Source organism: Heterodontus francisci, chromosome 10 (genome assembly GCF_036365525.1).
Source record: "Heterodontus francisci isolate sHetFra1 chromosome 10, sHetFra1.hap1, whole genome shotgun sequence".
Lineage (NCBI taxonomy): Eukaryota > Metazoa > Chordata > Chondrichthyes > Heterodontiformes > Heterodontidae > Heterodontus > Heterodontus francisci.
The window spans coordinates 111991281-112052228 of record NC_090380.1 but is presented as its reverse complement, the minus strand read 5'-3'; the positions used below and the strand labels follow the sequence as shown (position 1 = coordinate 112052228).

The 60948-nt window shown below is 44.7% G+C and overlaps 1 protein-coding gene across 1 annotated transcript; it reads left to right on the top strand.

Annotated features, from left to right (window-relative positions):
* The first annotated feature begins 18940 nt into the window (after positions 1-18940).
* LOC137374270 (E3 ubiquitin/ISG15 ligase TRIM25-like) lies at positions 18941-43375 on the top strand. Its single transcript, XM_068040066.1, has 6 exons — positions 18941-19451; positions 20638-20729; positions 21964-22194; positions 25416-25438; positions 28952-29097; positions 42852-43375. The coding sequence occupies exons 1-6, from the start codon at positions 18941-18943 to the stop codon at positions 43373-43375; spliced, it is 1527 nt and encodes a 508-aa protein (XP_067896167.1).
* The last annotated feature ends 17573 nt before the right edge of the window (positions 43376-60948 follow it).

The window sequence follows — 60948 nt, the reverse complement described above, 5'->3', positions numbered from 1 at the left end:
ATGATCGTATTGAATGGTGGAGCAGGTTCCAGAGGCTGTATGATCTACGCCTGCACCTATTCATGTTCTTATTTTCCTTGCAGTAGAGAAAGTTATAGAGAGATTTGATTCATATTCGTAATCATGAATGGTTTTGATAGAGAAATTATTTCCAGTGGCAGAGATCTTGGCCATCATCGGGCACAAGAAGCAGAAGTGACATTTTTTTACACAGTGGGCTGGATTTTATGTGGCCGCCGTCGAGTGTGGCAGCGGCTGTGAAAGATGGCGGCCCGCACGCGCGGCTTTCACTCCGCGGAGCCGCCACGATCTTAAGCGCGGTGGCTCATGAACATGCCCGGGGCGGAATGCACCCCCGGTGACGTGGAGGGGGCGGGTGAGCCGTCCCCGGCACCGGCGTCCGGCATGCGCAGGCGCCGGCACTATTTTTAAAAGGTTTAGAGCTCTAAATGACAGTTTGAAATCTTAAAGGTAAATTGCGGTTAAAAGTGTAACAAATCATTAAATAAATCTTTCCACCCACCCCCCCCCCTCTCCCACCCACCCTCCAATAGCCTTCCATTTAATTCCTTGCCCACTCACCCTGCAAAATACTTTCCTTGACGAGGTGACCTTCCCACCCCCAAAGTCCATAAACTCGAACCCTCAACTGCTTCCCATCATCCCCACAACCAATCCAAAGAGTTTGACCCCGCGCCCCCACTCCCGCACTGTGAAAATGTCCTCCTCCTGCCTCCCCACGGAGTCCTGCCTCGTTTCTCCGGATGGGGATTCGAAGGCTCGGCAGTACCAGCCGCCTGGATGAAGATGGTGGCGACACTTCAGGAGGCGACGGGAACTTCATTAAATAAGGTTTGTAAATTGATTTGAATATTTAAATGATGGGTCCATCGCCGAGTGGTTGTGGGTGGGGGGGCCGCCACAAGGCCTCGCCGTCAAGATTGGGCAGGGCCCTGCCACTGTCGAGGGCGGGCCTCATCTGGGGCAATCTTCATGCCCCCTGTACCACCTCCCCCCACCCCCACCATGAACCCTGACATCGAGACCTCTGTAAAATTCAGCCCAGTGAATTGTTATGATCTGGAATGCACTGCCTGAAAGGGTGGTGGAAGCATAGTAACTTTCAAAAGAGAATATAATTATACTATTGCACTATACTTAGAGAGAAATACTTGAAGGGAAAAAAAAAATGCTGAGCTATAGGGAAAGAGCAGGGGTGTGGGATTAATTTGACAACTCTACCTTAAGAACCAGCACAGGCATGATGGGCTGAATGGCCTCCTTCTGAGCTGTGCCATTCTATGATTCTACATTTACTCACTGGCTTGTGTAGAAATGAGAAGAGATCTGGCAGTGGTGTCAGATTCAAATCTTAATAGCCCCAATATTACTCATCCGAAGCACTGATTTCCTAGATACTAAGGAGAGGAAAAGGGAGCAGAGACCCTCTCCATCAGATGTGTGCTTCCTTTAGGTTGCCCCAGGATCTTTGGTTCCACCCCAGGTTGGTAGAACGGGGCCTACCGAATGTTGAGATGCAAATGATGCAAGGTGGGGTATTGGTGTGGCAGCATTGCTAGTCCATCTGCCTCAATTTCCTCTCCTTGTATCTCAGGATGTCCAATTTCAGTGACTTCCCAATAAATTGACATTGGGCCTTCTTCCAGTAACCTCCTCAGATCAGCACAAGGTGACGAGTTCAGAGCCCAAACCTGACTGTTGGGTTTGCTGCCTGGAGGCCTGTTGGCTGCTGTTTTCCAGTGGGAGCCAGAAAGCTATTAGGTCGTCCCGAAAATACTAAAACAAGAGCAAAATACTGTGGATGCTGGAACTGCCTCATGTAAGGATTCATTCCATTCTCTCAGTTTCTCCATCTCCTACCCATCTGCTCTGATGATGCAACCTTCCACAACAGTGCCTCTGATATGTCTTCCTATTTCCTCAACCGAGAATTCCCCCGCACTGTGGTTGACAGGGCCCTCAACCATGTCTGACCCATTTCCTGCCCTTCTGTCTTTACCCCTTCCCCTCCCTCCCAGAACTGCGACAGGGTTCCCCTTGTCCTCACTTTCCACCCACAAGCCTCCACATCAAAAGGATTATCCTCTGCTATTTCCGCCACCTCCAGCGCGATGCCACCACCAAATGCATCTTCCCCTCCCCTGCCCTGTCAGCAATCCGAAGGGACCATTCCCTTCGCAACACCATGGTCCACACCTCCATCACCCCCGACACCTTGTCCCCTTCCCACAGCAATTGCAGGAGGTGTAAATACCTGCCCTTTTACCTCCTCTCTCCTCACCATCCAAGGCTCTAACCACTCCTTCCCGGTAAGGCAGCGATTTACTTGTACTTCTTTCAGTTTAGTATACTGCATTCGCTACTCACATTGTGGTCGCCTCTACATTGGGGAGACCAAACGTAGATTGGGTGACTGCTTTGCAGAACACCTCCACTCAGTCCGCAAGCATGATCCCGAACTTCCATTTGCTTGTATTTCAATACACCCCCCTGCTCTCATGCCCACATCTCTGTCCTCAGCCTGCTGCAGTGTTCCAGTGAACATCAACGCAAGCTCGAGGAACAGCACCTCATCTTTCGATCAGGTGCGCTACAGCCTTCTGGACTCAATACTGAGTTCAATAATTTCAGAGCATGAGCCCCATTATTTTTTGTTTATTATTTTTATTTATTTATTTTTTAAATATATATTTAATTTAAAAAATTATTTTTTTAACCATGTTCTAGTCTTAAACTTATTTTTCATATTTTTGCTTTTGTGCAGAGCTGTTAATTATTCTGTCATGAGCACTCTCTCTGGACTCATGCTTTGTCTTTCACTACAACTATTTAGCACTCCATTTGCAATGTGTTCAAGGACATCTATGACGCTGGGTTTAGACCGTCGTGAGACAGGTTAGTTTTACCCTACTGATGATGTGTTGTTGCAATAGTAATCCTGCTCAGTACGAGATGAACCGCAGGTTCAGACATTTGGTGTATGTGCTTGGCTGAGGAGCCAATGGTTTGAAGCTACCATCTGTGGGATTATGACTGAACGCCTCTAAGTCAGAATCCCCCCCTAAACGTAACGATACCCTAGCGCCGCGGATCACTGGTTGGCCTGGGATAGCCGACTCCGGTCGGTGAGTAGTGCCGCTCGATTCAGGGCTGGAGTGCGGCCAGATGGGCGCCGCCTCTCTCCTGTTCACGCACAGCATGTTCGTGGGGAACCTGGTGCTAAATTATTCGTAGACGACCTGATTCTGGCTCAGGGTTTCGTACGTAGCAGAGCAGCTATCTCGTTGCGATCTATTGAAAGTCATCCCTCGAGCCAAGCTTTTTTTATTTTGGGGCGGCACAGTGGCGCAGTGGTTAGCACTGCAGCCTCACAGCTCCAGCGACCCGGGTTCGGTTCTGGGTACTACCTGTGCAGAGTTTGCAAGTTCTCCCTTTGTCTGCGTGGGTTTCCGCCGGGTGCTCCGGTTTCCTCCCACAGCCAAAGACTTGCAGGTTGATAGGTAAATTGGTCATTATAAATTGCCCCTAGTGTAGGTAGGTGGTAGGAGAATTGAGGGAAGGTGGGGATGTGGTAGGGAATATGGGATTAATGTAGGATTAGTATAAATGGGTGGTTGATGGTGGGCACAGACTCAATGGACCGAAGGGCCTGTTTCAGTGCTGTATCTGTCATTTAATCTCTCTCCCCTCTGTTCTATCACTGTCCTTCCTTCTTGTTCTTCTTCCCGCCCCTCCCCACTTTCACTTGCTGAAAGACTTTCGAAATATTTCTAAAGTTTGTCAGTTCTGATAAAGGGTCACAGACCAGAAACGTTAACTCTGTTTCTCTCTACACAGATGCTGCCAGACCTGCTGAGTATTTCCGGCACTTTCTGTTCTCATTCCCGAAATACTAGTCTGACATTAAATCCTGGATTAGTTACAACTTACTCTGGCTCAAGACTGAGGAGACTGAAGTCATATATTTGGCTTACTGCCATTCCTGAAGGCTGTCTGTTTTTTTAGCATATTGTTTGAACTTGAGTTTAACAAGTAATGTGCCTTTTTGATTATTTTCTGTAATCTGTTCATAATATTTTAAGGATCTATGTACCTAGGCCCCTCTCTTATTGAAGCCATTTCATCCTTAATTACTAAGGCTGCTTCTCCCCCTCGACCATTTTTCCTATCTTTCCTGCAGACCTTAAAACATGACACATTTAGTGTCAAGTCCTGAGCATCTTGCAGCCATGTCTTAGCAATGGCTACTGTTATGAATGCCAGACTTCGTAGTATTGTTATGTTTTAAAAACTGTAATCTTTAATGCAGTGTAAATTCTGCCTAGAGATAAGCCAGAGATTGTGTTTATCATGAGGACAAGGCTGTAACACCTAAAGGACAATGGGTTTCACTCTCCCAGTCTCTCAGTCTGTAAAAATAGAGCCAGGGGCTCTAAAAGTGCAAATTGGAGTTGTACTTGTTAACATCTGGAAACAAAGGAAAGCTCAGGTGGTTTTGCTATGGTCAGACTTATAGACTCTGAGAATTGTGAAAGGCAAACGACTATTGACTTTTTGATCTGGATAAATTCAACAGACTTTCCTAGGTCTGAAGACAGACTGTAAGGAAGAAAGGAAGACCAGCAAGTGGAGCTGCACAGCCAAAAGAGAGAGAGAGAGAGAAAGAGACAGAAACAGCTGCTCTCAGATCACAGATACAGCAAAGGGATGCTAAGATTTGAACCCAGTTCAAAAGTTGAGTATTGTGGAGGAGAAAAGGCCAACGCGGTCACCAGAGATTGCCTTATCAATGGATGACCAGTTAAATGTGCTCAATAGAGGTGAGTGAAGAGGACATTGTTTTTGAGAAGGACACTGGAAGATCCAACCCATTGCAACTGGGAGGAGTTTGGAACTTTTAACTTCAAGGATACCTTTTCAATGAGAACACTTTGTAATGTATAAATGTGGTGTGGGGTTTTTGAGTGTGTTAATAAGTTATTGGGAAATACCTTTCTCTGTAATTTAGTGTATTAGCTACCTACTAAGTACTGTTTAGTTAAATAAAAACAGAAAGTGCCGGAAATACTCAGCAAGTCTGCTAGTATCTACGGAGAGAGAAACAGAGTAAACATTTCAGATCGATGACCTTTCATCGAACAGATCTGCTGAATATTTCTGGCACTTTCTGTTTTTATTTCAGATTTCCAGCATCCGCATTATTTTGCTTTTATATTACTGCTCAGTTAATGTTCATTTTTAGTTTAGTTCTTATAGTAAAGGCCTTAAAATGTGAAATCTTGTTGTGTAGTTCTTCAATTTATCTGGGAAGTTCATATCCCTTGTTTTAAAGTTAACGGTCTTACTGAGGTCGTAACAAATTGGGGGCTTGTCCGGGATTCGAATTGTTCAAATTAGGCTGTAAAATGGGAACACTGGAATTTGCTAGAACTTAAATAAAAAAGAAGTCATAACACTATCATATCACACTCTCCAAGTTGAATTTGTACCTGCAATGTATTCAGTTTTTTTCCTTATGCTTTGTGGGTTATATAAATAATGCTTATTTAGAACACACTCCCTAACCTGGCTTTCTGTTCTAATGTTTTACTCAAACTTTTCATATTTCTCTCTTCTGGTTTAAGCACTTTCCATTCTTTAATTTTCCCTTCCCCTTTACTGCATTAAGCACAATTTCTGACTGTTACTGTATTCTGTTCCCTTACATTTGTTTTTGAACACTTATTTTAATGCGTTTGCCACCCGAGCCCTCCCCTACCCCTACAGGGTACAGAGGGACATAGATAGGCTGCAGAGCTGGGCTGAGAGATGGCAAATGGAGTTTAATGCGGAGAAGTGTGAGGTGATTCACTTTGGAAGGAGTAACAGCAATGCAGAGTACTGGGCTAATGGGAAGATTCTTGGTAGTGTAGATGAGCAGAGAGATCTTGGTATCCAGGTACATAAATCCCTGAAAGTTGCTACCCAGGTTAATAGGGCTGTTAAGAAGGCATATGGTGTGTTAGCCTTTATTAGTAGGGGGATCGAGTTTCAGAGCCACGGGGTCATGATGCAGCTGTACAAAACTCTGGTGAGGCCGCACCTGGAGTATTGCGTGCAGTTCTGGTCACCGCATTATAGGAAGGATGTCGAAGCTTTGGAAAGGGTGCAGAGGAGATTTACTAGGATGTTGCCTGGTATGGAAGGAAGGTCTTACGAGGAAAGGCTGAGGGACTTGGGGTTGTTTTCGTTAGAGAGAAGGAGGAGGAGAGGTGACTTAATAGAGACATACAAGATAATCAGAGGGTTAGATAGGGTGGATAGTGAGAGTCTTTTTCCTCGGATGAGGATGGCAAACACGAGGGGACATAGCTTTAAGTTGAGGGGTGAAAGATATAGGACAGATGTCAGAGGTAGTTTCTTTACGCAGAGAGTAGTAGGGGCGTGGAACGCCCTGCCTGCAACAGTAGTAGACTCGCCAACTTTAAGGGCATTTAAGTGGTCATTGGATAGACATATGGATGTAAATGGAATAGTGTAGGTCAGATGATCGGCGCAACATCGAGGGCCGAAGGGCCTGTACTGCGCTGTAATATTCTAATTCTAATTCTACTTACTAGTTTGAAGTCCTTGTGACTGCCCTATTTATCCTTTCTGCTAGGACCCTGGTCCCAGCCATGTTCAGGCGAAGCTCATCCCAACGGTACAGTACCTTCCTGTCTCATTACCGATGCCAGTGCCAATTGAAATAGAACATCTCTTCCCACACCCCTCCTTCAGCCATGTGTTCACCTCCCTAATCTGCTTACACAAATTTGCAGATGGCTTGGATAATAATCCAGAGATTATAACTTTGAGATCCTATTCTTGAATTTAGCTTCTAATTCCTCGTACTCTCCAAACAGGTCTTACTATTCCCTGTGTTGTTGGTCACAATTTGGATCACAACAACTTAATCCTCCCCCTCCTTCTCCAGTATCCTTTCAAGCCAGTTTGAGATGTCCCTCACCCTGGCACCAGGTAGGCAACAGTGGGATTCTTGATCCTGCTTACAAAGGATACTATCTGTCCCTCTAATTATTGAACCTTCTACAACTACCACATTATGTTTCCCCTCTTTACCCCACTTTGGCCAGCCTTCTGCTCTCAGGTGCCATGGTCTGCATCCAGCTTGTCCGTCTGGCAATCCTTATCCTTATCCTCACAGGTAGCAAATGCATTGTACCTGTTGGATCGGGCCACTTTCTGCAGTTTCTCATTTTCTGTCTTACCTGAGTTCTCTTTACACCATACACTACTGGTCACAACAATCCTATTCTGAACTTGCACCTCTCCATGATGTGTGACTGAAGTCTGGAGCAAACTCCGGATATTACAGAACCTTTGGGACTAGACAGTACTTAATTAGAACTTGCACACTTGAGATTAAATCGATGGGATGGAATTCATGACCAAGTAGATTTTACAGGATCTGTGGAGGACTAGATTGATGGGCTAATTTAATTCTAAAAGTTGTTGTGCTCCCTGTGTATTTGTATATCTGCTTCTGGATGTCTCTCTGAAGTGTCCTTTGGATACCTTCAGGTTAATGAACATGACTGAACAATCTTGTTGTTAGTTCCTGATATTAGATAAATGCTGAACTCTCTTACTTATTATTTCTGGTATGCTGACCAGTGCTTTTTGGACTCCTACATCCTTTAGTTTCCTTCTGGAGGCAGCTTGTTCAACGTCAAGGTAGAAATTTGGACCTGCTGTCTTCCTGGCAGAGGCTGTCAGATAAGTCATGTAGGGAGGTAGGGAATGGGGAAGAAGTCAAGAAGGGGAATTGTTTGCAGGCCATTAGATCATCCCCGTAAAATTGTTAATTTTAACCCCTGTTTGCCATCCAAAAAATGTTGTGCCCAATTTCTACTCATCATCCCCTCCCCTTCCCATAGTACCTTTCATTGCAAGCACAGAAGATGCAACACCTACCCTTTTACCTCTACCTACTCATCGCCCAAGATCCCAAACACTCCTTCCAGGTGGCACAATAATTCACGTGTACTTCTTTAAATTTAATATACTGTATTCACTGCTCACAATGTGGTCTCTTCTACACTGGGACCAAATGCAGATTGTGAAACTGCTTTGCGGAACACAAGGATGACTCTGAACTTCCGGTCACTGGTCACTTTAATTCTCCGTCTTGCTCCCGCTCTGATCTTTCTGCCCTTGACCTCTTGCAGTATTGTAAGCTCGAGGAACAGCACCTCCTCTTTCAATTAGGCACTTTGTAACCTTCCAGAAATAACACTGAGTTCAACAATTTCAGATCATAACCACTGCCTCCATTTTGTTCCCTTTTACCTTATTGGTTATTTTTTTCTTGTTTTTCCTTTTTTTTTGCTTTCATCATTACTAGCTGATTCTGTGAGGTGACATAGCACTAACCCCCAATATACAATAAGGTAAAAACAAAAGCAAAATACTGCAGATGCTGCAAATCTGAAATAAAAACAGAAAATGCTCGAAATACTCAGCAGGTCTGGTGGTATCTGCGGAGAGAGAAACAGGTGGATGACCTTTCATTAAAACTGGGAAAAGGTAAAGATGTAATAGATTTTAAACATGGGAAAAAGAGCAAAAGGGAAGGTCTGTGATAGGGTGAAAAGCAAAAGAGATTCAAAGACAATATGTGTTTCATGGGCCAATGGAGCTTTCAGGCTCTTGCAGCAGTCCAGCAAACTGTTCAACAGATTACTAGGATTGCTGAGGCGTCACTCCAGTGGAGTGGCAGTGGCTCCGTGGAGCACAAGCCTGCTGCCCTCTCTCAGGATGACAGCATTTGTACTCCCGACACTACCACACCATGAGTCCCCTGCCAGTCCACCAGAAGGCCCTTCAGACAAACTTTGTGGAGGCATTGAGTCCAGATAGCTTTGGCAGTCAACGCCAGAAGTCTAGTTCCGAGAAACTGGATGCTGTGCCTCAAAAAGTTCAATGACCTCATGTGAATGCTCAAGGTGAGTAAATGCATCTTCATGTGCCATATCCCACCAACTGCACCACTAGCCTCATACACTCCTTAATACACCACACCCCCAGCACTCATCTTTCAACATTCTCAATCAACCACAACTCATAGCTCACATTCATAGCCTCACCTCGCCCTCACACACTTAGCATTGCTGCAAGCCTCACACCCACATTTGACAGTTTACACACACTACCAGCTATTCAACCTCTTGCTTTCTCCCCCCCACCTGTAACCCGACCTTTGTGCTCTTTTCCTTTCAAATACCCAAGAATTGCCACCTGGTCAGGGTCGTGGCAGAAGCAAAATAGGTCAACAAGAAACAAGAGACTGACAAAAAAGAAACATCATCTCTTGATCTTACACACAGCCCCTGTCTCAGATACTGACCTAGGTGGAATCTGCACATGGTGAGTCACCAGGCATAGTTCCCTGCAGCCAGGGCAGGGAGGAAGAGTTACACATGTGCCAGCTTCCTGGAAGATGAGGTTGCACAGGAGTTCTGCTGCAGGGGATTCGGGATAGGACTTCTATAGGGCAGCGAACAGATAAAGTTTGATAGGCATACATATTGAAATGCTTGGTGCGTTAGCAGTCCTGCCAGAAAGCATGGGCGACATGAGCTCTCCCCCGCTCCCATTTGAATTGATCTCTTTCTCCCTCCCACAGTCACTCTCTCAGGGCATGGAGTTTCTCGATGATTTCCATCATCTCCAATGCCATCATCCTCCCTGACAGCAGTGAAGTGCTGAGCTCCGAATAACAAGGGGAACAATATGGCTCAGACAACATGGTTTGGGTGAGTCGGGGTACTGCACATGTGAGACTTGAGCCTTTTGGAGGCAAATCTGTGAGTAGCCAATTGGCTCAGTTGCAGGATATTCCTGCCTTGCTCTGCTATGCTCTGGTCACACCTTACTGCCGAAATGCACCATGCATTCTCTAGGTAAACTATCATTTAAAAATCAACATAACCATCTATTAACTTTACATTCTGAAGCCTCCTCCCTAAATGCTCTTGAATCTTCTCACATCTGTAAGAAATGGCTGTCTAATTATTGGCCTTATAAAATCTGAAATCTCTCTTGCTTTTGCTAATTAAGCAAGATTCTTTTGCAGCCTGCCAGAGCCAACACAGAGAACAACACGATCAGGATAGATTAAGATTTTTCACAAGAGCCTGTTATCTGGTCAGGAACATAACCCTATGCACAGGCCTTTACGAAGGCATTCCTGGGCCTGATAAGATGGAGCCTCATGTCCACATATCTAAACCAAACTGACTGGAAGAAGGTAGCAAGATATCCATACAAGAGATAAGCGAGGGGATGAACTCATTACTGGGGGCTGCAATAGGAGGTATTCCACCTTGAGTGCCTGAACCCTGGTAATTGGCCAATTGAATGGGAAGATGTAAATGAAAGAATGATTTTCATGAGGTATCCACCAATTCCCCCAAAATAAAGTATATAAACAGGCAGCTGAGGAAGGAAAGAGGCATTTGACAGGGGAAAGACTCCCTGAGTTGAATTCATGCTAGTTTCAGCTTAACACTTCGGTTAGCTGTTACCCTCGAGCTGAATCCATGCTAGCTTTACCTAAACACCTCCAGCCAGTTCAAGAGGAAACTGAATGAGAAGGGAACGCTACAGTGAGCTCCAGATATCAAACTACCTCGTTGCATCTGTCCGATCTGGGATTCGTAAACCATCCTCACGCATAACAGGTTGTATGTCTACTTATTCTGATTTTAATGTTGTATTTGAACTGTTTGTTAGAACATAGAACATAGAACATTACAGCGCAGTACAGGCCCTTCGGCCCTCGATGTTGCGCCGACCTGTGAAACCATCTGACCTACACTATTCCATTTTCATCCATATGTCTATCCAATGACCACTTAAATGCCCTTAAAGTTGGCGAGTCTACTCCTGTTGCAGGCAGGGCGTTCCACGCCCCTACTACTCTCTGTGTAAAGAAACTACCTCTGACATCTGTCCTATATCTATCACCCCTCAACTTAAAGCTATGTCCCCTCGTGTTTGCCATCACCATCCGAGGAAAAAGGCTCTCACTATCCACCCTGTCCAACCCTCTGATTATCTTATATGTCTCTATTAAGTCACCTCTTCTCCTCCTTCTCTCTATCGAAAACAACCTCAAGTCCCTCAGCCTTTCCTCGTAAGACCTTCCCTCCATACCAGGCAACATCCTAATAAATCTCCTCTGCACCTTTTCCAAAGCTTCCACATCCTTCCTATAATGCGGTGACCAGAACTGCACGCAATACTCCAGGTGCGGTCTCACCAGAGTTTTGTACAGCTGCAGCATGACCTCGTGGCTCCTAAACTCGATCCCCCTTCTAATAAAAGCTAACACACCATATGCCTTCTTAACAGCTCTATTAACCTGGGTGGCAACTTTCAGGGATTTATGTACATGGACACCAAGATCTCTTTGCTCATCTACACTACCAAGAATCTTCCCATTAGCCCAGTATTCTGCAATCCTGTTACTCCTTCCAAAGTGAATCACCTCACACTTTTCCGCATTAAACTCCATTTGCCATCTCTCAGCCCAGCTCTGCAGCCTATCTATGTCCCTCTGTAACCTACAACATCCTTCGGCACTATCCACAACTCCACCGACCTTCGTGTCATCCGCAAATTTACTAACCCACCCTTCTACACCCTCATCCAGGTCATTTATAAAAATGACAAACAGCAGTGGCCCCAAAACAGATCCTTGCGGTACACCACTAGAAACTATACTCCAGGATGAACATTTACCATCAACCACCACCCTCTGTCTTCTTTCAGCTAGCCAATTTCTGATCCAAAGCACTAATTCACCTTCAATCCCATACTTCTGTATTTTCTGCAATAGCCTACCGTGGGGAACTTTATCAAACGCCTTACTGAAATCCATATAGACCACATCCACGGCTTTACCCTCATCCACCTGTTTGGTCACCTTGTCAAAAAACTCAATAAGGTTTGTGAGGCACGACCTTCCCTTCACAAAACCGTGCTGACTATCTCTAATGAACTTATTCTTTTCAAGATGATTATAAATCCTATCTCTTATAACCTTTTCCAACATTTTACCCACAACCGAAGTAAGGCTCACAGGTCTATAATTACCAGGGCTGTCTCTACTCCCCTTCTTGAACAAGGGGACAACACTTGCTATCCTCCAGTCTTCCGGCACTATTCCTGTCGACAATGACGACATAAAAATCAAGGACAAAGGCTCTGCAATCTCCTCCCTGGCTTCCCAGAGAATCCTAGGATAAATCCCATCTGGCCCAGGGGACTTATCTATTTTCACACTTTCCAAAATTGCTAACACCTCCTCCTTGTGAACCTCAATCCCATCTAGCCTAGTAGTCTGTATCTCAGTATTCTCCTCGACAACATTTTCTTTCTCCACTGTAAATACTGACGAAAAATATTAATTTAACACTTCCCCTATCTCCTCCGATTCCACACACAACTTCCCACTACTATCCTTGATTGGCCCTAACCTATCTCTAGTCATTCTTTTATTCCTGATATACCTATAGAAAGCCTTAGGGTTTTCTTTGATCCTATCCGCCAATGACTTCTTGTGTCCTCTCCTTGCTCTTCTTATCTCTCCCTTTAGATCCTTCCTGGCTAGCTTGTAACTCTCAAGTGCCCTAACTGAGCCTTTACGTCTCATCCTAACATAAGCCTTCTTCTTCCTCTTGACAAGCTCTTCAACTTCTTTCGTAAACCACGGCTCCCTCGCTCGACAACTTCCTCCCTGCCTGACAGGTACATACTTATCAAGGACACGCAGTAGCTGTTCCTTGAATAAGCTCCACATTTCGATTGTGCCCATCCCCTGCAGTTTCCTTCCCCATCCTACGCATCCTAAATCTTGCCTAATCGCATCATAATTTCCTTTCCCCCAGCTATAATTCTTGCCCTGCTGTATATGCCTGTCCCTGCCCATCGCTAAGGTAAACCTAACCGAATTGTGATCACTATCACCAAAGTGCTCACCAACTTCTAAATCTAACACCTGGCTGGGTTCATTACCCAGTACCAAATCCAATGTGGCATCGCCCCTGGTTGGCCTGTCTACATACTGTGTCAGAAAAACCTCCTGCACACACTGGACAAAAACAGACCCATCTAAAGTACTCGAACTATCGTATTTCCAGTCAATATTTGGAAAGTTAAAATCCCCCATAACCACTACCCTGTTACTCTCGCTCCTGTCAAGAATCATCTTTGCTATCCTTTCCTCTACATCTCTGGAACTATTTGGAGGTCTATAGAAAACTCCCAACAGAAGTTCTCAATAAACCATTTACAACTCCTCTTTCGAGTAATCTGTGACCCCTGATCAAATCTTACACTGCCTCCTGAATGAGGTGCACAATGCTGATCTTAAATCTCTCCAAAGAATCCCATTTATGGTGATACAACAATCCTAGCATTCATATAGAGCCTATAACATACAGAAACGTCCCGAGGTGCTTCACGAGTGTTGTTATGTCTAGTGTGGTTCCCAGAGCTTGTTAAATAATCACAGTTTAGATACAGATACTAGAGCTTGTGTATTTTTTCACATCTCTCCATGTGTGGCAGAATGATACAATGTGTGTTTGGTACACAGACTGGAGTTTAGTTTAGTTTAGTTTAGAGATACAGCACTGAAACAGGCCCTTCGGCCCACCGAGTCTGTGCCGACCATCAACCACCCATTTATACTAATCCTACACTAATCCCATATTCCTACCACATCCCCACCTGTCCCTATATATTTCCCTACCACCTACCTATACTAGGGGCAATTTGTAATGGCCAATTAACCTATCAACCTGCAAGTCTTTGGCGTGTGGGAGGAAACCGGAGCACCCGGAGGAAACCCACGCAGACACAGGGAGAACTTGCAAACTCCGCACAGGCAGTACCCAGAATCGAACCCGGGTCCCTGGAGCTGTGAGGCTGCGGTGCTAACCACTGCGCCACTGTGCCGCCCCCACAGGAGTGCAGTAGTGAGTGATGCGGCATTGTGGATATATATATACATATGCTTGAACAATGTAGTTCCTAAGTCACTTTGGATAATATAACAATATAACAGCGTAATCAGACAAAAATTGACACTGAGTCCGAGAAAGAGACATTAGAAAAAGTGACCAAAAGCATCGTCAAAGAGGTAGGCTTTAAAGTGAGGTCTTAATGGTGGAGAGCGAGGCGAAGATGTTTAAGAAATCAATCAGAGTGACAAATTCAGCTATGTGGATCAATGCAGAGATATCATTCAACTAAACAGGCAAGTCTGAGAAATAATAATGTAATCTTAATTAGTTGTTTAAAAATGGAAATCCAGTAGTTTACTCCTACTTATTTTCTTCCAGTATGTAAATACTTGGAAAAATGTGGTGACAATAATGTGCTATATCAGATCAAGAACTATGCAACAAAAATCAACAGTTGTTCTTCCAGTATTTATTTTTTCGTTCATGGGATGTAGGCATCGCCACCTAGGACAGCATTTATTGCCCATTCCTAATTGCCCTTGAGAAGATGGTGGTGAGCTGCCTTCCTGAACTGCTGCAGTCCTTGGGGTGTAGGTACACCCATGGTGCAGTTAGGGAGGGATTGACACGCCTAAGCTCGCCTTAGCTTAACTATAACAAGGGACACTATACCTGGGTATGTATTGAAACAAAACTTTATTTTACACACAAGGTATTTTTATTTGCAGTTACGACTGCTCAGGACAAAGCCCCCACATCAAAATATATGATTCTAATTGTGGTGGGAGCAATGCACTGTCAATTCAGTCCCATCGCTCCACAGGTTGCAGCATATTTCTCTAAGCTTTCCAAATCGGGAAAAAAAACAGCCAAATTGAACAATCTAGTCACCCCCTTGAATGAAGTGAACCAAACCAGGTATCTTTAAATATCAACAAATTAACTATTTATTTAAAAAAAACTAAAATTTTAAATAGCACTAAGGTAAACCATTATCTAAAGACCTTATAACATCTTATTTAAAAATCAAATTCCCGCATTCGCATACATATACTCAAACTAACAGTAGTTTGGTTTTAATTAGCTGAATGAAAAATAAAGTCTTTACAAATTACTTTCCTGACAAATGCAGTCCAATACAATACAGTCAAAGTTCACTTGCAGTCTTCCAAGGTCCGATGAAACAGAAGGTCCTTGTAAAGATAGGGATTCAGTAGTTCAGTTTGGCAGTTGGAGCATAAACTGTCCCTTCAGTGATAAACACAGCAATGCAGATAATTTGTTCAGAAAGAAAAGCTTTCCTTATATTCTTAGGGAATTAATTCATCTTGAAGCTTTGTAGAATCTTCTTGAGAGAGAAAACACAGCTTCTTCAGTTTTAAATTGCCTCAGAACACTGTCTGCTTAAAACCAGTTTTTGCCGCCGAGTTTTCAAAGTCAAAACTACAACATTGAATCTTGTGTCGTCTCTCTCGCTCTGTGGTTGTTGCTTGGCAACCAGAATGCATGCCGGCTCACTGCCTCACGAGCTTTCTGCCTTAAAGTTGTACTGATCTTTTACAGTCTTAAAGGCGCACCATAATATTTCCGAGAAGAGAAAAAAAACACAGGACCATGACATTGTATAGAAATAGAACAATGGTACATTTCAATCATAGTTTAGCCATCAAATAGAAATCAGAATAATGTTAGACTGGGCTTACTCCAACAATAAAATACTGGAAACACTATTTCAGTGGGAGTGGTTTTAAATATGTGCAAGTGTGTCAGTGATTTGGTGAAAGAATACTAACCCTAACCCATAGGCAAACTGAACTCAGATCCTGCTGATAGAGGGGTTCCATAGTAGAGGTGTACTCGCCTCACAGTGCTATGCTGTGACAGAAATGCCATCAAAAATACTCAAATTTAAACGTGAAGATTTCTTCAAAAGCAAAATACTGCAGATACTGAAAATCTGCAATAAAAACAGAAAATGCTGGAAATGCTCAGCAGGTCAGGCAGCATCTGTGAAATGGGAAACAGAGATAACTCAACTCTGATGAAAGATCACAGACATCTCAGATCATCAGACAGAGTCAAGTACTAGTTTTCGAAGAAGGGTCACTGACCCAAAACGTTAACTCTGCTTCTCTTTCCACAGATGCTGCCAGGCCTGCTGAGTGGTTCCAGCATTTCTTGTTTTTATACCAGTTTTCAGTCTCTGGATTGAGAGTCACTGCTGTCCTTTCCCCTAGACAGCAAATAAATAGATTGATCAGACAATGTAATTACACAGATCAATGATTGATGACTGCATGGTAAGACTGTCAGTATTTCTGGGGAGGTCCCATATTACCTGTTATACTGTATTTTGAGCATGTTACGTAAATGTCTGAGAATCAAACTCCATGTTAAATCGCCTTGTCTGTACAGTCAGTAAAAAAGAACAGCATAATAAATAATTGTGACCAATTAATGATTTATTTTCCATGGCCTGTAAGGAGAATTCATTATTTTGCACATTGAACGGGAGGGAGGGGATAATAAAGTTACTTAAGTTGCTCAAGCCGAAATCTAAGAAGGGAATTGAATAAAGACCGCAATTGTTGACAACGCGATCGGTAGGTGGCGCTGTTTTGGCACATGCGCAAATACAGCCTGTGCCACGAAAACGTCACAGCTTGCGACTGCAGCAGCTGCCAGGACTAAAGATGGCGCTGCTCAAAGAATTACAGAGATGAAACCTGACAAACACGTGGCAGAATACAATGGCCGGAGTGAGAGAGTGGAGCGGGCCGGGGAGAGCAGCGCGGGGGCCGGGGAGAGCAGCGCGGGGGCCGGGGAGATCAGCGCAGGGGCCGGGGACAGCAGCGCGGGGCTGGGGAGATCAGCGCATGCGCAAAGCGGTCCTGGTAAGCCGGACCGCAGCGCATGCGCAGGGGGCATGAGACCGTCTGCGCATGTGCGCACCGCGGCGCATCCTGATGACGTGTCCCATGAAGTAGCGTTGTCATGAATTACTTTGAAGAAATATTGTAGAGCCCCTTTCACAGTCTCTGGATCTCCCAAAGCGTTTTACAGACAATGAAAGACTTTTGAACTCTCATCACTTCTATAATACAGGGAAGGTGGCAGCCAATTTACACAGAGCAAGATCTCATCACCATAAAAGTGATAATGACCAGATAATCTGTTTTAATCATGTTGTTTAAAGGATAAATATTGGCCAGGGTACCAGGGAGAACTTCCCTGCTCTTTTCAATTCAGATTCACCTGAGAGGATAAATGGGGCCTTGGCCTAACATCTCCAGCAATGCAGCACTCCCTCAGCACTGCGCCGGAGTGCCAGTCTAAACTTAGGGGGAGGCAGTGCTACGGGCTGCCAATTGTGAGTGCTGTGTAGTATTCCTCATTGATATCATTGAAGAACGCCATGTGGACTGCGCTGGTAGCAGCCTGCGGCATTGCCTGCCTCTGGCAATCAACGTAGTTTCAAAGCAGTGCTAAGCAAATGATATCCCCCCCATTATCTGGTATTTATCTCAATGCTGTTTGTGGAACCATGCTATCTGCAAATTGGCTGCCACGCTTTCTACATTACAACGATAACAACAGTTCAACTGGTGAAGTGGATTTCATTTCCCAGTTGACAACTGGTGCGAATTGGAAACACCATCTGAGATTTCAATGGCATGTCCTTATGTCATGAAAAGTGTTACATAAATTCAAGTCTTTGTTTTTATTGATTTAAAAAGAGCTGGACAAGTTCCAGGAAGAGACTGATATGACTGTACAAAGTACAAGTGGGGTGTTGGGTAAAGCGTCTCATGGTCATTGTGGTCTGTTTGGAACTTGTTCTGCTCGTCTTCAGGATTGGAAAGGAATTTTCCAACATTCGTTCTTCCTTGAATTGGTCCAAAAAATTCCTTGGGCCTCTCCCAGAAGATTACATGGTGGATGGGGATGGGGAGCATTGTGGAGGGGCGGGAGGAGGAAGCTGGTGGGGCTGTGATGCCCAATTGCAATGTGACTGTATGGGACAACCTCCTCGGACCAGCTGGTATTTTCCTGCCCATTTGGTATAAGTTGAATTCATTCAAGGCTGTTGTATTGCATCACCAACATTAATTTATATCCCATTACATTGTACCAAGCTGATTTTTGTAGATGCTGTGATTCAGAAAACAGATCAGTTTTCTGTTTCAAATGATTATATGGTTAATGGTGTAGCAGTAGTAAAATGAAGTATTTATTTTGTAACCTGTTCACGATTTGATAATTTTTGGATTAGCCTGGGTAAAATAGCATTTCAAGCAATCTTGTACTGCACTCCTTCCAATGACGAAATGGTGGTAACGAAATTGGTTTTATAGAACAAGTCAAAGATGAGTTAAATTGCACATTGAACACTGGACATAAGTGTAAATCCTAATGCATATCTTTACATTGCTAGTCTCTCTCGCCAAACAAAAAATAAATTCATAAGGACAGTGCTCTTTAATTAAAAAAAATAGTTTTCTCTGTCTGATCTGATTAATAATGGCCACTAAATCCAAAGAGAGTCACTTGTAACTGAATATTAGAAGCTAATATTTTTTTAAAAATGTACATTCCTTCCTTAAATGTAACTTTACATACAGTTTCTAAAGTTGAAGATTATAAAACAGAATTAAAGCAACACTGATTCTAGAGAATATTTACCAACAGCAGTCTGACTCTAAACTGTGATATTGGAATCTCCCACTATTCTTGCTGAACCGGTATGGCACTATGCAGAGGGTTAACCGACAGTAAAAATACGTGAAACTGAAACTAACATCCACACTCTGTCTGGGCAGCATTTATCTGGTGATTTCACTCTCTGATCTCCTTGTATCTTCTCCGCTGTGTGAAGTGAAGCTACTCCTTCTGGGGTTAGAAGGATGGAAGCCAAAGCTTTAGAAGAAGAGTTGAATTGTGCTGTGTGCCTCCAGATGTACCAAGACTCTGTCGCATTGCCCTGCCAGCACAGCTTCTGCCTCAAGTGCATTGAGGATGTTTGGACCCAAGCAGTCGATCGGGATGGGTTCAGCTGCCCTCAGTGTCACAGGAAATTCAACTCCAAGCCCAGTCTGGAGAGGATCATTCCCACTGTTACCTGTGATCACTGCATCGACAGTCAATCTCCAGCTGTGAAGACCTGTCTGAAATGCGAAACCTCCTTTTGTTGTTTTCATTTGAAGCCGCATTTGGCAAAAGAGGTCTTCAAAGATCATGAGCTAGTCGACCCTGTGGCTGATCTTACTCACAGAAAGTGCCCAGAACATGAGAAGATTCTTGAGTTCTTCTGTACTGATGATGGAGTCTGTGTGTGTTCTTCATGTGGATTAATAGGTAGACACAAATCCCACAACTTGGTGAGCCTACACGAGGCAGAAGCTTCAATTAAAGTAAGTTCCAAATCGGTTTTAATGCCATGTTATCTCTCGGAGGTTACCTGTAGTGATCAAATGCTGTTTTAATCATTTTTATGCTTTAAATGTCTTTGGGGAAGTAAGGGTGAGTTGCATCATTTAAATCAAATCGTGAAACGGAACGCTGGAAATGTTAACCTGGCTTTTTCTTGTTCAGATACGAATAAACCCAGATGTATTTTAAACATTTGCGTTTCTCCAATTCTGTCTCGTGCATTCCTCTCTCCCATACTTTTGCTCCACCATTGACAATCATACCTTCAGCCAGCTGCCTTAAGCTCTGGTATTGCCTCCCTAAACCTCTCTGCCTCTTCAGCTCTCTCTCTCTCTCTCGCCTCCTTTAAGACTCTCCTTAAGACCTACCTCTGACCAATCTGCCCCAATGCCTCATTCTTTGGTTCAGTGTCAATTTTTGTCTGATTTCACTGCTCTGAATCGCTTTTACCATGTTAAAGGTATGATATAAATGGAAACTGCTGTTATTTCTGTCTTTAATGCGTAAAGCGAGAACGGAGGAGATCACGTTCTAGCATATGAAACGATCATCAAATATGTGAGAATTTACAGATATGCAGACCAGGGTGCTAACTCCCACTGTTGGAATTGCAGTGGTTAGCCAATTGATTGCACCACCAGTTCTGGGATTTTCTGCTATCTGAAGAGCATTTAAAGGAATATGCTCAGTGGAGAGGAGAGAGAAGGCACCCTTCTATTATGTGGGACTGGGGATGAATACAAAAGTGAATTTCACCCATGCCTGTACCAAGTGTGAACTAGTTTGAGAAAGCTGGAATGCAGCTGGAAATCCAGCCCACTGTGTGACTGCAAAAAGATCAGTAGAGCAGTAAAAGTCTCTAAACTGAGAAGTAAATTAAGATAGTTCGACGTTCCCACACTCCTAGAAGGGTCCTGCAATCACAGGGAGCACAAGTTGGTTATCAAGTTAAAGCATTGTGGCCCTGATGTAACGACCTCCCCACTCCCTGGGAGTGAGTCGCTGTCCACTGGAATCATGAGGTTATCCCGAATATTACTGTTGAGTGACTGGAAATGGACCAGCTCCTGAGCCACTTACTATCCTCACTCAGTTGGCACTGAATCATTTTCCTTTTAAATTCCTCTTTTAGAGTTCTAATTGAAAATATTTCAATTGTCTTCATAGGAAGAATTGAAGAGTGAAGTTGAAAACCTTTGGAGAGTTCAGCAGAATTGTTCCATGAAAGAGCAAGACTTGGAGAAATCAGAAGCTGAAGTAAAGGTAGAGACAATTCTATAATGGGATGTCCCTCTGAGCTGAATAAATATCCACCTGAAACGCTTTTAGTAATCAAGTTGGTCCTGTCAGAGATTCTCAAAGGTTCAATAAATAAACTAAATATCCTTCATTATGCAGGAAACAGCAGGCAGCTGGCAGTATTTACAAGGCCGTGAGACACTCCAGGGGTTTGTATCATATTATAAGGCAAGGAGCTTGCATTTGAGGGTTCAATCTCCACCTGAAGCCTGATATAGAAACATGTTGGTGTCAGTATGTGTTTACACAGCTTCATCTTGTTTCTATCACAACACTGTCATTTTATACTTTAACATCAGCTCTCATGGACAGGAAAACTGACAATAGGCTGAATTTTACGCCGCCCCAGCTGATCGGATGGTAGCGTGGGAGCAGACGGGTGTAGCGTAAATTTGAGCGGGAGGCCTTCCTGCCTGCTCCTGCCTCCGGCCAGCTTTATGGCGGTCAGGAGTGTTGGTGGGAGGGGAAATGGCCCGCCCACCCGAGGCCAATTAAAGCCCTTAATGGCCACTTAAGGGTCCTTGCCCACTTCCATGGATATTTTACCCGTGGTGAGCTGACGTGCTGCGGACATGAAAGGCCGCCCAGCAATATCTGCCGGCCTTTCCCCGTGCCGGTGGGGTGCCATGGCAGTCGGGCACTGGGTGCCCGATTGAAGGCCGCCCCCACCTCCCAACCCACCCCTGGGACCCAAGACGCCGCCCCCCCCTTCCCCCCAAACGATCACCCTTGTTCCCCGGGACGCACCCGATTCCCTCGGCGAGGCATCGACAACCTACCTTGGATCCTGGCTCTATGGCATCCTCCTTGGTCGGCTGGGCTACAATCCCAGCAGTGGCCACCACTCCCAGTGGCACTGCTGGGACTAAGAGCTGTCGGCCCGCTGATTGGTCAGCAGCTCACTGAGGCGGGACCTCCTCCCTCAGACTGGTGGAAGTCCTGCTTTGGAACAATTAAAGCCCGGGGAACCATAAAATGCAGGTCAGATACCCAGGCTAGGTGAAAGCGGGTTCGCCACCGAGGTAAAAGTCAGTGGCGAAGTCCCATCCACCTATGGTAAAATCCAGCCCAATATTCCAATCTGTTCCAAACAGTTGTGATTCACAGTGCATACAAAACAAATTGTCCAATACCTATACAGTGCCTGTATTCAGAGGGTAGCAGCAGTTTTTCATAAGAGTGTGGGTTGGCTTTTTAGATACTCACCAACGAGCTAAAAGGAAACCTCTCAAAGAAGTTCTCTGAATGGAGGAAAAAGTTGGAAGAAGATGAAAAGTACGCACTGAAACTGATCGATGAGGAGGAGCTTCATGTGCTGTCACAGATTAGGAACTGTTCTGAAGCATTAACCAAGGTGATGGAACAAATTAAATTAATAGATGAAGAAACACAGAATCTGATACAAGGAGACCACCTCTCCCTTATTCAGGTACATCTAATTTGCATTTCTATTTTATTTCTCCTGCTGTCCCTCCATTCCTGAAGTCACTGATATTAGTGTAGTGCAGTTCCAAAGATACTTTATCATCAAACTTAACCCAACCGTAAGAATGAAAGAAATTTCCTTTATTTTTCACACCATCATGTCCACGGGACATCGCTCAAATATTCCATAAGACAGGGATTAATTTGAAGTTCTTGTTGTTATGTAGGCAAAGGGGCCCCAGACAGGAATGGCCATGAATGACCAGTTAGTATGGGGTCAGTTTTAACTGCTCCAGCGGGACGTGAAACAAGCATCAGCAAGTAGGCTATGCTCGGAGTTTCTTACTGTGTCTTTCGTGGATAGAAAAATCAGGCAAGGTGTAAAATGGGTGAATGACCCACTGTCTGCCCATTGGAAACACTTAAAATATAAGTTGAGGGAGAAAATTTAGCCAGGACAACAGGAGAACTCCCTGTACAGAACAGTACCATCGTAGTTACATTACAGGATGTGTAATCCAGAGACATGAGTTCAAATCCCAACATGGCACCTGGGGAATTTAAATTCAGTTAAATAAATAAATCTGGAGTTAACAAGTTAGTATGAGTAAAATGGTTACTGTGAAACTACCAGATTGTTGGCAAAACCCTTTGGGAAAGAAAGCTGCTGTCCTTACCTGACTTACGTATGACTCCAGACCCACAGCAATGTGGTTGACACTTAACTGATGTCAGAAATGGCTGAGTGAGAGCTCCTGATTTCTATCACCACTTCTGTAAAAAAGTGCTTTCAGGTTTCCATCCTGAATGACCTAGTTCAAATTTAAGGTTATGCCACCTTGTTCTTGATTCCCTACCAGAAAAAATAGCCTCTCCATCTCTCGTGCACCAAATCTTTTTAACATTTTAAGCACCTCGATCAGAAGGGAAAATCTTCATTACCTTCTCTACTCGAGGGAATAAAAGACAAAGTTTATGCAACTGGTCCTCTTAATTTAATCCTTTTAGCCCCGGTATCGTTCCAGTAAATCTGCACTTCACCCTTTCCAAGGCCAATATAACCTTCCTCAGGTTTGGTACCCAACTCTGCTGGGTGTCTCTCCAGGGCTCTGTACAACTGCAGCATAACTTCATCTCTTTTGTATGCCAGCCCCCTTCAAAGGATTAGCATAGATTTTGCACTGAGTTAGGCTTGAATTTGTGACTCAAACCAAAGAGTGGTGGCAACATAAAGTTGTGAGTTCAAGTCCCACTGCAGAAACTTGAGCACAAAAGTCTAAGCTGACACTTCAGTGTAACACTGAGGGAGTGCTGCACTGTTGGAGGTGCCATTTTTTGGATGAAATGTTAAACCGAGGTCTCGTCTGGTCTCTCAGGTTGACATAAAAGATTCCATGGCACTATTTTGTAGAACAGCAGGGCTGTCCTGGCCAATATTGATGCTACAATCAGCAGCACTAAAGTCCCTGCACAAAATTGGTTGCTGCATTTCCTTCATTACAACAGTGACCACAATTTAACTGCACCTCATTGGCTCTAAAGCACTTAGGGGTGTCTTGAGGTTGTGAAAGGTGATATAGGAATGAAAATCTTTTTTTTAACTGAGCCAGCAAGCCAATGGGTCTCTGGAGGCCATTGGCAGTAAGCCCAATCCTATTTCTATATGATGCCCACAACTGCTCATTCACTACCAGGACGAACTGGATCTGGCTGAATTTTTCCCCTCCCCAATCTCAGGTACGGTGAAGCCAATTTTAGCTGCCATGGCTGAGATCTGTTAACTCAGTACACAATGAAGGGCTGCAGGAGTTTATAGAGATAAGGAGGGGCAAGGCCACAGATGAATGATAATTCAAAATTTGAAGTGTTGGGGAACCAGGAGCCAAAGTAGATCACGGAAGGACAGGCAGTGGGTGCATGGTACATGAAGCTGTGTAAGATACAGGACAAAGAATTTTGGATGAGCTGAAGTTTATTGATGGCGGATGACAGGAGGCGGAAAGAAATACTGGGTTGGAAAGTCAGCTCGGGATCATAAAGGACGCCCAAGTTTGAAAAAAGTCTGGTTCAGCTGGAGATGGAGGCTAGAGAGGCCAAGACATGGAGTTTGTGTCAGGGATGAAAATGATAGCTTCGATATTCCCAGTGTTTACCTGGAGGAAATTGAAGCTCTTTCAAGTTGGACAGCAGTCAGATAGCTCTGGATTGGTTGAGAGAAGTGCTAGAGAGGTAGGTCTGGGTGTCACCATCATGGAAGCTGACTCCCATTAATGTGAATGATATCACCAAATAGGCAGCATTTACATCAAGACGAGCAGGAGGACAAGAATAAATCCTTGGGGAAATCAGGAGGTGACAGCATATGGGTGGGAAGAGAAGCCACTGTTGGAGATTCTCTGGCTAACCAAGTGAGGAGACTCCCATTCAACTAGACAATGAAGGGGAGACGTTGGAGGATGTTGTGGTAAACTGTGTCACAGACTGCAGCTCTGTTGAGGAGGACAAGGAGGAACAATGCATCACGTCCAGAGAATGGTGGTTGTGATTTTGGTTAGAGTTGTTTCAGTGCTGGGGAGTTAATAAATGGTATGGAAAAGATAAGGTCTGAAAATTACTTTATATTAAAAGGACCCAAGTTTCAGACTAGTAAAATGTAAATTTAGGATTAATGCTGTGACATTCTTCTTCAGACAGTGAGTGATGAACACAGGAAATGACAGAGTAGAATAAAAGCAAAATACTGTGGATACTGGAAATCTGAAATAAAAACAGAAAGCGTTGGAAATACTCAGAAGATCTGGCAGCATCTGTGGAGAGAGAAACAGAGTTAACATTTCGGGTCGATGACCTTTCATCAGAACTGGAGAGTCGATAGATGATAGAGTAGAAATCTTTAGCATCATTTCAGAACCAATCGGATGCTGTATCTTTAGTGTCTTGCAGGATGAAGACACTAATATGGGAGAAAGTTCTCTCCTGTCTGTAACCGTCTTGTGATTTTGTGATGAACAGGGCTGATGCTGAGGATAAATTGTCAGTGCAATGTTGCTGCTGCCTCAATCCTGATGTCAGAATATCCTGTAGAAAAATGTTCCATTATTCGATTACTGTGACTCACTTTACTGTTCTCAACACTTTACCCTGAATCTCATTCCCTTTTGTTTTATTTGCCTGTGTGCTGATTTGTTAATTCAATGATTTGATCTCCTCTTTTCTTATTTATAGAATTCTAAGGAGCTCCGTTCCAGGTAAGTTTCTTTCAGTTATACAGTATGTGCTGCTGGTGGGAATCTTGTTCAGTATCTACGGCAAAAGTGCGAAGAGAAATGCAGACTGGTTTCAATCTCATAATGAAGAGCTGGAACCTGTCATAGCCGCTAAGCGCATTGCACTTTTGAACTACAAGAAAGCCCCCAGCGATTTAACATCCGCAGCACTTAAAGCAGCCAGAAGTACTGCACAAAGAACAGCTAGGCGTTGCGCAAACGACTACTGGCAACACCTATGCAGTCATATTCAGCTGGCCTCAGACACCGGAAACATCAGAGGAATGTATGATGGCATGAAGAGAGCTCTTGGGCCAACCATCAAGAAGATCACCCCCCTCAAATCTAAATCGGGGGACATAATCACTGACCAACGCAAACAGATGGACCGCTGGGTTGAGCACTACCTAGAACTGTACTCCAGGGAGAATGCTGTCACTGAGACTGCCCTCAATGCAGCCCAGCCTCTACCAGTCATGGATGAGCTGGACATACAGCCAACCGAATCGGAACTCAGTGATGCCATTGATTCCCTAGCCAGCGGAAAAGCCCCTGGGAAGGACAGCATTACCCCTGAAATAATCAAGAGTGCCAAGCCTGCTATACTCTCAGCACTACATGAACTGCTATGCCTGTGCTGGGACGAGGGAGCAGTACCCCAGGACATGCGCGATGCCAATATCATCACCCTCTATAAAAACAAAGGTGACCGCGGTGACTGCAACAACTACCGTGGAATCTCCCTGCTCAGCATAGTGGGGAAAGTCTTTGCTCGAGTCGCTCTGAACAGGCTCCAGAAGCTGGCCGAGCGCGTCTACCCTGAGGCACAGTGTGGCTTTCGTGCAGAGAGATCGACTATTGACATGCTGTTCTCCCTTCGTCAGATACAGGAGAAATGCCGTGAACAACAGATGCCCCTCTACATTGCTTTCATTGATCTCACCAAAGCCTTTGACCTCGTCAGCAGACGTGGTCTCTTCAGACTACTAGAAAAGATCGGATGTCCACCAAAGCTACTAAGTATCATCACCTCATTCCATGACAATATGAAAGGCACAATTCAACATGGTGGCTCCTCATCAGAGCCCTTTCCTATCCTGAGTGGTGTGAAACAGGGCTGTGTTCTCGCACCCACACTTTTTGGGATTTTCTTCTCCCTGCTGCTTTCACATGCGTTCAAATCCTCTGAAGAAGGAATTTTCCTCCACACAAGATCAGGGGGCAGGTTGTTCAACCTTGCCCGTCTAAGAGCGAAGTCCAAAGTACGGAAAGTCCTCATCAGAGAACTCCTCTTTGCTGACGATGCTGCTTTAACATCTCACACTGAAGAATGCCTGCAGAGTCTCATCGACAGGTTTGCGTCTGCCTGCAATGAATTTGGCCTAACCATCAGCCTCAAGAAAACGAACATCATGGGGCAGGATGTCAGAAATGCTCCATCCATCAATATTGGCGACCACGCTCTGGAAGTGGTTCAAGAGTTCACCTACCTAGGCTCAACTATCACCAGTAACCTGTCTCTAGATGCAGAAATCAACAAGCGCATGGGAAAGGCTTCCACTGCTATGTCCAGACTGGCCAAGAGAGTGTGGGAAAATGGCGCACTGACACGGAACACAAAAGTCCGAGTGTATCAGGCCTGTGTCCTCAGTACCTTGCTCTATGGCAGCGAGGCCTGGACAACGTATGCCAGCCAAGAGCGACGTCTCAATTCATTCCATCTTCGCTGCCTTCGGAGAATACTTGGCATCAGGTGGCAGGACTATATCTCCAACACAGAAGTCCTTGAAGCGGCCAACACCCCCAGCTTATACACACTACTGAGTCAGCGGCGCTTGAGATGGCTTGGCCATGTGAGCCGCATGGAAGATGGCAGGATCCCCAAAGACACATTGTACAGCGAGCTCGCCACTGGTATCAGACCCACCGGCCGTCCATGTCTCCGTTATAAAGACGTCTGCAAACGCGACATGAAATCGTGTGACATTGATCACAAGTCGTGGGAGTCAGTTGCCAGCATTCGCCAGAGCTGGCGGGCAGCCATAAAGACAGGGCTAAATTGTGGCGAGTCGAAGAGACTTAGTAGTTGGCAGGAAAAAAGACAGAGGCGCAAGGGGAGAGCCAACTGTGCAACAGCCCCAACAAACAAATTTCTCTGCAGCACCTGTGGAAGAGCCTGTCACTCCAGAATTGGCCTTTATAGCCACTCCAGGCGCTGCTTCACAAACCACTGACCACCTCCAGGCGCGTATCCATTGTCTCTCGAGATAAGGAGGCCCAAAAGAATCTGGGAGAAGAGTTGAAGATTGGGAGACTGTGCTGTAAACCATCACCGATAATGTATTTCAAACAACTGATCTGAAGTGTCATTAGTATAGACAGTCTATAGAGAAATGCGAGTGATGTGGCCTCTTTCACCCGTCTCTCCCACTTCTCAGTAACTTGTTATCTGTGAATAAGTGAAAGAGAAACTTGCAGTGACTTGTAAAGAAAGAACTTCCATTTATTTAGTACCTTATCATACCTTCAGAATATTCCAATGTGGCTCAGTTGGTAGCATCTTGCCACTGAGTCGTAAATTTATGTGCTCCATCACATGGGTGGGGAATGCCGGTCACTGAAATAGCTTTCTAACCACATAACAATGCAGCACTGAAGGAATGCTACATTGTCAGAGGGCGGTCTAACAGATGAGATGTTAAACTGAGCTGTGACAGAATCGTAATAGAATTGTGAGATAAAGAAATGATTCACCCTCAAACAGCCAAGTATTGACAGTGTCACTGGACACATTGAGACATATGGCAGCAATTTTGAGTGTGCATGAGTGTATGCAGGATGGAAGATGAGAGGCTGGCCAGAACAGCATTGGAATAGTCAGGTCTAGAGGTAACAAAGGCATGGATGCGGGCTTCTACGGCAGATGAGCTGAGGGGTGACGTTAGGTGATGTTGTGGAGGTGGGAGTCGGCAGTCTTGGTGATGGAGCAGATATGTTGTTGATGCTTATCTTGGGTCAAATACAGCAACAAAGTCCAAAGTTGTAAACAGTGTGGCTCATTCTCCAATAGTTGCCTTGAAGTATGGAATCATAGTTAAGGAATGGAGTCAGTGGCAGGGACTGAAGACAATGGCTTCAAACTTCCTGCTTATCCAATACTTACTTCACATAGTTGCACTCAGTGCATTCCTGCAGTGAGGTGCTGAAATTCAATTTCATCTCCGATGCCTCTTGCACAGAGATTGAACTAGACTGCAGATAGCTTTGAAAATCCTGAAGGGTGCTGAAACAGCAGCAGACCAGGATCTCACTGTGTGTGTGAAGATCACTGTGACTGGAGGGATAGCTGCAGATCCCTGAATTCTGACCTTTTCAGGATGATTCGCTGGTCAATTTCAGGGAGAGCTTTTATCATGGCAGCCATCACTCATTAACTCTTGGATTTCTATCCGAAATCTCCCAGGGATTAAAGCACTGCTTCCTCTTTCATTACAGAGTTATTGACACTCAGAATGTCACATATCCGGAAGCTCCAGAGCTCACCCTAAACTTGTCCAATTTATCTCAACTTCTGAAAAAATGGATGGAGGAATCTGAAACGCATCACTTGGCCACAGGGGAAGTAATACGAATGTACGAACGTATGAAATCAATGGGCAGGAAAGGACCAGCTGATCCGTCGAGTCTGCCCCACACACAGAGCAACTTATCAAGCCCACTCTTTGCTGAAACATGTAAGAAAGTACAGTTTCACTCTAATATAAAGAACTGACAGCAAATTGATTGTGTCCCTTTTGGAGACTTGGGAATACCCAAGAAAACCCTGGGGAAAATACAATCAGACACAGTCATACAGACTAAGTAGAGATACACAGACAGCCACAGAGCTGTGAACATAACAAATGGAATGAGAAATGTACATTCTGCACATCAAGCCCACTCCTCACACGGTAATTTACAATCTACCTTATCATAACACTACCATAAACATTCAGTCTCCCGAATAAACATTCCATGATCTCAATGATCATGAATATAAATCAATATTCATCCACCTTCACATTGTCACTATTTATCCTTCTCCCACTGCCTTCCACACACTCCAGCATCCTCCCCTCTGTACTCTCAGACAAACTGGTATAAAAATGACCGTGTCAAATTGAGCGTTGGATCATCTCAGTCGATCCTTGTGCTAATCAGCTTTAGACTATCGTTAAAGTTATTTAATTAATTTTTTCTGCCTGGTGCCAGGGTATATTGGCAACTTTTTTTTTCAAATTCACAGTAAATTGCAGTTTCTACAAGCAACCCAAAACTCTTATAATCTGAAATTTACAACCCTACACATGGTATTGATGGGGTGGCCTACCACAGCATTAACAATGGCAGTGCATTATAATATTAAATACCAGACACCCATGTGCATTGCCCAATATTCACCCATGTCTGCTCCGAGAGGTCATAAACACTATATTGCTAAACTATACTCAGAGTACTAGGCTGAATCCAGTCATCATTTTTATCTACAACAATATTATAACACAGAAACATGATGACAACAGATAACTAGCAAGAGGCAGTGAAGAGATTTATGACTTTAACCCCTTTTAGGGACTAAACAAAATCAGGAGTACATCGCTATGAATCTCCTCTAATTAAGTACAAACCAGACAAATTCTTATAGACACTTATTTGGGTCCAAAGAATGGAACTAGCTTTCCCTCAAAGAAAGAAAACTAACAGAGAATCTTTCGGATAGCCTATTTTTAATAATTATGGCTAAGTCATAAATATCCCAGATATTATAAGGGTCTGGGAAACTCTCTTCAATACGTATCTCTCCACCTAAAGAGACACAGAGAGGGGGTTCTTGTAGTTGTATACAGAATGCTACATGAGACGATTTATTAACTTTTATATATTTATTAAAAAATTTAACATGCAATAAACTTTTAAGTGGATAAGTATATCACAATATCAAATATTACTGAGAGATGTAACACATAATCTTATTTCTAACATAGAATCCAAAAGCTTAACTTTGCTAATGTTACAGCAAAATATCTTAGAATATCCATTAAAATTTAAACTTTTACTTTAAATTCCCTGAGGAAGCCCTGGGGTGGGAAGTATTGTTTGAGGAATTCAACACTTCTAATTTTTTGCTTCAGAACCTCTCATGTTTATACTGTTTCTGAGGTGTCATCTGACCTTTTAGTATATAGGAGTTACCTTTCTGTGTGTTTTTTTTGCTTTCAAGATCCATATTTAGTAGTATCATTAACTAACATGCCTATTGAATGTTTGGTGGAAATCCCCTGCTCTTGAAGTTGTGAGCATTTATCTGGTCAAAATATTTATAATTGTGTTTACTTGATCTCTTGTTCCTATAAGTACTATTCCATTTCATTGTTTTATTATCTATAATTGTGTTTTATGGTAGGTTGAACCCTCCTTGTGGGTAAATCTGCCTACATTTACCAACACCATCAATTAATTAAATTTATGGCTACCTTTTGCTGATGTCACACATGATATTTTCTTGTGTGTGCTTATTTTCCAAGTCCCTGGCAACAGAGATGCTGAAATGGATTTCCCAACTTGCTTCTGGTTCATATTTTATTGTAACAAGGACCTTTGAAGACCTTGAAATTTTTTAACTCTACCTTCTTAAAGGGGATTGTCAATGAGTCTTGAAAACTGATCATTAATTCAATCTTTAATTCTAAAAGGTATAATATAGCAACTATATATAAATTCTACCTAATTAAGCCTATTAGACCTATATTCCATCACAGGAGCAATGGGCAAATGAGAGTGAGGCACTTAAAGTAATTAATATTATCAAAGAAAAAATACTAGAGAAATTAATGGGACTAAAAGCCGACAAATTCCCTCAACCAGATGGCCTTACATCTCTGGGTTTTAAAAGAGGTGAAGGTAGCAAATATAACCCCACAGTTCAAGAGAGGAGGGAAAGTTAAAACAGGGAACTATAGATCAGCTAGCTTGACATCAGTAGTCGGGAAAATATAAGGATGCGGCAATATAGCTCTACCACTATGACCAGGTAGAGTCAACATGGTTTTATGAAAGGGAATCTATATCATTGTCTTAAATAATAGGACTGAGTGTAATATATCCAAGTTTGCTGATGATACAAAACTAGGTAGGAAAGTAAGTTATGGGGATGTTTAAAGAGGCTGCAAAGGAATATAGACCTGTTGAATGATTAGGCAAGAAGGTAGCAGATGGAGTATAATGTGGGGAAATGTGAAATTATCCACTTTGGTAGGAAGAATGGAAAACAAGAATATTTTTTAAAAGGTGTAAATAAATGTTGGTGTTCAGTTGGTTTTGGGTGTCCTTGTATGTGAATCACAAAAAGTTAATATGCAGGTAAAGCAACAATTAGGAAGGCAAATGGTATGTTCACCTTTATTTCAAAGAGATTGGAGTATAAGAGAAAGAAGCTCTTGCTGCAGTTGTACAATCTGGAGTACTATGTACAGTTTTGGTTTCCTTATCTAAGGAAATATATACTTGCCTTAGAGGGGGTGCAACAAAGGTTCAGTAGATTGATTCCTGGCATGAGAGAGCTGTCCTATAAAGAGACATTAAGTAGAATGGACCTCTTCTCTGTACTTTAGGAGAATGAGGGGCGATCTCATTGAAATGTATAAAATTTTGAGGCTCGACATGGTAGATGCTGAGAGGATGTTTCCCTTGGCTGGAGCATCTAGAGACTGAAATTGGCTCCACAGTGCCATTACTTTCTGTACTGCAAGTGCCGTTTTGCTGCCAAAATGGCATCCATGCCACACAGGCACATTTCAGTCATAGCCCATGCTGAACATCAATTTGGTGAGGGCATTAGCATGTGTGTTAGTACCGAATGCTTAGGCAGATCATGATGTCAGTCGGCACGTAATAGTGATTGTATATCAGTGCTGCCATTTTGGACCTTGCTGCTCCAGCTAACACTCTCTCTTAAACTCATACTGCTGAATATGTGTTCAGCAGTAGGAGGGACTTTCCCACCAGCGCTATTCAAATGAATCATCAATAACTTGCAGGTTAATTGCTGATTAATCTCTGTTGGTACTGTTTGTGTTTGTGGAAGTGCTTGGTGATTTGAACAGTTGGTTAAAATTAAGTGAAGTTGAGAGGAAGCGGTGCAGCATGTGAAAAAGGTTTTGGTTGTGACTGCAAGGCTTCTGGTCAGACCATGTGTTCCCAGTCATGAGTGCTATAGTTGCAAAACCCCTTGGGCTGAGAGAGTATGAGAGAGATGGAGCAGAGGCAGCAGAGGAAAGCTTGTCATGAAGGGAGGAGGAAAAGGGGAGGATGGCTGTCAGCAGGAAGCTTTATCCATCTTGGGTCTTCTGGAAACACTTATCTTACCTCCATCAAAGCCATAAGCAGTGTGTGCATTGTCTCTGCCACCTCTTGCAACATCAGAGCAGTGCAAGGATAGCACTGCCAGTGGCTGTGAATGTAACCATGGCCCTGAATTTCATTGTGTTGCGATCCTTCCAGTTGGAGCATGTGCATGTGACATGGCCAGGATAGCAAGCTGCCCTAGTCTGCAGGATGCCATTGACTGCACACATGTGGCTTTGTTGGCACTGCAAATACACTACAGCTACTGGTTACCTCATATCCAACCTACCAGTTACATCCTCAAAAAACACTTAACAGATTTGTCAAAGATGATTTCCTTTCATAAATTTGTGTTGCCTCTGTTTAATCATATTATAATTTTCTAAATGCCTGATTACCACATCCCCAATAATAGATTCCAGCATTTTTCCAACTACTGATGTTAGGCTAACTGGCCTATAGTTCCCCATTTTCTTTCTTTCTCTTTTCTTAAATAGCAGGGTTATGTTTGCTACCTTCCAATCCTTGGGATCTGTTCTGCAATCTAAGGAATTCTGGAAGATCAAAGCCAATGCATTCACTATCTCTGCAGCTACCTCTTTTAAAACCCTAGGATGTACAAGTCATCAGGCCCAGGGGATTAGTCACCATTCAGTCCCATTAATTTCTTCAGTACTATTCTTTACTTTAAGTTTCTCATTCTCACTAGATCTAAGCTTTAGCTAGGCTTTTCTTAGTAACAATATCATAAAACTGTGTACTATGTCTAAGATTAGTGTATGCTTTAGTGGGGAATTTTCAGTCTACATATTGCTGACAAGTTTCCAGCATTTAGTTCTCCCTTTGTAATGTGAGTTCATGCAATACCTTTAACTGGGTAATTGTTAACGGCTGTTTTAGCAACTGGAGGGCTGTTTCCAGTGGCGTTCCACAGGGCTCAGTACTGTGTCCCCTGCTTTTTGTGCAATATATTAATGATTTGGACGTAAATGTAGGGGGCATGATCAAGAACTTTGTAGACGACACAAAGAATGACTGTGTGGTAGATAGCGAGGAGGATGGCTGTAGGATGCAGGAAGATATTAACAGTCTGGTCAGATGGGCGGAAAAGTGGCAAATGGAATTCAACTTGGAGAAATGTGAGGTGATGCATTTGAGGAGGTCAAACAAGGCAAAGGAATACACAATTAATGGAAAAATACTAAGAAATGTAGAGGAAGTGAGGGACCTTGGAGTGAATGTCCACAAAATCCCTGAAGGTATCAGAACAGGTCGATAAGGTGGTTAAAAAAGCATATGGAATCCTTTCCTTTATTAGACGAGGTATAGAATACAAGAGCAGGGAGGTTATGCTTGAACTGTATAACTCATTGGTTAGGCCACAACTTGAATACTGTGTGCAGTTCTGATCACTTCATTACAGAAAGAGTGTAATTGAACTAGAGAGGGTACAGAGGAGATTTACCAGGATGTTGCCAGGACTGGAAAAATGCAGCTATGAGGAAAGATTGGATAAGCTGGGGTTCTCCTTGGAACAGAGAAGGCTGAGGGGAAATCTGATTGAAATGTACACAATTTTGAGGGTCCTGGATAGAGTGGATTCACCTTAGCAGAGAGGTCAGTGACGAGGGGGCATAGATTTAAAGTGATTGGTAGAAAAATTAGAGGGGAGATGAGGAAAATCTTTTTCACCCAGAGGATGGTGGGTGTCTGGAACTCACTGCCTGAAAGGGTAGTTGAGGCAGAAACCCTCAACTCATTCAAAAGGAGTCTGGATATGCACCTCAAGTGCTGTAATCTGCAGGGCTACGGACCAAATGCTGGAAGATGGGATTAGAATAGGTGGATCGTTTTTTGGCCAGCACAGACACGATGGGCCAAGTGGCCTCTTTCTGTGCCTTAAACTTTCTATGATTCTCTGAAGCTCTGATTCTCAGCACCAGGTGCTGGCAGAGTTGTCCTCTCCTCTAAGTTAAGTGATAGATTGATGATGTTGTATCTGTGGACTGGATCCTGGACTCCACGCAAAATTCTCCCAAAGGCATCGACTTATAAAACATGTCACATAGCAACACACAGCAACTTGGGAACATAGGACTTGGGAGCAGGAGTAGGCCATTCGGACTTTTGAGCCAGCTCCGCCATTTAATAAGATCATGGCTGATCTGGTTGCAGTCTCAACTCCACATTCCCATTTGCCCTCTCATAATCCTTGACTCCTTTGTCTATCAAAATCTATCTAACTCAGCCTTGAATAAATTCAATGACTCAGTCTTCACTGCTTTCTGGGGAAGAGAATTATACAGACCGACTCTTTGAAAAAAATAATCTCCTCATCTCTGTCTTAAAAGAGAGACCTTTTATTCTTAAACTGTGACCCCTAGTTCCAGTCTCCCCCACAGATGAAACATCCTCGTAGTATCCACTCTATTAAGTCCCCTCAGGACCTTATAAGGTTTAACAAGATCATCTCTCATTCACCAAACTCCAACGGGTATAGCCAACCTGTTCAATCTTTTTTCATAAGATAATCTTGTTATCCCAGGAATGAGTCGAGTGAACCTTCTCTGAACTGCCTTCTCTGAGCACAGCCGCTTCTGCCCACAGGCAAGGGTCAGTAGAAGGTGTTCATTGCAAGGAAATGACCCCTGGTTTTCCAGACCCATATACACTCGCTCTCCATTACTCTCAATATTGGTGCTTTATTAAAACAAAATTCTATTGGCATTTTCCAGATTCAGCAGCTTGAAAGAGGGGACATCAACTGAACATCTGTTGTAAAGAACACTGCTTCAGAAGCACGCCTCATGGGGGACAGTTTCTCCTTTACCTGCCTGTGTCACTCTCTGTGGTCCCCACTCTGTCTGTGTCATTCTCTGTAGTCCCCACACTGCCTGTGCTTCTGACTGTAGTCCCACACTGCCTGTGTCACTCTCCGTGGTCCCCGCTCTGCCTGTGTCACTCTCTGTTGTCGCCACACTGCCTGTGTCACTCACTGTAGTCCCCACACTGTCTGTGTCACTCTCTGTACTCCCCACACTGCCTGTGTCGCTCTCTGTAGTCCCCACACTGCCTGTGCCACTGACTGTAGTCCCCACACTGCCTGTGTCACTCTCTGTGGTCCCCGCTCTGCTTGTGTCACTCTCTGTAGTCGCCACACTGCCTGTGTCACTCTCTGTACTCCCCACACTGCCTGTGTCATTCTCTGTAGTCCCCGCACTGAATGTGTCACTCTCTGTGGTCCCCACACTGTCTGTGTCACTCTCTGTACTCCCCACACTGCCTGTGTCACTCTCTGTGGTCCCCACACTGTCTGTGTCACTCTCTGTGGTCCCTGCTCTGCCTGTGTCACTCTCTGGAGTCCCCACACTGCCTGTGCCACTGACTGTAGTCCCCCACACTGCCTGTGTGATTCTCTGTGGTCCCCACACTGCCTGTATCACTCTCTGTGCTCCCTGCTCTGCCTGTGTCATGCTCTGTAGTCACCACACTGCCTGTGTCACTCTCTGTAGTCCCCACACTGCCTGTGTCACTCTCTGTAGTCCAAACACTGCCTATGCCTCTGACTGTAGTCCCCAGACTACCTGTGTCACTCTCCGTGGTCCCCGCTCTGCCTGTGTCACTCTCTGTTGTCGCCACACTGCCTGTGTCACTTACTGTAGTCCTCACACTGTCTGTGTCACTCTCTGTACTCCCCACACTGCCTGTGTCGCTCTCCGTAGTCCCCACACTGCCTGTGCCACTGACTGTAGTCCCCACACTGCCTGTGTCACTCTCTGTGGTCCCCGCTCTGCTTGTGTCACTCTCTGTAGTCGCCACACTGCCTGTGTCACTCTCTGTACTCCCCACACTGCCTGTGTCACTCTCTGTAGTCCCCACACTGTCTGTGTCACTCTCTGTACACCCCACACTGCCTGTGACTCTCTGTAGTCCCCACACTGCCTGTGTCACTGACTGTAGTCCCCACACTGCCTGTGTCATTCTCTGTAGTCTCCACACTTCCTGTGTCACTCTCTGTGGTCCCTGCTCTGCCTGTGTCACTCTCTGTAGTCCCCACATTGCCTGTGCTACTGACTGTAGTCCCCACACTGCCTGTGCCACTGACTGTAGTCCCCACACTGCCTGTGTGATTCTCTGTGGTCCCCACACTGCCTGTGTCACTCTCTGTGCTCCCTGCTCTGCCTGTGTCATGCTCCATAGTCGCCACACTGCCTGTGTCACTCTCTGTAGTCCCCACTCTGTCTGTGTCACTCTCTGTACTCCCCACACTGCCTGTGTCACTGACTGTAGTCCCCACACTGCCTGTGTCACTCTCTGTAGTCCCCACACTGCCTGTGTCACTGACTGTAGTCCCAACACTGCCTGTGTCACTCTCTGTAGTCCCCACTCTGCCTGTCTCACTCTCTATAGTCGCCACAATGCCTCTGTCGCTCTCTGTAGTCGCCACACTGCCTGTGCCACTCTCTGTAGTCCCCACTCTGTCTGTGTCACTCTCTGTAGTCGCCACTCTGCCTGTGTCACTCTCTGTAGTCACCACACTGCCTGTGTCACTCTCTGTAGTCGCCACTCTGCCTGTGTCACTCTCTGTAGTCACCACACTGCCTGTCTCACTCTCTATAGTCGCCACAATGCCTGTGTCGCTCTCTGTAGTCGCCACACTGCCTGTGCCACTCTCTGTAGTCCCCACTCTGTCTGTGTCACTCTCTGTAGTCGCCACTCTGCCTGTGTCACTCTCTGTAGTCACCACACTGCCTGTGTCACTCTCTGTAGTCGCCACACTGCCTGTGTCACTCTCTGTAGTCCCCACTCTGTCTGTGTCACTCTCTGTACTCCCCACACTGCCTGTGTCACTGACTGTAGTCCCCACACTGCCTGTGTCACTCTCTGTAGTCCCCACTCTGTCTGTGTCACTCTCTGTAGTCGCCACTCTGCCTGTGTCACTCTCTGTAGTCACCACACTGCCTGTGTCACTGACTGTAGTCCCAACACTGCCTGTGTCACTCTCTGTAGTCCCCACTCTGCCTGTCTCACTCTCTATAGTCGCCACAATGCCTGTGTCGCTCTCTGTAGTCGCCACACTGCCTGTGCCACTCTCTGTAGTCCCCACTCTGTCTGTGTCACTCTCTGTAGTCGCCACTCTGCCTGTGTCACTCTCTGTAGTCACCACACTGCCTGTGTCACTCTCTGTAGTCGCCACACTGCCTGTGTCACTCTCTGTAGTCCCCACTCTGTCTGTGTCACTCTCTGTACTCCCCACACTGCCTGTGTCACTGACTGTAGTCCCCACACTGCCTGTGTCACTCTCTGTAGTCCCCACACTGCCTGTGTCACTGACTGTAGTCCCAACACTGCCTGTGTCACTCTCTGTAGTCCCCACTCTGCCTGTCTCACTCTCTATAGTCGCCACAATGCCTGTGTCGCTCTCTGTAGTCGCCACACTGCCTGTGCCACTCTCTGTAGTCCCCACTCTGTCTGTGTCACTCTCTGTAGTCGCCACTCTGCCTGTGTCACTCTCTGTAGTCACCACACTGCCTGTGTCACTCTCTGTAGTCGCCACTCTGCCTGTGTCACTCTCTGTAGTCACCACACTGCCTATGACACTCTCTGTGGTCCCCACTCTGTCTGTGTCACTCTCTGTACTCCCCACATGCCTGTGTCACTCTCTGCAGTCGCCACTCTGCCTGTGTCACTCTCTGTAGTCACCACACTGCCTGTGTCACACTCTGTAGTCCCCACACTGCCTGTGTCACTCTCTGTAGTCCCCACACTGCCTGTGTCACTGACTGTAGTCCCCACACTGCCTGTGTCACTCTCTGTGTCTCCTCTCTGCCTGTGTCACTCTCTGTAGTCCCCACTCTGCCTGTGTCGCTCTCTGTAGTCGCCACACTGCCTGTGTCACTTTCTGTGTTCCCCACACTGCCTTTGGCACTGTCTGTAGTCCCCACACTGCCGGTGTCGCTCTATGTAGTCCCCACTCTACCTGTGCCACTGACTGTAAACCCCACACTGTCTGTGCCACTGACTGTAAACCCCACACTGTCTCTGTCACTCTCTGTAGTCCCCACACTGTCTCTGTCACTCTCTGTAGTCCCCACACTGTCTGTGCCACTGACTGTAGGCCCCACACTGCCTCTGTCACTCTCTGTAGTCCTCACACTGTCTGTGTCACTCTCTGCAGTCCCCACACAGTCTGTGTCACTCTCTGTAGTCCCCACACTCTGTGTCCCTGTCTCTTGTGTATACACTATCTGTTATTTCTAATCTTGTTCTATTCCTTATTTACAGTGGCAGCTGCCAACAAGAACCATCGCCCAATGGAAACCAGAACATTGTCACCTGCAAGAGCAGTGTTCGAAGAACAGGCAGCGGCAACTGGTCCAGCGAACGGCAACCAGAAAACTAATGTATTGAAAAGATTGTCAAGAAAATCAAAAGGTGTGTTTATAATAGTGAATGAAGATCACATGGGGAAGGGATGGTTCTCCTTTACTTACCCTTTGTTTTACTGTGTGCTTTCGTCATAAAGCCTAGGTGGGTGATGGAATGAGTACTGTGTAGCCAATGAGACAGTAACAGGAGTAGCAGAGGGCGTGAGGTTAGGTTTGGGAGAATTTATGGGGTGAGTTCATGTGCTTGTCCCTCCCCAAAGCTCTGAATAGGTCTTTTTTTTTATATAATGACTGACAAATCCCCACAGCTGGCATAGATAAATGTGGCAGCAGGAAATTGTACCAAGGGGAAGGAGCAGCAAAAAATTTGAACACTCATTTGACAGTTATCGAAGAGGACATGAAAGAGATGGTATCACCTAAGTTGCCAATATAAAGCACCTTCACCATTGGACAGCGCTGGAGGGAATGGAGGCAGAGACGGTCAGGGTAGAGCAGACTGTTACTGCCATTGGCAATGGCAGTTCTACGGTGCGCATAAGGTACAAGTGTTCTTGTAGCAGGCTCCGCAACTCCCTCACTGCAGCCCTGCAAGCCGTAGGAGCTCTGTGAGACCTGCAGAGGCGCATGATATGTTCCCCCGACCCCTTAACCAGTCTTACTTGAGATCTGTGTCAAGGCAGGCAAAGCTCCATATTTTGTTTATCAATCAGGGAGATCCTGTAAACTCACTGTGCAAGATTATGAAACCAGGAAGCACTCTGTTAGCTGTGGTAATTAGCCCTCAGTGTGGTAATACTTGATGATACAAGCAGAAAATTTGCGAATGCAGAACTATTCCAGTGGAATAAATCTGAGACTAAGCTGGTACTTTGTTGAACTCGCTTCACGTCCAGAATCTTTCCGGGGCTAAAAGGGTTAAGTTTTGAGGACAGGTTGCAAAGACTAGGCTTGTATTCCCTTGAGAATAAAATATTACGGGGTGATCTAACTGAGGTGTTTATGACGATTAAAGGAGTTGATAGGGTAGAGAGAGAGAAACTATTTCTTCTGGTAGGATAGTAAAGGATAAAGAGTGGGGGGAGGGGCGCAGCCTTAAAATCAGAGCTAGGCCATTCATAGTGATGTCAGGAAGCATTCTTCACACAAAGGGCAGTGGAAATCTGGAACTGTTACTTCCCAAAAAGCTGTTCAGGCTGGGGGTCAACTGAAAACCTAAAAAGCGAGATTGATGGGTTTTTGTTGGGTAAGGGTATTAAGGGTTGCAGAACCAAGGTGGGTAGATGGAGTTAAGATACAGATCAGCCGAGATCTAATTGAATGGTGGAACTGGTTCTAAGAGCTGAACGGCCTCCTCCTGTCCTTATGCTTCTGAGTTCCAATAAAGGCACAGAAGTGTGGTTGACAGTACGTTAGGCAGCCGTCCAGATGCTTAATTACTTTTATAATTTTTATACTCTTACAATGCACAATCCTTCTATAGATAAGTAGAAGAACTGAATTGATTAACCAGTCATTTGGGTTTAAATGCGAAGAGACATGTCTATAGATTCCGTGTGGGTGGATTGAAGCATCAGGCACTCAGGATTCCACATAACTGTGGTTAGTAATTGAGTTGCACAATAAAAAAATTCTCACCGACTCCGACGCGACAGAGGGTTTGAATTTTCTAAAATGCTCTTTCTCTGCTAAGTTTTTGATTTGTAAATGCTACTTGCTAGCTTATTTATGAAACTGTTTTCTGTATATTTTTGAGTGATATTTAAAACGTACACATTGGAACTAAAACTGTCACAATCTGTAAAATGATATGCAGCACAAATGACTTTCTAGGCCTATCTTCTGCAGTATCGCATTTGTCTGGACAACCCATGTGTTCCCAAGTGCTTTCTGATCTTGCACTTGGCTCCTTCTATCTAAGGACTTACCGACCCCCAGTTTATGTATCTGACGCAGATTAACAACACAAGCTATCAACCTGAGGAATGGGCTTGGAAAGGAGCCACAGGGTTATGTAATCACAACAAACACATACCAGGCATTGCGAACAGACATGTCAACATTTAAGTTTCGAAATCAGCGAGATAGCCTCTCCAAAACTTGCCAGGGGTAGGGAGTCTGTCCGTGGGGCCAGTGGTGTCCAGGAAGAGAGGGCTGAATGGCCTACTCAGGTATGGGGTGGAGGGGGCAAAGCTCCTGACTGCTGTAGGAATTTAAGCATTTTTGGAGGCAAGAGAATGGTTTTCCTTGCTTACAAACCTTAAACCTGATTTTGAAAATCATTAAATACAAAGCTCTGTGAAACTGGAAAATTGAAATGTAGATGAAATGTACTTGTGAGGAAAAAGTATTGATTCTGTTTAATTGAATAGCTAAAAGAAAATGAACACCTGGATTTTCTTCTAAGTTGGAAACAAGCTATAGACGTTCAGGGTTGGATAGAAGAGCCTTTCTGAACTGTAACTGTTTGTTTAGAAATTCATTTAAACTCAGCTTGCACATTGATGGTTTCTTTTTCAGCCATTTACTTTCTATAATGTTTATTTCCATTTCCTTGCAGCCTTTATTATAAAGTCATAGAATGGTTACAGTACAGAAAGAGGCCATTCGGTCTGGCATGTCAGTGCCACTCTCTGCAAGAGCAGATCAGCTCCCCTCCCCTCCCCTGTCCCAGTCCCACTGCCTTGCCCTTTCCTCATAGTCCTGCAAATTTTTCTCTTCAGGTTGCTATCCAATTCCCTTTTGAAAGTCATGATTGAATCATAGAAAGTTTACGGCACAGAAAGAGGCATATACACGGCTGTATTTGCTTACATTACAACCATAACCAAACTTCAAATGTACCTCATAGGCTGTGAAGTACATGGAGTGTGGTGTCGCTGTGAAAGGCATTATATAATTGCAATTTCTTTCATCTTTACCAAAATAACAGTGAAGAAAACTGCATGTTCCTTCGTCAGAGCTCACATTCCAGTAAATGTGACTCCATTGGACGGAGGTGGTCCTTTAGCATTAACAGCCTTATATGAACGCAAGCTGTTGTTATTGTTGTACAGCATGATGGGTTCCTGAGGGTTTCTGACAGATTCTTTCTGTGCTGCCTGACCGATATCTCCTCCTTCTATTGCCCCTCCTCATCCTTGTCTTCACCTCCAAATAGCATGAGTAAAGATGGAGTGTTTGGGCCTCTTTGAAGAATGATAAAAGCAGCCTGATAAATAATTCTGGTGTGTTTCTTTTACAATAAAAATGAACTAATGTGAATTTTCCAGTTTGCAACAAAGTCTGAATATGTTGAATTGTTAGTGTTTGTGCAGACTGCCCAGCAATGGGAGACCGACACTAATCAACATGTCATCAAAACAGTTCTAATGAAAGTTCACACAGATCTGAAACGTTAACTCTGTTTTTATCTCCACAGATGCTGCCTGACCTGCTGAGCACTTCCATCATTTTCTGTTTTTGTTTCAGATTTCCAGCATCTGCAGTATTTTGCTTTTGTATTACTAATCAACATGGATTCTGCTTGATGAACTGTAAGAGGTTATGTGGGGCTCCCACTATCTGGGAAATGATGTCAATCATTGATCTGATAAACCTGTTCCTTTCCTCTCTAGGGGAAGTTTCACGGTTGACCCTGGATCCAAAGACTGCAAACAAGCACTTGATTCTGTCAGATGATCTGAGATCAGTGATGCACAGTTATCAGGAACAACCCTACCCAATTAACCTAGAGAGGTTTAAATCCTACCATCAAATCCTCTGCTCCCAGAGTTTCTGCTGGGGATGCCATTCCTGGGATGTGGAAACTGACGGTATTTGGTGGGGAATAGGGATCGCTTATGGGAGTATACAGAAGATGGGTAACAATTCTGATCTTCGGAAGACCGCAAAAGCCTGGTGCTTGCATCTCTGCATTGGTTCGCTGTCAGCCTGTCATAATAACAACCAAACCAGACTACTTCAGAATCCTTCTGTCGACAGGATCCGAGTTAAGTTAGACTATGATGCAGGGACTGTGTCATTTTTCCAGGTCACTGACACACTGACACACTTGCACACATTTGAAACCACATTTACTAGGCCAGTGTATCCAGCGTTTTGCTGTGAGACCCAATCTGGGATAAAACTGTTAAATTCATTCTGAATTTCTGAGAGTCTTTAATTAAAAAAAAATCATTCTCGGATATAAAAACAGAAACTGACCAGTTCTGATGAAAGGTCGCTGACCTGAAACGTTAACTCTGCTTCTCTCTCCACAGATGCTGCCAGACCTGCTGAGTTTTTCCAGCACTTTCTGTTTTTATTTCAGATTTCCAACATCTGCAGTATTTTGCTTTTATTTCATTCTCGGATTGTGGTTGTTGCAGGCACGGCTGGGATTTATTGTCCATCCCAAGATACCTTGCTGGTTCACTTCAGAAAGCAGTTAAAAGTAAGCGGTGTAGTGCTGGAGTTACAATTTGGCAGACTGGGAAAGACCTTCCCGAAAAGACATTCGTGAAGCAGTTGGGTTTTTACCATAATCCTTTACTGTTAACTGTTCTTTAATTTATAGATTTTATTTTCAAACTGAATTCTGATTCTCAAATGCCACAGTGAAATTTGAACTCATTTTCTTGAGATTATTAGTTGAAGCCTCTGGTTAACTATGCCATGCATTAAAGATTACACAACCGCACCCTGTAAATGCTCATGGTTAATGGCCATGGGTTAAACTAGTTAAAATGAATGCCTTACAATAAAATGTAGCATAATTATTGTTGAATATATTTTACTCAGGGATTACCAGTGTTAAGAAATGCTGTATTGGAGTAAACTGGCGAAGAATACTGACATTTATATAGTTTCTCTCATGCATAAGGTGGTGAAAAGTTAAATAGCAAAATAAATGCTAAATTAATGGATTATTATAAGTATTTGCTGGTGTCTGGGGTGGCAGCAGCGTTTGCTATACTGAATTGCAGAAAGGTAAGCTGCGAGGGAAAATAGAAATGGAAGGCACAGTGGCGCAGTGGTTAGCACCACAGCCTCACAGTTCAGTTCTGGGTACTGCCTGTGCGGAGTTTGCAAGTTCTCCCTGTGTCTGCGTGGGTTTCCGCCGGGTGCTCCGGTTTCCTCCCATCTCCAAAAGACTTGCAGGTTGATAGGTAAATTGGCCATTGTAAATTGCCCCTAGTGTAGGTAAGTGGTAGGAGAATGGTGGAGATGTGGTAGAGAATATGGGATTAATGTAGGATTAGTATAAATGGGTGGTTGTTGGTCGACACAGACTCGGAGGGCCGAAGGGCCTGTTTCAGTGCTGTATCTCTAAATAAAAAATAAAAGGGGGTTTAGTGACTTCTGTTCAGACCTGGTGGAAGTTTTCAAACAGAAAGTGAAGTTGCCTGAGTATCAACCAAACAGCTAAAAGCAAACTGATTGGTGGTGGTGGATGTAGTGGATCACTGTGCTGCCATTTGCAACCTAGACCTGGCTGGCAGTCATGGCCCCTGTTATGAGACTCAAGTCCCTGGGCATTTTGAATGGCTTGAGGACAATAAATAGGGGAAAAAAAAAATCAGCCGGGCAGGTTTGCACACATTGTAAAGTAGCCTTGGACCCCATTTGTGTTCATTCAAATTAATGGATGGATATTTGGGTGGGATCCCTTATGGGCAAGCTGTTCCTCCTGCCCAGTATTCCTCTATGTGCTGTGCTTAGAAGATCCAAAATCACCTGGTATGGGAAGAGGAAAATCTGACACATGGTCCCAACTGCTGCTATCAGACCCAAACTGGCGGGACTCTACCACTGTTGTACATGATGGGCATGAAGTGCTTTATTGTACTTTTATCTGAGCTTAATGTTCACCCAGTAGAATGTTATATCAAAACTTTACCCCCAATGACTGACAAAGATCAGCTAGTTAGGAGTAAAAATTCAGCTTGCGTACTGGTTCCAAAAGGGCTTTGATGAATTGGCAGCCTGGTTTCCACCATATTTAACTTCAATGGAAAAGAAAGTTGGGTGCAGTTTAAACCGAGCAGCCGATTCACCTTCTCCTGTTTATACTCTGCCACCTAAGATGAATTTCCAGCTCGTAATCTCTAAATATCATTGCTGTGTTGGAGCTTCTCCCTTTCGGCATTGGTCAGAGCTGTCAGCTTCATATCCTTCATCAAGTAGTTGCAATTTCCAACATGTGCCTGTGCTGTCCAATTGAACAAGGGCCAACTTGAGTTCAGAAGAAGCAACTTGTGAGTCTGTGAATGAAATGCTCAGGTCAGAGGTGACGGAGGTGGGGGGTGGGGGGGGGCGGTGGTGGGGGGGACAAATGAGCAGACACTTCAGGCAGGGAGCGAAGCCCAGGAGACTGTCAGAAATTGCTAATTTTCGGTTATCCCTGAGAATGACAGATAGCTGACTAAAGTGTGCATTTTTGTTATAATATAAGAACAGAAAATGCTGGAAATACTCAGCAGGTCTGGCAGCATCCGTGGAGAGAGAAACAGAGTTCATGTTTCAGGTTGATGACCTTTCACCAGAACTGGGAAAAAAATAGAAATGTAATCGGTTTTAAGTAGGTCAAATGGGAGCGGGTTGAAAAAAAAACAAAAGGGAAGGTCTGTGATAGGTGGAAGATGGGAGACATTAATTGACAAAAGAGTTGGTGGTACAGAGCCATAAAGAGTGGTACTGGGACAAGTAAAGAAACAAAAGATGTACCCAGAGGAGGTGCCAATGGTAGAACAATGAACAGATGCCATCCAAAAGCAATAACAAGAGAAAAAAAGAGAAAAAAACAAGATTAAGGCTGAAACATGCGAAGAAAAGGAATCAAAATGGGGCAGAGATTATGGTCTAAAAATTGTTGAACTCAATGTTGAATCCAGAAGGCTGTAAAGTGCCAAATCGAAAGATGAGGTGCTGTTCCTCGAGCTTGCATTGAGCTTCATTAGAGCACTGCAATAGGCCGAGGACAGGTCTCAGCATGGGGAGAAGGGAGGTAAAGGGGCCAGTGTTGCATCTCCTGCACTTGCATGGAAAGGTGCCATGGGAAGGTCACAGGGTGGTGGGTGGGGGACGGGTGGTGGTGGTTCTGGAAGGAAGGGGAAGGGGCGAGAGCAGCATTCTGGGTCGGACATGGTCGAGGGCCCTGTCAACCATGGTGGTGGAGGGGAATCCTTGTTTGAGGAAAAAGGGAGACATATCGGAAGTGCTAGTGTGGAAGCCTGCATCGTCAGAACAGATGCGACGGAGACGGAGAAACTGGGAGAATGGAATGGCGCCCTTACAGAAATCAGGGTGTGATGAAGTGTAGTCGAGGTAGCTGTGGGAGTCGGTGGGCTTGTGATTGCTATTTGTTACTAGCCTATCCCCAGAAATGGAGACAGAGAAGTTGAGGAAGGGAAGGGAAGAGTCGGAGATGGCCATGTGAAGGTGAGAGAAGGGTGGAAACTGGAAGCAAAATTGATGATGTTTTCCAGTTCAGGGCAAGAGCAGGAAATGTCACCGATGCAGTCATCAATGTACCTGAAAAAGAGTTGAGTTTTGTATTCGTGTTTTTCTATGATTTTATTGTTTGAATGTAGATGCATGTTCCGAAGAGCTGCCTATGTTTATTTTTACTTTCAAAGTTGTCCATTTCTGATTTAATTACATTATCTGTTAAATAAAGTGAGTATCAAAAGCAGCATTTAATGGAGGCTGTCTGTTGTAAATTTGATTTTTTGGTGAATACCATGTCTAACGTGCTAGCGGTTTCTCACATCATGTGCTGCTCTTCCTCGATGCTATTGTTTATTTTGTTATTTTTATTTTATTTTTTATTTAGAGATACAGCACTGAAACAGGACCTTTGGCCCACCAAGTCTGTGCCAACCATCAACCATCCATTTACACTAATCCTACATTAATCCCATATTCCCTACCACATCCTCACAATTCTCCGACCACCTACCTACACTAGGGGCAATTTACAATGGCCAATTTACCTATCAACCTGCAAGTCTTTGGCTGCATGTGCTTTGTGCTCACTGCATGTGATTTATGAGTTTCTACAAGGATGTGGTGGCTGGAGAGTCTGGTATCGATGTACCAAATGGCCATCATCTTATGGATTTAGTATACCCTCTAGTGCTATGAACACAAAATCTAGGCTGACAATTGAGTGTAGTACTGAGGGAGTGCTGCACTATTGGAGGTGCCATCTTTTGGGATGAGACATTAAACTAAGAATCCTTCTGCCTTCTCAGGTGGACGTAAAAATCCTGTGGCAGTATTTTGAAGAAGAGCAGGGGAGTTCTCCCTGTGTCCTGGCCAATATTTAACCTTCAACCAGCATGGCTAAAACAGTTGATCTGGTCATTAATCACATTGCTGTTTGTGGAGCCTTGCTGTTCGCAAATTGGCGACCATGTTTCCTACATTACAACAGTGAATGCACTTCAGAAAAAGTTTGCTGCAAAGGGACATCCTGACGTTGTGAAAGGCGTTATATAAATGTAAATCTTTTTTTTATTCTTTCATGGGATGTGGGCAATGCAGGCCAGGCTAGCATTTATTGCCCATCCCTAATTGCCCTTGAACTTAGTGGCTTGCTAGGCCATTTCAGAGGGCATGTAAGAGTTAACCACATTGCTGTGGGTCTGGAGTCACATGTAGGCCAGACCAGGTAAGGACAGCAGATTTCCTTCCCTAAAGGACATTAGTGAACCAGATGGTTTTTTACAACAATTGACAATGGTTTCATGGCCATCATTAGACTAGCTTTTAATTCCAGATTTATTGATTAAATTCAAATTCCACCTTCTGCTGTGGTGTGATTCGAACCCAGGTCCCCAGAGAAATACCCTGGGTCTCTGGGTTATTAATCCAGTGACAATACCACTACGCCACCGCCTACTCTTAAACATCTGCCACTGCTTCTCTTTGGTTTATCTTCAAGCCTAGTAACCCAGTTCACTTCATCTAGCTCAGCTTTCATGCCCATATAGTTGCCCTTATTCAAGTTTAAAATACTAATCTTAGACTCACTCTTTTCTCTTTCAAACTGGATTAAAAAATTCAGTCATATTGTGGTCGCTGCTACATAGAGGTGCCTTTTCTCTGAGTTCATTAATTAATCCTGTCACATTACACAATACCAAGTCTGACATAACCTGCTCTCTGGCTGGTTCCAGAATGTGCTGCACCAAGAAACTATCTCAAAAGCATTCTATAAACTCCTCATCCAGGCTACTATTGTCAATCTGATTTTTCCAGTTTATATGTAGATTAAAATCACCCATGATTATTGCCATTCCTTTATCACAAGCACCCAATATTTCTTCTTTTATACTTCGTCCTACATTGTGATTACTATTCGGGGGCCTGTAGACCACTCCCACTAGTGACTTCTTTCCCCTACTATTCCTCATCTCCACCCAAACCGATTCTACATCCTGATCGCCTGAACCAAGGTCATCTCTAACTACTGTACCAATGCAATCCTTGATTAACAGTGCTACTCCTCCACCTTTATCTAGCTTCCTATTCTTCTTGAATGTCACATACCCCTCAATATTCAGAACACAATCCTTGTCATCCAGCATTCACGTCTCCGTAATGGCTATCAGATCATACTTATTTACTTCAATGTGAGCTGTCGGATGGTATACTTTTTTATGAATGCTGCATGCATTCAGATACAGAGCCTTTAGTTTTGTCTTTTTGTGATCTTTGTAACATCTACTCTCGACTGTTGGTGTGTTCTTAGTTTTTTGCTCTCTGTCCCTTCCTGCCATTCTATGAAATTCATTTCCCATATTACTATTCTGCTCTCCTGTCTTGACTCTACCCCTTGGATTTGCTACATCTCACCAAGCTTGATCTCTCACCATGCCCTCCCTTGTTTAGTTTAAAGTCCTCTACACTTCTCTAGTTATACGGTTTGCTGGAACACTGGTCCCAGCACGGTTCAGGTGCAGACCAGCCCAACGGTACAGCCCCCACTTTCCCCAGTACTGGTGCCAGTGCCCCATGAACCGAAGTCCACTTCTCCCACACCAGTCTTTGAGCCATGTATTCATTTCACTGATCTTATGTGCCTTCTGCCAATTAGCACGTGGCTCAGGTAATAATCTGGAGATTATTACCCTTGAGGTTCTACTCTTCAATTTGGTGCCCAGCTCCTCAAACTGTCTAAGCAGAACTTCTTTCCTAGTCCTACCTTTGTCATTGGTACCTACACGGACCATGATAACCGGATTCCCCCCCCTTCCACTCCAAGTTCCTGTCCAGCCCTCAGCTGATGTCCCGAACCCTGGCACCGGATAGGCAACATAGACTTCTAGACTCACACTCTCGGCTGCACAGAACAGTGTCAATCCCCCTCACTATACTATCCCCTACTATGACTACATTCCTTTTTGCTCCTCGCACTTGAATGGCTTCCTGTGCCACAGTGCCCTGGCCAGTCTGCTCATCCAGCTTGCAGACCTTGCTTTCGTCTACACAGGTTGAGAGCACCTCAAACCTGTTCGACAATTGCAAAGTCTGAGGCTCCTCCACTACTGTCTGCTTACTTGTCTCACTCACGGTCACATCCTCCTGTCCCTCACTGCTGACTAAAACAGATGACCCTGTTTTAAGAGATGTGACCGTCTTCTAGAACTAAGTGTCCAGGTATTTCTCCCGCTGCCTTATGTTGCACAGTGTTTGCAGCTCGGCTTCCAGATCAATAATCCTGATCCGGAATTCCTCTATCTGCTTATAACGTCTGCAGACGTGCTTGTCCTGGATCACTTTGGCATCCAGGAACTCCCACAGACCACAGCTGCAACATAACACCTGTCCTGCCATTGTTACTTATGCTATTAGTTAATTTACTTTAATCACTTTCTTAATTAACTAAGAATAATTCCTATGTATAGTAGAATTTACGGTGTTTATTAAATGCTAGTACCTCCTACAACTAAAGTTATAATTTTCTTAATTACACAGATAAGTGTTTTAGGTATTTATTTGAATTATTTTATCTTTTCTTTATTTATTTTATACTTTAGTTATTTTATTTTAAATTGTTAGTTCTTTTTATAGATGTACCTTAACTCCGGTGTCCTAACCAAGCTATTCACACGCTGTCCCTTACACGAAGCACTTACCAGCCAATCTACTTACCGGTTTAATGTGATGTGTCATAGTTGTAATTTTCACTCAGTTTCTCCAGCAGCTGAAATAGCTCTGAGTGACTGCCTCCCGACTGCCTCTGCTCCACTCCAGGTAGGTAAAGCCGCGCTCCGATCCCCGGGCTGTATTTATGGTACTCTTGGCTCCCGACTGCCTCTGCTTCACTCCAGGTAGGTAAGGCTGCACTCCGATCTCCAGGCTGTATTTGTGGCACTCCCAGCTTCAGACTGCCTCTGTTCCACTCCAGGTACGTCCTTCTATTTATCATGCTCCTTCTATTTTTCATCTACATGCTGCCCCTCGGTGATATCAACCAAAAACACAATTTCAGGTTCCATATGTACAATGACAGCACCCAACTCTACCAGGCCATGACCTCTCTCAAACCTGCCACGGTCTCTAATTTATCACTCTGACCCTTGATCTTGAGCTTTCAATCTCATATCTTCTCTAAGACCACCTACTTTCACCTCCATAACATCACCCGTCTCCTAGCCCGCTCACCTCACCTGCTGCTCATCTATGCCTTTATTGCCTCTAGACTTGACTGCTCCAATGCTGTCCTGGCTGGCCTCCTCAACACCACCCTCCATAAAGTTGAGGTCATCCAAGACTCTACTGCTCATGTCCTAATGCAAATGCAGTAAGACCTGGCAACATCCAGGCTTGAGCTGATAAGTGGAAAGTAACATTCGCGCCACACAAGTGCCAGGCAATGACCATCTCAAGCAAGAGAGAATCTAACCATCTCCCCTTGACATTCAATGGCATTACAATCGCTGAATCACCCACTATTAACTGGGGGTCACCATTGATCAGAAACTGAATTGGACCAGCTACATAAATGCTGTGGCTACAAGAGCAGGTCAGAAGCTGGGAATTCTGTGGTGAGTAACTCACCTCCTGTCTCCCCAAATCCTGTCCATCATCTACAAGGCACATGTCAGGACTGTGATGGAATACTCTCCACTTGCCTGGATGGGTGCAGCTCCAACAACACTCAGAAAGCTTGATACCATCCAGGCCAAAGCAGCCCACTTGATTGGCACCCCATCCATCACCTTCAACATTCAGTCCCTCCACCACCAATGCACAGTGGCAGCAGTATGTACCATCTGCAAGATGCACTGCAGTAACGCACCAAGGCTCCTTAGACAGCACCTTCCAAACTCGTGACCTCCACCACCTCGAAGGACAAGGGCAGCAGATGCATGGGAGCACCATCAACTGCAAGTTCCCCTCCATGCCACACACCCTCCTGTCTTGGAAATTTATCGCTTTTCCTTCACTGTCGCTGGGTCAAAATCCTGGAACTCCCTTCGTAACAGCACTGTGGGTGTATCTACACCTCAAGGAGCGGTTCAAGAAGGCAGCTCACCACCACCTTCTCAAGGGCAATTAAGCATAGACAATAAATGCTGGCCTAGCCAGCGATGCCCACACCCAACGAGCAAATAAAAAAAAATTTGCACTAAGTCCTGTTCACCCACCAGCCCTGTGCTTGCTTACATTGGCTCACAGTCTGGCATGCTCTGATGATAAAATTCTAATTTTTCTTCAAATTCCTCCTTATTTTTGTAACCTCCTCGAGCTCTACAACCCTCTGAAACCTCTGCACTCCTCCAATTCTGCCCTCTTGCACATTCTGAATTTTCATCGTTCCACCATTCATGGCTGCACCTTCAGCTGCCTAGGTCCAATGCTCTGGAAAACCTACCCTTTAGACCAAACTTTTAGTCATCTGTCCTAATATCTGTTTATGAGGCTCACTGTCAAATTTTGTTTGACAATGAACCTGTGAAGTGCCTTGGAATGTTTTACTATGTTAAAGGTGTTATTTAAATGCAGAATATGGTGTAAATACACAGCAGGACTGGCAGCATTTGTGCACATAGAAACAGTGTTAACAGTTCAGGACGATGACCTTATGTAAAAGTAGCCCAAAGGAGATATCATCAGGTGATGCTTCCACCATAGTAATCATACAACATTGACCCATTAAAGCAGGTGTTCAGAAGCTTGGGGAGGTCAAAGGTGTCCTGAATTACAGCCTTATTAACATACTAAGCTGCATCCCCCACATTTGACGGTGTGAAGGCATATTATAGAATGGCCCAGAGATGAAAAAGATGCAGAGGGGCAGGAGGAGCTGATGAGACAGCAGAAGATACCCCAGGTCTTTACTAGAGCAATCCAGAATTAACACCAATCCTCTCCTCTCTCTAAACCTACCATATTTCTATTCCAATACTGTTTAATAAAGATGAAGAAAGAATGGCAAACCAGTTACATCACCTGGAGGCTTATTAAGGCAGGGAAGTTAATAACAATATAACCACTAGAGGGCAGTCAGTTCCAACAAGCCACCCCGTGAATAACAAAACAATCGAACAACAATCTAAATGCACAAGAGTACGGCAAATGAAATTCACTGTATGTAAGTGCAAAGAATTATGCATTGAAAAAAAAAATGGGAAATACATGGAGAATCTGGGGTTATTTTCCTTACGGCAGAGAAAGTTACAGGGGGATTTGATTCATGCTCACAATCACGAATGGTTTTGATAGAGAAACTGTTTCCAGTGGCAGAAGGGTTGGTAAGCAGAGGACTCAAGAAATAGAGGTGACATGAGGAAACATTTTTTTACACAGTGAGTTTTTGTGATCTGGAATGCGCTGCCTGAAAGGGTGGCAGAAGCAGATTCAGTAGTAACTTTCAAAGGGGAATTGGATAAATACTTAAAGGGGGAAAATTTACAAGGCTATGGGGAAAGAGTGGGGTGCACAACTAATTGGTAGCACAGACATGAAAGGCCGATTGGCCTCCTTCTGAGCTGTGCCATTCTACATTTACTCACTGGCTTGGGCAGAAATGAGAAGAGATCTGGCAGTGGTGACAGATTCAAATCTTAATAGCCCCAACATTACTCATCTGGAACACTGAATTCCTAGATGTTAAGGAGAAGAAAAGGGAGCAGAGACCCTCTCCATCGGGTGTTTGCTTCCTTTAGGTTGCCCCAGGATCTTTGGTTCCACCCCAGGTTGGTAGAACGGGGCCTACCGAATGTTGAGATGCAAATGATGCAAGGTGGGGTATTGGTGTGGCAGCATTGCTAGTCCATCTGCCTCAATTTCCTCTCCTTGTATCTCAGGATGTCCAATTTCAGTGACTTCCCAATAAATCGACATTGGGCCTTCTTCCAGTAACCTCCTCAGATCAGCACAAGGTGACGAGTTCAGAGGCAAAATTTGACGGGGTTTTGGTGCCTGGAGGCTTGTTGGCTGCTGTTCTCCAGTGGGAACTATGAGGCTGAAGCCACACTCTTGAAAATATCATTCTGTCCCCTTTATCTTCCTGTATCCCTCGACTCCTCTGTTGTCTGTGTTGTCAGATTGCTTGTCTGATATTAAATCCTCGATGAGTTAGAACTTAATGCAGCTCAACACTGGGGAGAATGAAGCCATAAATTTGGCTTCACAGTCATGGACTTTATTCCTCCCCTGAGCCATTCCTGAAGGCTGTCTGGATTTTAGCATATTGTTTGAACTTGATTTAGACAAGCCAGAAGCTATCCTTCACCAAGATTGCTTAATTCCAATTCCACAATATTCATAGAATCATAGAATTGTTACAACACAGAAGGAGGTCATTCAGCCCATTTAGTCTGTGTCAGCTCTCTGCAAGACCAATTTAAGCTCATCCCACTCCCTCGCCCTTCCCCTGTATCCCTGCAAAATGTTTCCCTTCAGGTCCCTGCCTCCAACCTAACTCACTGGAACTTCGCTTTCAATCTCGATATTCCAGTGCTCTCTTTTCTGGTCTCCCATCCCTCTCCATCTATAAACTCCAACTCATTCAAGTCTCTACTCCTCATGTCTTTCCCACACTAAGTGTCCTTATTGACCTTCAATGTCTCTCCGCCCCCCGCCCCCCACATTTACAATTATAATGCTTATCTTTGTCTATATATTTCTGCAATGGCTTACCCAACCCTACTTTGGCAAGTTCCTCAATCTCTATAACTCCTACTGAATATTCCATACCTCTGAATGTAGCCTTCTCTTTATCCTCTCCCCTTCACCCAACCATATTAGTGGTAGAGCCTTCAACCACCTGAGTCCTACTGGGGGAATTTTAACCTTACCTGCAAGGCAGGGAACTCATGGGATTGAGTAGTTTTACACGTTGCCCAAAATAACCCTCAATCGAAGAGTAAAATCAGGCACTACACCCGATAACATCTGTTTCCTGATGGACAACTTAGGTCAAAATTACCCAAAATTCCCTATTGAGCTCTCTGCCTAGGTTTCTACACCTCTCTTTCCACTTATAAAAACACTTTGAAAAACAATCATTCTAACCACCCTTTGGGTAAAGAAGTTTCTCCTGAATTCCCTATTTAATTTCTTGGTGACTATCTTATATTATGTACGAGCTATTGCATCCGTATCAGTTACATTAATATCTTTAAAGGCCCTCAAATTTTATCTGATCTGACTGAAAAAAATAGCAAGCTATTCTCCAGGTTCCCATTTGCCACCATTTTAACATATTTCTGCATATTCCCTGTGTTCATCTCCGCGGATCCCCGCTCAGACAGTGCATTCCAGATCCTAACCACATGCTGTGTAAATACGTTTTTCCTCATCTTGCCGTTGGTTCTTTAGCCATATATCTTATATCTCTGTCCTCTGGTTCTTGATCCTTCTACCAGTGGGAACAGTTTCTCTATCTCCTCTGTCTGGACCCCTCAGGGTTTTTGAACACCTCCATCAAATCTCCTCTCAACCTTCTCCTCTATAAAGAGAACAGTCGTAGCTTCTCCAATCTATCCCCATAACTGAAGTCCCTCATCCCTGGAACCATTCTCATAAATCATACATCCATTCTGCACCCTCTCTAAAGTCTTCACATTCTTCCCAAAGTGCGGTGGCCAGAATTGCACACAATACTCCTGCTGAGGCCAAATCAGTGTTTTATCAGTATTCAACATAACATCTTTGCTTTTGTACTCTATGCATCTACTTATAAAGCCCAGGACCCCGTATGCTTTTTTAATCACTTTCTTAACCTGCCCTGCCACCTTCTACAATTTTTACGCGTATATCCCCAGGTCTCTGTTCCTGAACTCCTTTTAGAATTGCATCCTTTATTTTATATTATCTCTCCTCATTCTTCCTATCAAAATGTATCAGTTCATATTCTCTGCATTAAATTTCATCTGCCAAGTGTCCTCCCATTCCACTTTTAGTCTATCACTATCCTCCTCACTGTTCACAATACCTCCAAGTTTTGTGTCATCTGCAAGTTTTCAAATTGTGTCCTTGTTTTTAAAATAGGAGCAGGAGTAGACCATTCGGCCCTTCGAGCCTGCACCGGCATTCAATACGATCATGGCTGATCATCCAAACTCAGTACCCTGTTCCCGCTTTCTCCCCGTATCCCTTGATCCCTTTAGCCCGAAGAGCTATATCTAGCTCTTTCTTGAATACATTTAATGATTTGGCTCTGATTTGTCCGGTACACCAAGCCTAGATCATTAATATATATCAAGAAAAGCAATGGTCCTAGCAACACCCCCTGGGGAACCTCACTATATACTTTCTTCCAGTCTGAAAAACAACCGTTCATCACTACTCTCTGTTTCCTGTCACTCAGCCAACATCATATCCATGCTGCCACTATCACTTTTATTCAATGAGCTTCGACCTTGCTAGCAAGGCTATTATGTGGCACTTAATCAGACGCCTTTTGGCAGTCCATATACACCACATCAACCTATTACCTGATCAAAAAACTCAACCAAGTTAGTTAAACACAATTTGCCATTAACAAATCCTTTGCAGGTTCACCTTAGTTAATCTACACTTGTCCAAGTAACTGTTAATTATGTCCCAATTTTTGTTTCTAAAAACTTTCTCGCCACCAAGGTTTAAAACACTGGCCTGCAGTTATTAGGTTTATCCTTATACCCTTTTGTGACCAATTCTCCAGCCCTCTGGCACCACCCCCATATCTAAGGAGGATTGGAAGATTATGGCCAGCTCCACTACTCCTCTACTTAAGTATTATTACATGTCAGATGTGGCTCAGTTAGTAGCACTCTCATCTCTGAGCCAGAAGCTTGTGGATTCAAGAAGCACTACTCCAGAGGCTTGAGCACAAAATCCTGGCTGACACCGCAGTACTGAAGGAGTGCTACACTGTCGGAGGTGTCGTATTTCAGATCACACATTGGGCTGAATTTTTCCAGCTCAGCGGCGAGCTTCAAAAACGCCACGGCAGATGTGCACCGTGAAGCTGCTGTGACATTTAGCGCGGCGGCTCATTTAAATGGGCGGGGTGAACTGCCCCCCCAACCCCCCTGACGATGTGGCTGGGGCGGGCACTCCATTCCTGGCAACAGCATCTGGCACCACTGCGCAGGTGCTGGTGCCATTTTTAAAGGGCTTCAAGCCCTTACAAGTAATTTCAATTCTTAAAGTGAAATGCACGTTAGAGTTAAATTTAAAAATGTAATACAAGATTGAAGCACCTCTCCCACTCCCCGATGGCCAAACAATTTATTTAGTGCCCTCTCCCCTCAAAACTACTTACCTTTCAATCCAGACCTTCCCCCCCCCCCCGAACTTTATTAACTTTAACCTTCAACCCCTTCCTACCATCCCCTCCACCAATCGCAATGGTTTTTCCTCCTCCCACCGACCGCCCTGAAAACTTACCTCCTCCCCCTCCCCACCAGTGTCCCGCATTGGATCTCCATTCAGAGATCAGACAGTGTGGGAGTGCCGACCACCGACGGAAATATGTAAGCAGGACAGCCCATGGCAGGCCTCGCCCAGAGGAATTTTCCAGGCCCCCCCCCCCCCACCATGAACCCCGATGTCCATTAAATCAAGGCTCCAACTACCCTCTCAGGCGAATATAAAAGAGCCCATGACATTATTCAAGGAAGAATAGGGGAGTACTCCCCAATGTCCTGGCCAATATTTATCCCTCAATCAACACGATCACAGAATTTCTGGTCATTATCACATTGCTGTTTGTGGAAACATGCTGGGCTCCCAGCACCAGGCTGAAAAGGTGGGTGAGGGGGTTGCAAATCCCGTCCTGGCCTTTTTGAGCCCCTTCCCCCCCCCCCGCCCCACATGATTCTATTCCTTCCTCCTTTTGGCCTCCTTGTCTCGAGAGACAATGGGAAAGCACCTAGAGGTGGTCAGTGGTTTGTGGAGCAGCACCTGGAGTAGCTATAAAGGCCAATTCTAGAGTGACAGACTCTTCCACAGGCACTGCAGGTAAAGTTGGTTGTTGGAGCTGTTACACAGTTGGCTCTCTCCTTACACTACTGTCTCTTTTCCTGCCAACTGCTAAATCTCTTCAACTCGCCTTTCTTCAGCCCCGCCTTCATGGCTGTCCGCCAACTCTGGCGATCGTTGGCAACTGGCTCCTACGACTTGTGGTCAATGTCACAGGACTTCATGTCATGTTTGCAGACGTCTTTAAAGCGGGGACATGGACGGCCAGTGGGTCTGATACCAGTGATGAGCTCGCTGTACAATACGTCCTTGGGGATCCTGCCATCTTCCATGCGGCTCACATGGCCAAGCCATCTCAGGCGCCGCTGGCTCAGTAGGGTGTACGTGCTGGGGATGTTGGCTGCTTCGAGGACTTCTGCATTGGAGATACGGTCCTGCCACCTGATGCCAAGGATTCTCCGGAGGCAGCGAAGATGGAATGAGTTGAGAGGTCGCTCTTGGCTGACATACATTGTCCAGGCCTCACTGCCATAGAGCAAGGTACTGAGGACACAGGCTTGAAACACTCGGACTTCTGTGTTCCATGTCAGTGCACCATTTTCCCACACTCTCTTGGCCAGTCTGGACATAGCAGCGGACACCTTTCCCATGTGCTTGTTGATTTCTGCATCGAGAGACAGGTTGCTGGTGATGGTTGAGCCTAGGTAGGTGAACTCTTGAACCACTTCTAGAGCGTGGTCGCCAATATTGATGGATGGAGCATTTTTGACGTCCTGTCCCATGATGTTCATTTTCTCAAAACTGATGGTTAGGGCAAATTTGTTGCAGGCAGCCGCAAGCCTGCCGATGAGTCTCTGTAGACACTCTTCCGTGTGGGGTCTTAATGTGGCATCGTCAGCAAAGAGGAGTTCCCTGATGAAGACTTTCTGTACTTTGGTCTTCGCTCTAAGATGGGCAAGGTTGAACAACCTGCCATCTGATCTTGTGTGGAGGAAAATTCCTTCTTCTGAAGACTTGAACGCATGTGAGAGCAGCAGGGAGAAGAAAATCCCAAACAGTGTGGGTGCGAGAACACAGCCCTGTTGCACACCACTCAGGATGGGAAAGGAGTCTGATGATGCACTGTTATGCTGAATCGTGCCTTTCATATTGTCATGGAACGAGGTGATGATGCTTAGTAGCTTTGGTGGACATCCGATCTTTACTAGTAGTTTGAAGAGACCACATCTGCTGGCGAGGTCAAAGGCTTTGGTGAGATCTATGAAAGCAACGTTGAGGGGCATCTGTTGTTCGTGGCATTTCTCCTGTAGCTGGCGAAGGGAGAACAGCATGTCAATGGTGGATCTCTCTGCTCGAAAGCCACACTGTGCCTCAGGGTAGCTTCCAGAGTCTGTTCAAAATGACTCAAGCGAAGACTTTCCCCACTAGGCTGAGCAGGAAGATTCCACAGTAGTTGTTGCAGTCACTGCGGTCACCCTTGTGCTTATAGAGGGTGATGATATTGGCATTGCGCATGTCCTGCTCCCTCATCCCAGCACGGGCAAAGCAGTTCATGGAGTGCTGAGAGTATAGCAGGCTTGGAACACTTGATTATTTCAGGGGTAATGATTCAGGGGTGATTCTATAGCTTCTGGGCAATTAACAGCCAGGCACCCGGATCCCTGTCCCTTTAAAGAAAGGGATTCCGCCTCCAAGAGTTGCCAGCTAATCAGAGAGCTGGCATTTCAGTAGTATTAGCAGCTCCACTAAGAGCGGTGGCCACTGCCGATACTGCACCAGGCCTTGGTTCCACGTCCAGCGCTGAAAATGAGGTAAGTGAGGCAGGCCCCGGCGAGGGGAGGGGTGCGAGGATGGGCATTCTGTAAAGGAGAGGGTCATTTAGGGAGGTGGGATTTTTGCTGGCGAGGGCCCTCCGTGGGCCACAGATTACCCACATAGGAGGCCCCCACCCCATAAGCCAGCAAGGAGGTCACCTCATTTTACTGGAGCATGGCTGTTAATAGGCCTCTTAAGGGCTTCTAGTAGCCTCTGGGCAGGAAGGCCACCTTCAGCCTATCCTGCCCCCGACAAAATTGCAGTGCGACAGAAAGGCGATGGGCCCTCTGCCCCCTGCCTACCGTCACAATTCTATAGCCCCACCCCCCCCGGCCTCATAGCCCATAACATTCAGCCTGCTGTGTGCAAATTGGCTACCACGTTTCCTACATTACAGTAGGACTTCATAGGAACATAGGAGCAGGAGTAGGCCATTCAACCCATCGAGCCTGCTCCGCCATTCAATATGATCATGGCTGATCTTCCACTTCAATGCCTTTTTCCCACACTATCTTCTTATCCCCTTTATGTCATTTGTATTTAGAAATCTGTCAATCTCTGCTTTAAACATACTCAATGACTGAGCTTCCTCCGTCCTCTGGGGTAGAGAATTCCAAAGATTCACAACCCTCTGAGTAAAGAAATCTCTCCTCATTTCTGTCCTAAGTGGCTTCCCCCTTATTTTGAAATTGTGTCCCCTGGTTCTAGACTCCCCAACCAGGGGCTGCATCTACCCTGTCTATCCCTTTAAGTATTTTGTAGGTTTCAATGAGATCACTTCTCATCCTTCAAAACTCTAGAGAATACAGGCCCAGTTTCCCCAATCTCTCTTCATACAACAGTCCCGCCATCCTGGGAACAAGTCTGGTGAACCTTTGTTGCACTCCCTCTATGGCAATAATATCCTTCCTAAGGTAAGGGGACCAAAACTGCACACAGTACTCCAGGTGCGGTCTAACCAAGGTTGTATCCAATTCAAAGGTCCTTAATTGGCTGTAAATCAGTTTAGGACATTTTGAGGTCATGAAATGTGCTATCTAAATGCAAGTCTTCTTTTTCTTTCTATGATTCTTTTCTTTTGGGCCTCCTTATCTCGAGAGACAATGGATACGCGCCTGGAGGTGGTCAGTGGTTTGTGAAGCAGCGCCTGGAGTGGCTATAAAGGCCAATTCTGGAGTGACAGGCTCTTCCACAGGTGCTGCAGAGAAATTTGTTTGTTGGGGCTGTTGCACAGTTGGCTCTCCCCTTGCGCCTCTGTCTTTTTTCCTGCCAACTACTAAGTCTCTTCGACTCGCCACAATTTAGCCCTGTCTTTATGGCTGCCCGCCAGCTCTGGCGAATGCTGGCAACTGACTCCCACGACTTGTGATCAATGTCACACGATTTCATGTCGCGTTTGCAGACGTCTTTATAACGGAGACATGGACGGCCGGTGGGTCTGATACCAGTGGCGAGCTCGCTGTACAATGTGTCTTTGGGGATCCTGCCATCTTCCAT

What these genes read in the sequence shown, in the direction of transcription:
- LOC137374270 (XM_068040066.1), top strand. Translation starts at nt 18,941, where the DNA reads ATGGAAGCCAAAGCTTTAGAAGAAGAGTTGAATTGTGCTGTGTGCCTC. An exon ending in ACCACCTCTCCCTTATTCAG is followed by an intron (nt 22,195 to 25,415) that starts GTACATCTAATT and finishes TCTTATTTATAG; the next exon opens with AATTCTAAGGAGCTCCGTTC. An exon ending in TCTAAGGAGCTCCGTTCCAG is followed by an intron (nt 25,439 to 28,951) that starts GTAAGTTTCTTT and finishes CTTTCATTACAG; the next exon opens with AGTTATTGACACTCAGAATG.